General features: G+C 39.4%; 3 protein-coding genes across 4 annotated transcripts; all 3 read right to left on the bottom strand.

The window, feature by feature from the left end:
- Nucleotides 1-10971: 10971 nt before the first annotated feature.
- Slamf6 (SLAM family member 6) lies at nucleotides 10972-28778 on the bottom strand. 2 transcript variants are annotated; one of them, XM_047556137.1, is made up of 8 exons: nucleotides 28709-28778; nucleotides 21303-21635; nucleotides 17056-17319; nucleotides 16471-16587; nucleotides 16090-16128; nucleotides 15074-15153; nucleotides 13469-13540; nucleotides 10972-13125 (listed from the first exon to the last, which is right to left on the bottom strand). In XM_047556137.1, the coding sequence occupies exons 1-8, from the start codon at nucleotides 28755-28757 to the stop codon at nucleotides 13078-13080; spliced, it is 1002 nt and encodes a 333-aa protein (XP_047412093.1). In that variant the 5' UTR covers nucleotides 28758-28778; the 3' UTR covers nucleotides 10972-13077. The 2 variants fall into 2 exon arrangements, with proteins under 2 accessions (XP_047412093.1, XP_047412098.1); XM_047556142.1 differs by lacking the exon at nucleotides 16471-16587.
- A 6604-nt stretch (nucleotides 28779-35382) lies between these two features.
- Nucleotides 35383-38444, bottom strand: LOC124987148 (gamma-soluble NSF attachment protein-like). Its single transcript, XM_047556155.1, has one exon. The coding sequence runs from the start codon at nucleotides 38429-38431 to the stop codon at nucleotides 37496-37498; it is 936 nt and encodes a 311-aa protein (XP_047412111.1). The 5' UTR covers nucleotides 38432-38444; the 3' UTR covers nucleotides 35383-37495.
- A 6697-nt stretch (nucleotides 38445-45141) lies between these two features.
- Cd84 (CD84 molecule) lies at nucleotides 45142-69965 on the bottom strand. Its single transcript, XM_047556127.1, is given in 9 exon segments — nucleotides 45142-47750; nucleotides 47753-47788; nucleotides 48351-48413; nucleotides 49303-49400; nucleotides 51521-51553; nucleotides 52285-52413; nucleotides 53194-53445; nucleotides 55883-56227; nucleotides 69879-69965. Coding segments are annotated over 9 exon segments (1032 nt in total). The 5' UTR covers nucleotides 69925-69965; the 3' UTR covers nucleotides 45142-47720.
- Between the last annotated feature and the right edge of the window lie 594 nt (nucleotides 69966-70559).

Raw genomic sequence — 70559 nt, 5'->3', positions numbered from 1 at the left:
TTTATTCCAAAAAACAAGAATAAACAAATGGACAAATAAAAAAAAAAAACATTAAACTGATTTGTAGCACTTACCCATTTCTGTTGTAGCACCAAGTCGGGGAGTTAGGAAAAGATGGGTGTAGGCATATGGTATATCTGCTTTGTAAGTATGTAGATGCAAAAACACTCGGGAGTAAGCATAAGAGTGGGCTTCAGGAAGGGTGCAGGCTGTGAGCTGGGGCAAGTGATACCCAGTGAAAAAGTCCCTGTGCAGGGATGACCAAGGGACTTTGAGCAGAGTGATTTAAAGAACTCAGTTTTATTATGGTTTTCTATTCTATGCTGTACTTATCCTGAAATCTTAAGTGAAAGTGGAATAGGCAGACTTGTGTTGGTGGTGTTTTGAGGGCCAGAGTCCATGCTTACGATGGAGCAGCATGGAGAGAACACACCTGTAGAATATGAGATGACAACAGGGATTGGAATTCTGTAGAATTCTGTAGAATGTGTCAGATTTGTTTGAATATTAACAAGAAGTCTAAATTATAATTCTGCCAATATTTTTCCAATTAATGTTGTTTTCATCTCATTCTCAACTTATTTACAACCAAACTCATATGTTCTCCCAAAGTAACTTCCAACTCACATTACCAAGTCTTTATTTTTGTATCACAATTATCAAACATGAACCCCTGAAATCATCTCTGAATAACTTTCCTGTTTCCATGTGCAATCAACTTTAAAGTTCCATCCATGTTTTGTTGGTTGCTCGGCCTGTCCATTTTTTTCCATCCTGGTTTCCCCCTCCCCCAGACCTTGCAACTACCATTTTACCTTCTGTGAATTTTTGCTGTTCTAGATATCTAACATAAATGGAATCGTACGGTATTTTTCTGATTCCTTTTATTTTAGATATTTAGAATATGTATATCATCTGTGACCAGATGATTCTACTCACATAATGTCCTCCAGGTTTATTTCTGTTTTATCACATGGCAGGATTTCTTTATTAGGACCTAAGAGTCTCTGAATTTCTAATTTTTGTGATGATATACTTAATCTCTGGAACTTAAATTTTATTAAATCTTGTTTTTTATTTTTTATGTTTTTGATAATTTTAACCAAAATATTTTATATTCTAGTTCATGTTGTCAACCTGTTATTTTAAGTGCTTTAGGACTTTAATTTTCCTTTTAAAAATATGCTTTTATTCATAATGCCTTGCATGCTTTGAATTTTTCAATGTGCACTCTTGTTTCACAAGTCTTCTTCTTCTTCTTCTTCTTCTTCTTCTTCTTCTTCTTCTTCCTTCTTCCTTCTTCCTTCTTCCTTCTTCCTTTCCTCCTTCTCCTCCTCCTCCTCCTCTTCTTCTTCTTCTTCTTCTTCTTCTTCTTCTTCTTCTTCTTCTTCTTCTTCTTCTTCTTCTTCTTCTTCCTGTGAGAAACCCTGGTAGTTGGGATTTTGGAACTCTCCTTCCTGAGCACATGTGAGTGAGATCCAAGGATATTACAAACCAAGATAAATCCTGGTGTTAATTTGTTGGCCCAAGGACTCCAAGGTTATTCGGAAGGTATAAATTTGAGTCTTAAACCAAGTAGAAGATGGAGATCTACGGTTTTGAATTCTCAGGTTCTCAGAGCTCAGGTGGACAGACAAGCTTCTTGGTTGTCTCCCATTCAGATGTGTGAATTTTCCCCCAAATTCACCAGATAGTGCTGTCATTGGATAGTGCTAACTGTATTAGGATTTCCTGTTTCATCTCTTTATCTTAAAAAGTCTCAAGGCCTCATTTCTCATTCTTGAGTCAACATTAAGACCCAAGACGTTGGGTGTGGGCTCCTGACTCAGGCTAACCAAACAGTTTCTCTTGGGGATTGATACTGACACTGTGAGAGAAAGCTTTAGAGTCTTTTAAAGTGTAGAACTGCAGGAGGTTGCCCTGTCATACTGGGGAGAGTTTGGAGAAGATCAAGTCAAGCAGAGGCAAGCAGAGCTGAGAGATGAAGAAAGACGATGTTCTTGTATTATTTGAATGGTGAATCCTACAGGGCCCAAAGTCAGTTCTATCTCAGATTTTCCAGCTATATGAGCCAATAAATTCCTTCAGCTTTCCGCCCCCACTATACCACTTTATAAAAATTTGATTCTTACAACCAAAAGCATTATGACTAACGTATCCAGTCTTTATGTCTGTTTCAGGAATGAATGTATTAATTGCATCAACAGAAAACACAAAAATGGTGTCTTACATAATTAAGGGTTTATTTACCCCATAAGTGTTAGTTATGTGCATGTGACCAAAATACTTGACAAGAAAAACTCAGAGGAGTACAAGTTTATTTTGATTCACAGTTTCAGAGGTCTCAGTTCATAGTTGGTCAGCTCAATTGCTCTGGGCCTGAGGGGTGAGGCAGAACGTGATGGCAGAAGGGCATGGTGGAGGAAAGCTGCTTAGCTCATGGCAGCTGGAAAGGAGAGAGAGAGAGAGAGAGAGAGAGAGAGAGAGAGAGAGAGAGAGAGAGAGAAACAGTGTGTGTGTGCAAACCACAGATAAGATAAACCCTTCTAGAGCATGTGCCCACTCATCTGCTTTCTCCTACTAGGTCTCACCTTTCAGCAGTCCATTCAGCTGTCAATGGATCAATTCATTAAATAGATTAATACACTGATGAGGTTAGAGCCCTTATGATCCAATCATGGCCTAAAAGCCCCATCTTTGAACCTGCTGCATGGGAGGACCATGCTTTCAATGTGAGACTTTGGGAAATATTCCAGATCCAAATCATAACACCATGTAATAAAAAGTGTGAGGTAGGGCAGTCCAAGCTGATATCCCAGCTCCACAATCCCATCAGGAACCCAAGTTCTTTCCACATGTCTGTTTTGTCATCCTTACTGTGTTGATTTTGTCTTATTTGTTGACTCAACATTGCTAAGTGACTGCAGCTAACCTAGACCTTATGACTGTGTTCTAGGAAAATGGAAGAAGGAAGCATTCTCAGACCTATTCTTATGTCTCATTCACCAGAAGTGTGCCATATGGCTTCCCTTAGCTGCAGAAGAGCTGGAAATTAAATGTTTAGCTTTTACTATTTCTGTGTTAGAGATAAACAAAAGAAAAGAGAATAGACAAACCCAAACCAACAACTTAGATTATTTTCTGGATGCCAGCACTATGTCTTCCCTTTGCTTATTCTACAAAACATCAGCTATCTGAGAGTTATACAAATCATCCTATATTTGAATGCTAAGTGTTATTGAATAAAAACCACAGAAGTGTGGACAATGAAGCTTCTACAAATTAGTACTTTAATATACTTAGACCCTCAGAAATGCTTCTTAGTTCTTTTTATTTTGGTTTTATTAGCTTCCTCTCTCATTCCCTTTAATTATTATTGCAAATCTCTAATCTGTACTGCCTCCCTTAAGCCTGCTTCTCATAGGCACTTCACTCTCAACAGGTTGCTGTCCCTTGCTTTGCTGAGAAAATTGAGGCCATCATTATGTAAACTTCCTCAATTTCCTGTAACCTATCCTTTCCCCCTTTCTTCATTTTCCTTTGGTTTAAAACCAGAACCTATAGTTGTGGTCTTAACTTCAGTCATGTCCGTTATGCTACAAGTTATTCGATGCTCATTTCATTCATTATTGTACCCCATCACTTGGCATCCTGTGGTAGTAGGCACACCATAAATACTTGCTGAATATTTTATTGACTTCTTTTTGTAGATCTTAGCTACACCAATTATTTCTTTCCTCTCCTGAATCTTTTCTCCCTCTGTATCTCCTTTCTGTCAGTCTACAAACACAATTTTTACCCTAAAAACCAAAAAGAAGTACCAAGAGTACAAAATGTCCTGCTAACATCAAATTTTTCTCTTTCTCTGCTGAACTAAGCTTCTCAAAAATAATCTCCAATTTCAGCCACTACTTCCATTTCTTCCAGTAGTTTCTCAAGTCATTGCTTTGTAGCTTCAACTCTACCAGGTCAATGAAAGATTCCTGTTGACTTCTTCCTCATCAAACTTGTATATTACCTAAGTTTTCTGCAGAATTTACTTACCCTCTATTTCTTGGGACTCTTTCTTTCCTTGAATTTTCTGATATTAGTATTTTCTGGTTCCCATTTTACTGCTTATTCTTTTCTTTTTCTTTTTTATTCTGTTGGGGTTCCTTCCCCAGTTGTGGTATCCAGGACTTTGTAATGATCTTGTCTTTTCCCTAAACAAATGCTCCTTGTGTAATCTCAGCAGTACCATGACTTTGGCTGCCATCAAATGAAATACTTCCCAAGTTTATATCTCCAACTTTAACCATTTTCTTTTGTTCAGACCTAAGAGAGATAAGGGAAAAATGTGGCTATCTGTAAGAATAAGCATTCTTACAGATATATATTCTTACAGACAATAGTGAGTGCAAAGGCCCTGTGTTTGGCCTGTTCAAAGGAAACCAAGTGAGGTTGGAGCTGAAAGAGACTGGGGAAATGAGGTCAGAGAAGTAATCATGATGGGGAAAGTCAAATCATGTAAGGCCTTGTAGGCCATTTTAATGAACCTTACTTCTACTGGGAGTGAGATGAAAAGCCATTGGAGGGTTTGAACAGAGGAGTGATATGTTCTGACTGAAGTTTTAAAAGAATCACTCTGTGTTGAAAATAGATTGAAAAGAGTCAGATAAAGTAGGGCAACCCAGTAAGGATGCTGTTGTGGTAAATTAGACAAGAGATAACAGTGATCTGGACCATGGTAACAGCAGTGAAATAGCTGATTATAGATCTATTTTAAAGGGAGAATCAATAGCCTATGATGGCAGATTGGGTTTCAGAGGTTTGAGAAAAAGGAAAACTCAAACATTTTTTTTTTTTTTTTTGGCCTACATAACTGGAATGATGGAGTTCTAATTTACTGGGAAACATTGTGAGGAAAAAAAGGTTGGGATGATTAGGAGGTAAGATTTGGGTCAACAAAATTATGAGAGAGGTATTCAGATGCAGAAGTCTTGAAGGAGTTGAATAAAGAACATCGTTTAGGAGGAAAGGGCATGAGGAGCATGAGGGACAGTAGAAAGTGGTTGGATCAAAAATGAACTGTAGGGGCTGAGGGTTTGTTTCAGTGGTAGAGAGCTTGCCTAGCATGTGGGAGGCCTTCTTTTAGCCCCAGCACTAGAGGGGAAAAGGGAAGAAAGAAAAGAGCAAAGGGAAAATGGATTATAGGCTGGGGTGAAGGTTAAAGGTTTTTGGAATTGATGTATAAGAGGGAGTAAAATGAAAGATAACAGGTGGTATGTGGTAAGCTTGAAATTAAGATCATATAAGAGTTGTAGACTTTGGTATAAAGGTATGACTGTACAGGTGAAAGACCGAAAGGCTTAAAGGAGTGAAAGGAATGGAGGAAAAGATAACTGGAGGGGAGGTCAAGAATATGAAAAGCTGGACTAACAGAAGGATCATTTAGATGGTTAGAAGTATAAAGGAGTGGTGTTAAAGAATGTGTGTAGGCAGGACCTTTACTCTTTAAGGAGTTGGGGGAAATGGCCAGAGGATGGCAGATGACTGAAACAGGAAGAGTAAATAGTGGGACAGCCTTGCACCATGATATTCAAAGCTAAAATTGCTCAACTATGGTTACACATGACCTCCCACTTAGTAAAATTTTATGTTAAGTTTTCTGCAGAATTTGTCATCACTTGCACTTTCACAACCTATTTTTTTAAACCTATGTTTTTTAAATGTTATGAACCTAGGACCTGTTGGTTCTCCTTCCTCTATAAATCCCATTTTTTTCATCTCTTGACTTTTTCTGCTCTGGGTTCCCTACAAGTCCTCCCTTCTCACTATACACACACTTTCTGGGTGATCTCACTAATCTCATGACTTTGACTGCCATTCAAATGCATAAGGCTCCCAAATCATTATTTCTAGCTCCGATTGGTCTTTGTGCTAGTCTAATATTTCTCACATGCACTGGACAGCCTTCAGATGACCTTCAGGTAGCTTAATTGACTTGAGACTGAATTAATTATCTTCTTTTCCAATTTCTTTTCTTCATTTTTGAATTCCAGTCAACCACTAAGACACATTTGACTTATCACAGTCCCAATTTCTCATCTCCCATATGCACTCAAGTTCCTAATTCCTGTGAATTCTATTTCTGAAATATGAATTCTATTTTGGAAATGCCAACATTCATTAAATTCAACTCTTTCCCTCCTTTAAATCTATACGCACTACAAAAAGTTAAAAAAAAAGGGCAGACAGCATTTCTCTAGCTTCATGGAAGTCTAAGAATTATAGTTTGTAGGATGTTAATAGCTACAGTACAGTGAAGTACAGAGGAAGATAAGATGGATATTATGTACTAACCCCCTATATTGACATTCTCTCCTGAGATTGAGTAATGTGGCTTCCCCAAAGAAGGCATGTTCTAGATTGAGAATCACTGTTTTTGTGAATCTATACCAGATCAAAAACAAAACAAAACAAAGCAAAACAACAAAAACCCTCTAATTGCTCCTTTGTTTGTTTACCAGAAATTTATAATATCTATATTATATCAGGCATAATTCTGAGTCCTGGGAATGTAGGAGTAAAGAAAATGGATACAATCAGCATTTTCATTGAACTTAGAGTCCAGTGGGGGAACTTGAAGTCGAGTGGGGAAGCCAGGTAAGAAACTTCCATATAAATAAAGTGATCAGCACTGTGAGAAAAGAAAGGGCAACAGGACAGAATGAGTGGGGGTAGGGAGGTAGGAGCATAAGGTCAAGTAGAAGCATCAGAGAAAGCATCTTTGAGAAGATGAGTTTGTTTTTTTTTTTAACCCAGGAGTATATGAATGCTGCAGATCAGTGGGTTATGCTAGGGCTTGGGGGATTAGAACTCCACAAAGAGAATAGCCAGCAGAAAGACCCTGATTGGGAAGGTGTGGCACATGCAAAGACCCAGTCAGTATCTCTGAAGTCCTTCTTCATAGCACTTAACACAGGGAGCAATGACCTATTTATTTGTGTTTGCCTATTTAGCTACTGCATATTTGTTCACTGTTATCCCCATGATCACTGAGGACTGAGACCAGGTCTATTTTGTTCAAGGTTACATATCCAGTGTTTAGTTCAGTACCTGGCACACAATAGCAGTTGAGTGTTTACTAAATGAAAAAATAACTAAATAACTACTTCTTAGATATAAAATCATTTGATTAGTTGTGTAATTGGTACTTTTTGGTCTCTCACTAAAAAACGATAATATCGACTGTGCCTTATCATACTACACATTTTGCCCTGTTCTATAGACAGGATCCTTTCTCTTGTCACTTCAAAGTCTCTGTCCTAAGAAGTTAGATGTTCAAGTTACTTTCCCCTTTGTCCCAAATTGCCACGAATTCTCCTTTTGACTGGGACTGTTAGCAAATCCTGAGAGAGGCCTTGAAATGGTGTTCTCCTTTCTTTGGTTCATTAAGAGCTTTAATCATATTTAGCCTATGGAAATGAACACAGGAAAAGAGAAAAGCAGAATTTAAGGTGATTATGAGACATCTAGGAAGTGTCCATTCAGCAGAATCTAGGAAAATAAATCTACTTATGGGACAGGAATCATAAAAGAAGCTAAGCTTAGCTTCTTCTGAGCCAGAAAGAAAGGAGAGGACTAGGATATTGTGATTTAATGAGAATAAGAGGAGGGAAATTCAAGAAATGGAATGTGAAATGCTGCAGAGAGTAGCAGACTGCACAGGAAAGGCCCCCACATCTAGACGGTGGTATCTTTTAAGAATGCAGCTTCAGAGGCACAGTGAGTATAGGTGTGAGGAAGTAAAAGTTTTGCATATAGCCATTCATTCTACAAGTCTGGTAGTAAGAGGTGAGTGATGATGTTCCTTCCTTCCTTTCCACAGAAAGTATCTTTAGCTGACTTTTGGGAATAAGAAAATCAGGGGATCAGACTTGCTCCCTCTCCATTTGAGAATTCAGTTCTCTGCCCATTCTTCTCATCACCTTGAAATACAGGGTGTTACCGAAATCCAGTGTTACTCTTCAGCAACACTGGAGCAGGGCTGCCCTCTCTGTGTTCTGCATCCAGTTGCGTGTTCTTCCTCATATCAAAAAATACACTGGATCCCAAGGGAGGTTAAGTGGATCTTAAATGTGGGGAGTGGATAGAGGATCAGACATTGTTATTTTGGGACTAGCTATAATGTTCCTTTAACCAATGCCAGGTGGTGGGAAGATTCATAGCTTAGGATAGAGGTGGGAAATTTAAATATTTTTATGAACCAGGCAGATATTGTAAGTGAGGGAAGTAGGCAGGCCAGTCCAGGGGTGAAACAGAGAGTACGAGACCCATTGAGAATAGGACAAATGCTCTTCTGTTAGTTGCTCTTCCTGTAGGAATGTGGTCCCGTGTATTAAAAAGCAGTAAGAATTTAGGATCTCTAGGTCAATTGTCCCATTTTTTAATGTTAGTGATTAAAGAAAAAAACACTATTGGAGCCAGATATTTGTAGATAGGACCCTGGTCTCTAACTGCTAGTTGTGACTTTAAAAAGTATGCCAGGGGAATCCTTCCTTTTTTCCTTCCCCATTCTTCCTTTCTTTCTTTCCTTTTTTTTTTTTGTGGTTCGAGTATCAAACCCAGGGCCTGGTGTGTATTAGGAAAGTGATCTACCCTTGAGATGCACCCCGAGAATTTCTTTAATTCATTAATCTCCACTCTCTATTGCACAATGCTACCATCCTTGTGTCCCTGGCCCCTTTTCCTCAGTAGTCACTAGACGTGGATTTTTTTCCCTCTCTCCTTATCTGCTGGCTCCGAGGTAAGTAGATAGATGGGCAATGTTCTATGTTATTGTTTGAATGTAAGTGTCCGCCCAAAAGCTCATGTATCAAAAGCATGATACCCAATGCAGCAATGTTCAGAGGTGAAATGATCAGATTAAGAGAGCTATAATTTAGTCAGTGGATTCATTCATTTGACTTATCCATTTGATGGATTAATAATTTGAGTGGATTACTGGGTGGTAACTATAGGCAAGTTGGGTGTAGCTGGAGGAGGTAGGTGATTGAGGATGGGCCCTTGGGGATTATATTTTGTCCCTGACTTCTCTTCTCTTTTCCTCATATTCTCTCTCTCTCTCTTACTCTCTCTCTCCCCCCTCCTTCTCTCTCCTCCCCACTCTTCTTCCAAGTTGACATAAGCTGAGCAGCTTTCTGCTGCCACACCCTTCTGCCATGATACTCCACCTCACCTCAGGTCCAGAAAAATGGAGTCGTCTAACCATGAACTGAACCTCTGAAATCATGAGCCCAAAATAAGCTTTTCCACGTCTAAGTAGATCTTGTCAGGTATTTTAGTCACAGAGATGAAAAGTTAAAATGCCCTGTAAATATGAGTGGGAAAAGATGGGGAGATATTTCAACTATAGTTTAGTTTCTTAAATCCACAATGATGCCATCAGTTGTCTCTTAAGGATAAAAACAGACTCTCACTGAGATTTATTTCCTTTTAAAGACTAATTCCCTGTAATATGTATACAAAAATGAATGTTTCTCCTGGAATCACTTTGGCAGTTAGAAAATATCATTGCCTGAGTCCCAGGCTGAACCAATTAAATCAGTATTTCTGGAGATTGGACTCTGCCACTGGTGGTTTCAAAAGCTCCCCAGGTGATTCTAATGTACAATCATGGGGCTAAGAACCACTGCATAGGTGATAGAGTGGTGTTATGGGATCTGTCCCTTCTCTTTCTGTTTCTGACCATCATGAAGTGAGTGATTTGTTTTGCCATGCCCTTCTGCTATGATGTACTGCCTTACCATAGGCCCAGAAACAATGGAGTCAGTTGACCATGGACTGAAACCTCTGAATACGTGAATCAAAATATATTGTTCTTCTAAGTTGTTTTTCTCAGGTATTTTGTCATAGTGAAGAAAAGCTGACAAATACAGGTGGGTGTGTTTGGGGAAATGTAAAGCATGGAGAAGTTTGGAATATCTGGGGTAGTAAAAGTATCATTAAATGGAACAAAGGGCCAAAGAGAAATGGAATGGATTTGTGGTGTGCTATATGGTTCTGTGATTTTCTATGACAGGCTTTATAGGTTGTGTGTAGCCACTAGGAAATTAGGATGAGTATCGGGAATCTTTTGGTTTGGATATTGGCCCAGCAGAGTGCAAAGCTAAGAAAGAGCGTAGATAGAGTGCTAATAATGGTTTTATTGATCTGTGAACAGGATCAAAGATAGTCATACAGAGGTTAAGGGAAGAAACACCAGTGGGTATAGGAGGAATGCAAGGAAGAGGGAGAGGATGATTTGAAACTTGGGGGTCTTAAAAGCTTGTCTCTATTACATGGCCTTCAGTAGATGGGTTCCCTCTGACAATATTGGGATGTTTACAACTTCGAGCTTACTTTTAAAAATTGAGGAGAATTTGGTTTAAAAATCACAGAACAAAACATTCTTACTGTTATTATTTAAACAATTCAGAGATACATACAAAAAATTCCAAGAAAAACTGAAGGTTGTATGAGAAAGGAAATGTAATCATAGTCACTTCCTGGTTCAGTAACCAACAGTATTTTGCATAGTCACAATAAATCACTGAGTATGTATTTAAGGAAAATTGATCTGTATTTCCATCCTGAGTAGGGAAAGAATGAGCATAAACAAACATAACAGGCAATCAATAGATAATGTGTTTTGTGTCTGTGTGTGCAGAAGGGGAAGTAAGGGAGTGGGGAATATGAAATAATAAAATATATACTTGTTATATACATTTGAAAGCACTACTTGACTTAACTCTTTGAGGGTTAAACTCAATCAAAAGCAAAAAAAAATGCAGCAGAACTACATATTTTGATTTCAGAAAGTTGTTTAAGATAGAATGTTAAGCAAAGCAAAATAAAACACAAAGAAGCAAAAAACAAAATCAAATTGAAAAAATATTGCTTTTTGGTTAAAAAGTTATTTTTTTAATACGGAGCCATTATCTTGGGGATTATGGAGGATTTGAGTTTATGGAATGTTTGAATTATTCACAATGAGCAATATATATTATATCTGTGAAAAAAAAGACACACTAGAAAAAGTATATCAAAAAACATCCCAAGCCAACAAACAAACAAAAACAGGGAACACTTCCCAGGAGAAGAGGAGCATTGTTTTTCACATGAGGTAAAATAATAGAATAGAATTCAAAAACTTGAACAAAGGGAAGAAATGATGTGGGGGCAGGGTAAACAGTGTCCTTTCTCCTTATTGTGCTGAAGATTTGTGAGATTTTGTGAGTTCAGGAGAATGAAATTTAATAACAACAATATCAGTAATAACTCTTAACAGTTATGACTGACATTTCTCAAGTTATTTTGTGAGCTAGCACCATGCTAAGAGCTTCAGGTGAATAGTCATCCCCTGGTATCTGGGAGATTGGCTCCTGTACCTGCTGTGGATCCTAGATACCCATTCCTTGTATAAATTGCTGTAGTATTTGATACAACCTATGCACATCCTCTTGAGTACTTTAAATAATCTCTAAATTACTTAAAATATCTAACACAATGTTGTTATACTGAATTAAGGAATCAATGACAAGACAAAAAAGTCTGAAAATGTTTAGTACAGATGGAATCTTTTAAAAAATTTTTTTGATGTGTGACTGGTTGAACGCAGAGAGGTTGAACACAGAGAGTCGACTGTATTGCCTTAATTCTCACAAAACCCAATTACATGTTCATTTACTTATTAAAAATATTTATTGAACACTTGTAATAAAGTAGTCATCATCTCTGCCCTCAAAGAATTTATGGTTTAGTGGGAGAAATAGAAATTAAACAAATAAAATAAATATTTGATGGCATTTGGTAAATAAACGACAAGGGAGGTAGAACAAAATAATAGGGTGATCTACTTTAGATAGGGTGGTTTAGAAAGTGGTCTCATAGAAGTTGACATGTTTAAGCCAAGACCTAAAGAACAGGAGGAAGAAGAAGATCCTCAGGAAGATGTGAATGATTGTAATACAGAGAACTTTTTCCTCTACTAGAGGAGCTAAAGATCAGGGAAAGCATGGAGGGAGAGTGGTGCTTGCTAAGTCTGGGAATGGACCAAACAATACAGGGCCATGGAGACTGTACTTCATTCTGAGTGCAATGGAAAGCCTACAGGGTTACAAGCAGGCAAATGAAGGATCTGATTTATATTATGAAACATTACTCCTTAGCAAAAGCAAGGCACTCAGTGAGACCCTGTCTCTAAATAAAACACAAAATAGGGCTGAGGATGTGACTCCATGGTTGAGTGCCTCTGAGTTCAATCCCTGGTACCAAAAAAAGAAAAAAAAAAAAAGAAACATTACTTTAGCTATCTTGTGGAGAAGTGATTGGAGGGGAACAAGAGCAAAATTAGGAGAGCTGTTCAAAAGTTCTTGTGGTATTCAAGGTTGGAGGTGATGATAGTTGGATATAGGATGGTGGTGGAGAGTTGGAGAGAAGCAGATGAGTCCAAGATATATTTTGGGGGTAGAGTCCAAAAGGCCTGGTGGTAAAGAAGCCATAGTCAGGGAGGACTTAGATTCCTGGTTGAACAATGGAGTGGACATATTGCCATTCTCCTCTTTTTTCAGTCTATGACACTACAACTCCAAGAGATTATGTAATATGTTGCAGGAGGTATAGTTAGTAACTGATGTGCCAGGATATAATTGTGGGTCCATTCAAGTCCATACATAACCAGTCTTGTATTCTCTCTACAATGAATCATAACCTGCTGTTTTCTAAAAGGAGAGAAATGATTTTCTGCTGAATTACAACCTGTTGCCCACAACTCCGTTTGTTTAGTTATCAGAGAAAGTCAATGTGCAGATATGTTATCTGAAGAATGTTTTGTCCTGGAATGGACTAGAAAGCATTATTTGGATCATATTCTGGAGATGATGTTACTCCTTAAGTGTTTGATGTAGGTAAACAGGATCAGATCTGAAGGATTGGAAGCAATAATCTTACATATTCAGATTCTGTTGCAAGTCAGAAACCTGTTTCCTCTCTTTGTCCTTTCCTATGGGCTCAGGAGATGTGTTACCCAGAATTTCTCTGAGATTTCTCAGCAATTTATTTAATGTTGTTAAGCGCAGTTGCCCTGGGAGAAGTGGTCTTAGTCTGGGGGTAAAAAAGAAAAACAAAGTACGTTAATAGAGACCAGAGTCGCAGCCACTCCACCCCATGTCTACAGATACGGAGGGGATGGGGGAGCCCTCATAGGCAGATAGTAGGGATATTGATGGAATAAGGCAGGATTAAATTAAAAAAAGAAACAAGTAGTTTGAAAACTCAATTATGGGTGATGACCCTAATACAAGATAACTTCTCAGATACATTTTGGATGTCCTGAGACTTTCTGGATCCTCCTGCTATTTTGGGCATCTGTAAAATGGCCCTTGTACTTTATTTGCAAAATCATAGGTCTGGGGAAAGGCATAAGAATATAGGAACATGGGTTTACCTCCTTGGAATGATTAATTGTGGAATAAATTGTAACTGTGTCCTTTTTTGTAGGTGTTGGGATTCCCATTTCCTGTGGAAAAAAAAATCACATACATTTGGCTCACACAGAGACAAAGAAGTTCATGCATAGATATATTCTTGGGAGAAGCAAAGTGATGAAAGAGGGAATACGTCAAAGTTCTTTTTGAGGAAGGTCAAGGAGTGTGTTTAGCAAAAGGTGCTGGAGACCAAGTCCCACTAGTTTAGACCTGGAAAGTTTTAATGACTTTTCCTGAGACCAAAACTGAAGAGCAAACCAGAGGACCTCAAAAACCAGAGAGAGACAGAGAGATGGCCTTGTGTGAAGAGAGGGAACCATTCTCATCCTGCATCCAACTCTACTCTCCTCCATCAATTTTATAAGAACCAGCTTGTATACCAGATTATTACTGTATTATATTTTCTTATCACAGGTTTTTACTTGTTATAACTGGAGAAGTCCACTTTGCCTAATCCATTTGTCTCTATCTGTCATTATAACTGCCTGGTCACCACATCATTGGGGGTCTTCTCAAGCATTAGGAACTGGTAGATTAGGAACACCTTGTCATCAGACAGGCTCTGTCTGAAATAAGCAGTGCAGTAGCAATAGCAGAAGTCCCCAGTCCCCTTGAAGAACCTGCTCATAAATTAATGACACTTTAAATTAATGAAGGAATATTTAGAGAACTGTTAAAACCTCAAAAACTACATTTTTTTAACCAAAGAAAAAGCAGGAAGTTAGTTTTGGGTTTTCTGGACAGTGATTCAGTTTGCTTTGAACAGGAATTTGGAAAGGCAATTGAACAAGCAAGAGTGTCCCTTCTTGTCCCTTCTCTTCAAGGAGCCTACTTCACAAATGCCTGTAAGGCAGTGGGTGAGAAGGATTTGCTTGGGGAATTCAAGATTTCTAGCTGGGTCATTGCTACCATCATTTCAAGAATGGCAAATTTTTTGCCTCCCAGAGGTATAGTGTTATTTAGAAATGTGACATATAGATGTTTTATTTAGGGATGGTGGAGACAGGAGTGATAGAGGAGTTTCTAATGCTTGACCAAGACCATCCTATTATGTTGGCAGAGGAGAGGACAGCTGCTCATGGGTTTAGTTTCCCCTGCTGTGGAGGAGTTGCAGATTCTTGCCCCTCTCCCCCTCTTGAGAGACAACATCTTTGCTCCCCTAATGTCTCTACATCTAGGGTGAGAAACCTCCTGTTATGGAACTGTCTCCACAAACTCAGTGGAACTCTGATCCAGTCAGCAAGTATTAATTAAGTGTCATGTTAGGCTATAGGAGAACAAAAAAGAAAATCTAATTCACCCTTTCAGGCAGCTTTTTATTATACTGAAGGGACAAAATCTACTGAGGCATCAAGCAGAGAAGAGTGGAGAGCAAAGAAGAAATACATGTTCACTGTGGGAGCAGCAGACCCTAGAAAGGTCTTGTGCTATCTTTGTAGCCCCTGTTGCTGCCTTCTCTCCTCAGTATTGGATGTCAGCAGTCAGATGATTGTGACTGATAAATTTGTGGGTGATCCCTGTAAAAAATACTGACAGTGATGTAGTATGAATCTAAAAGGACTCACCTGTTTTGGGTAAGTGACATGAGCATACACAGTGCTCCCTGGAGAGACTGAAGTGTACTCTATGTTTTGCAAGGACTCAGCTGTTAAGACAAAAAGGCACTGTCAGTGGCAGAAGGATTTTGGGAGTACTCTCAGTACCTTGCCTTTTCTGAGCACTTTCTGTCCCCAAAGAGGCAATTGTCCAAGCCTCCCCTTTCCTTAGGGCTCGCTTGTACAGTTCTGTGTTGAACCAAAAACTTCTTAATCATGTGGTTTGTTTCTGACCGCATCTCTTGAGTGGGAAGTGCCCTTACACTTCAGAAATTCCCTCAGGCTTCTCATGTGAATGACTAAATAGCACTATCTACAGAAGAGCTGGAGATGCTGTGAGCATAATGCAGGAAACATTTATTAAACTTTCACAGGCCCTTATGTTGAATTTGATTATATTAGAGATGAGGAACTGCAGGCCCAAAAATCTCAACTAACTTGTGTAAAGTCACACAGGAAGTGATGGAACAGGAACTGGAATCTGTGTCTTCTGACCCCAGTCCTCAGGCTCTTTTCTAAGCACTGATGTCTCGCATCTCTTACCCATGGAATAAGATTCAAAGCCAATTTGAGTCCAGAGCCTGTATTTGCATCTCTAGATCACACTTTCTTTTTCAACTGTGTCTATCCACTGTCCAAACCCTTGCTAAACAGCAGTGATGGATTCACAGGCAATTTGATTTTGAGTCTTTGATCCATCCATCTTTTCTCTGCCTGAGGTTTTCTGGGTGCAAATGGACAGGCCATCAGCCCTTTCACTAGAACAAATTTCTCCATCAGAAGGGAGGAGAGTGACTCTGATCTCACTGTGTGAGATCCTTCTTATGCTTGTGAGGGACCCTATAGATCTCATGGCTATGAGTCATCTCTTGTACCATGGGGTGCATCTGAGTAGTAACACTCTGACTTCTTGTCAGCCTCCTTCCTCTTTCTTTCATCTTTCCCTGTCTGCTTTATGATCAGTAGTTAAGAGTGTGGGTGCTCACCAGGATGCTGGGTTTGCTGAGTACGCAAACGGAGGGAACCTGAAAAATAAATGAGGAAATTGAAATGTCTGAGAGAGGGGCTTTTTACCTCCTACCCCCATGGCGCCTCTCTAGAGGATGTGGAGGAAGGGGCCCCAAAGGAAGGGTAGGTGACAAGTGGACCCTGAGACTGAGTCCTGCTTCTCCCACTGGGACACCTCCTTTAGGATATTAGTAGGTGCTGGTCACATTCCGAGGGTCATCCCAGTGTAGCTGAGCCAGGGTTTGTGTCCTCCCCACACTTCACTTGTTTTCCATAAAAGATTCTTAGCAATCAGAGGTCCCAAACTTTAATTATCTACAACCTTGGAGGAGAAACAAGTAGGAAGAAAGAACACCTGCCTGTTCTTTTCTTCCAAACAGGTTTGCATACAATGATGACTATAGCAAGTGGAAACAAAGAAGCCAGAATTATAATCCATGTGCTCACCCCATATAGATTTTCTTTAGTTAAAACACCTGAAAAGAAAAAAAAGAAGTGGAACTTCTTCATACATATAGAATGAGTCCCAAAGTGTTTTTCTCAGGGCCTCCACTGGGCCTCTCCTTGGCTGCCTTCAGGGATTGGGTGGGTCCCTCTGTACCCAAGAGCTCTAGGGCTCTGGCAGGATTTCTGGAGAGTGAAAGTCCCAGTGGCAGCAAGGTAGGATGGAGTCTGGTAGAGACAAGGGGAGAGAGCAGTTCTTCTTTCTGAGTCCTTTTTTTTTTTGTCCCCCCTCACAGGAGGGCTTGCAGAAGAGGAAGGAGGAAGGAGAGACTGTGGAGGTAGTGAGAAACACAGAGCCCCTGAGGATGCCTACACCCCACCTCCAGTGGCAGTTTGACTGTCTCCCACTGCCACAGTTTTGGGAATCTTGTAGGATGTGAGGACACGGTACTCCCCGCAGTTGCTCAAGGCTCTGAGAGGGACTGGAGGCTGACTGTTACCTGTGCAGAGACTCTGGGCAGTGACAGAGAAGGATAAATTGCTGACAGGGTTCTCAGCTATGCAGGTGTATTTCTGTTCACTGGAAATTTTGGGGTCCCAGAAGATAGTGAGGTTTGGTTCTCTTAGAGAGATGTTTCCTGAGAACTTCCACCCAAACGAGACAGTATCATTTGGATTCTCCACAGAGCAGATCAGGTGGATCTCACAGGTGCTATTCCCAGATAGTTGAATGTGATGGGTAACTTTTAAGTTACTCAGTCGCCCTGTGTACAGAGAAAAGACTTGGGTTAAGGATGAATGACTCAGTTCAGACTGCTCTAAAAATTACTCATTACCTTTATGTTTTGGTATTTCACTTCTGCTGTGTGCACTCTAGAAGACTCTGCTTGTATTATCTAATTGATGGTAGCAAGGTCTGGGGTGATAAATGAAAGAGACTTCAGGGAGAGAAATGGGAAGAGAGAGACCAGCTGAGTAATTTGGGACTGGCCTCTCTACCTTTCTGGGGTCCACTTTAATCCCTGGGGTACCTTCTGATCTATGGACAATACCTCTCATAAAGACAATTTAGACACTATGTTGAGGGCCCTCTCCTCATCCTTTGAGTTGATATAAATGCAGAAATTTCTGAGACCAAAGACTAGAGAGTGTTGCCTAGAAGAAGTAGCTATTGCCTAGAATTAACTATGAACCAATGGAGACATGAGAACAGGACAAAAATAGGCCCTGACCTGAGGATGGAAGTAAAGGTAACCCAATGAAGAACAGAAAGTCCAACTCTTTGGTTAGAAAAGACCGAGTAATGCTTTAAACTTAATTAACTGAAGGGTTGGGGGTATAACTCAGTGGTAGAGCATTTGCTTAGCATACACAGGGCCCTGGGTTGAATCCCCAGCACTGGGAGGAGGACTTAACGGAGAAGTTGTAGAACTAAATATACTTATAACCTGCCAGACTGGAGTTCTTGTGAAGAGAAAGAGTGTTGAATTTGGAGACAGGAAAACCTGGGGTAGGATCATGATTTTATTGGTTACTGGTCACATGACAAATTATTAATATCTCTAAGTGTTGGTTTCCTTATCTGGAAAATCAGGTAATAGTATCTACTTTTCAGGTAATTATGAACATTAAGAGAGACAGTGCCTAGCGCAGGGATGACAAATAATTGGCATGAATGTCAGGGCTGACCTCAAAAATATGTTGTTACCTTTTCCCATGTAATGAATATATAATTGGGTATTTGGCATTTACACCTGGATAGGAGTATATCACAAGCTCAGCATGTCTAAAAGGACTTCTGTTTTTCTTTCTAAAATCTGCTCAATCTGTACCCTTCCCCCACTTAGAGATAAAAATTGCATTGTTTCATTCCCTGGGGCCAAAATCCCTGGAATTATTTGTGACTCATCTCTTTATCTCATACTAAAATAAAAAAGTTCTGGTGACTTTTCCTTAAAATACATCCAGAATCTAATCTCTTCTCACTACCTCTACTGCTACCACTCTTGTCCAAGCCAGCATCAATTCTTGTCTGGATTATTTCAATGGCTTCCTTTTTGGTCCAGTGGATCTCAACAGTGTAACCAAAGATATTCTTTAAACAAAGTCAAATCATCTTGATTCTTTGCAAAACCCTCCAATGGCCCTCAATCTCATTGACCACAGAAGCCAAAGTCTTTATGATGACTCTCGGTGCCTTACTTGATACAGCCCCCTATTTCCTTTCCAATCTCATTTCCTATTACTCCCTCTTTCACTCTGCTCCTTGTTGTTCAGCCTCTTTGATGTTCCATGAGCATGCCAGGCACAGGGGAGTCTTGCTAGGTGTGCTTTTCCTCCAGATATCTGAATGGTTCACTCTCTTACCTCCAAAAGACTTTGGCTCGTACGTCCTGTTTTCAGTGAGGCATATTCTGATTATGCCCTTCAAAATAGACTTCTACTTCCCAGCACTCTGATGCTCCTTATGTTGTTCTAATCTCCCTTTTTATTTCCCCATAGAACTCATGGCTTTCTTACATACTTCATCACTTGTTCATACATTATATGTATTATTTATTACCTGCCTTCACTACCTATTCAGAATATCAGGGGGGTGGGGATCTTTGTGTATTTTGTTTACAATTTAAGTGGCTAGAAGAACACACATGCATGTACATTATTCATGGCCAACATGGACCATGTCGTTGACTCAGTAGGTAAACCTAACATGTCTTCAACATCTTTCTTAACACTGAACTCTAGTCAGTTACTCCCAATTCATTGGTATTGGCCTATAACATCAAATCTTTGCCACCCTTATATCCTCATGCATAGGGAAGATTGGTCAATATTGAAAAACAAATCTACATATTACATTTCAAAAATTCCTTTGCACTCTTGTAAAACCAGTTGCTGAAGCTTATTCATCTCTTTGTGTGTGGGCTTTTGAAGGAGAGATAATATGGACTTAAAAAACATTTAGGAAAAAAGCCCTGAAAGGGATTGATATTGAGTTCCAGGAGTATGGTTGTTGCAGGAGAATTCACGCTTAGTGTCTCAACTGTGTCAGAACATTGTCTTAGTAAATGTTGGTATGGTGTCTGTTCTTGGGCTCTCCATTGTATGTGTCTCACTTCTCTTCAGGATCCTAGTACTGCCTTGATCACCTGATGATCAGTGAGGGTGATCCTGTCTATAAAGGCTTGGTGATCCCCTAAAGATACATCCATGTCCTAATTCCTAGAACCTGTGAATATTACTTTATTTGGAGAAAGGGTCTTTGCAAAAGGAATTAAGTTAGATAGGAAGATTATCCTGGATTATCTGGGTGGGCCCTAAATCCAATGACAATTGTCTTTACAAGAGAAAAGCAGAGGGATATTTGAGACAGACAGAAGAGGCAAAATCACAGAGAAAAGAAGAGGTGATGTGGCCACAGAGACAGAGTGGAATGATGTGGCCCCAAGCCAAGGAATACTAAGGAATGCAATCAGAAGCTGGAGATACAGAAAACAGAGTCTTCTAAGGGCCAACAAAGGGAGTGCACTGCTAACCACAACTGGTTTTTGGACTTTAAGTCTCCAGACCTTTGAAAGAACATGAATATATTTCTGTTGTTTTAGTCCTTAACAGTCTCAGAAAATGAATACCCTGGTCTTGGGTCACTTTGCCCCTTTAGTTGGAATCTTCTGCTCAGAATTGTCCCAAACATCCTTTCTCCCCCAGTAACCTTTACCTGTTCCATGTCATATTATTTCAAGGACATGACTTTGACTAATCTAACATGATAGACTCATCAAATATCCAGGGGCTTCACACTAAATGTTAATGAGTGTCCCATTTATAGAGACATTTTAACAATATTTTTTGTTTGTTTTGGTTTTTTTTTAGATCATATCTTTTAATCCAAAGGACTCCAAACAAATTTTAGACCTTATGGGATCTCTGGTAGGTAGGAATTATAGACTCTCAGTGGTCTTTAAAGTTGTCTAGTCTGGAGGCCAACTTAATGCTTGAACCCCTTGTGAAACATCTCTGGTAAGTGATGGTCCTAAAGCTATTTATGGTATCTTTGAACATAACTGATTACTACATTTTTTTTTTCTGATACAGATCATAAATTACCTCATTACAGTTTTCCTTAATTCTATGTTGAGGATATTTTCACTGTTTAATCTTGGGGAGGCATTTTTTTCCCTAATGATCAACATGAACCATCTAGGGAAAATATTGTTAAAGATTAAATAACATTGACAGAAAAGAGTTTTCTCTGTCTTGGCTCAGCCTCACAGAATACTTCCTGGGTAGACAGCTGTTCTGCACACAGATCACACTATTAGATCAGGCTACCTTTGTGGCAGTCTTGTTAGGTGGAAAGTGCTGTCACATGACGTGTCTGTGACTGTAGGCAAGTTCCTGTGACCAAGGCTATACTGAAGGCATAAGGGTTGCACCTGCCTCATGGAGATTTGTGAGGGTCACATGCCAGATACATGTAATGTATCATTTATATTACATTTCTGGTTGAAGGGGGCCTTTTTATCAGATAAAGGAGAGTGAGGTGATGCTGAGTGGAGAGATATTCTCAGCTCTGCCATCATTTGACTGTGTAGTGTCACTGAGTTGCTTTACCACTGGACCTCATTCTAACCCCAAATGCCATCCTCTTTACCACTTGACTATAATGCACACTTGTAGTCACACAGGATTGGAAGATCTAATATGTTTTAGTCCATAAAAAATTAAACCCAACATTTAGACTCACTAAAGATCCTCAGGGTGTAACTGGAAAACATTAGAGAGCTTTTTGTGTTGATCTGGGCTTTGTAGAATCCTGTGTCTGTCATCGTCAGGTTGCTGAGATGCAAGGAGTACGACTGGGTGAAGGTTAATCGCTTTGTCCCGTTCTTATCGGGCACCAGGAGTTGTCGCTTTCCTAATTCATTTAGGCTTATGACTGCTAAGATTATTCCATTGTGAGTCCAGCTGATCATGTTGACTTTCTCATCCATAGGAAAATTCAGGGGAAAAGTTACTGACTCTCCCAGAATCCCATTCACCACCGATGAGGGAGAACTGCCTTGTGAAACTGTATTTCCTGTAAACATAGAAGGAAAGGGCTATAAAACTGTCCATGGCAATCTTCCAATTCCTGTGCCCTTTCCCCTAACTCCTCCCATTTGTTAAAAATCTTTTCAAAAGGAAGCCAAGAGAAATGATGGGGAGAGAAAGGGTTAGGAGGGTCACAACAGATAATCATAGCCCCAGTGGCTCCACCTCCAGCAAAACATCTGGTATTCTTGGTGAGTTGGCAGATGATCCTGGCCCAGTGCCCACTTCTATACTAGCTGGTCATTCCTGGGCCATGACTCATACTTTGTTACCCCAGCCCCTGAGTTTCTTGGGCATCAGGTGGTGAGGGACATGAAACTACATCAACTCCCTGGCACAGACTCCAAAAACTTCAAGTCTTTGCTAATGAAGTATAATTACAGTTGGACATTTACTGATTACCGACTGTCCACACAGTATGCTAGCACAATTGAGAGAATTAATAACAGGGATTTACTGCATACATAGTTTTTCCCAATGCATTATTTCTTTTGATGCCAACAACAATTCTTTGAGGCAAATGGATTAGATTATTATTTCTACTTATAGATAAAACCCAAGGCACAGAAGTTATCTAACTTTCCCAGGGTTACATGACTAAAGAATAGCATAATCAGCATTCTAACCCAGGTCTTCTGACTTCAACTACTTTTAATTTTCATGATGACAGAAGGTATTTTTTTCTGCTCTCAAAAAGATTTTAGCCTAGTGATTGAAGGGCTAAAACTGATAAAAACAAAAATAATTTTAAAGTAACACATAATAGACACATTCTTATAAGCCCATTTCAGAGACCATCAACATTTGAGCAAAAAGGGTGAAATGATCTTGATTCTTAAAGGTGTTTTCTTAGTGTTCTTTGCCATTCTTAATGCTTGTCACACTATTTTCTAGTCCTCTATTTGTCTAACTGATCATGCTTGGGTATTCATGTAAGTCAGCACTCAGCACTCTGTACTATGCCTGACATGTGTTAGGATTTGCAGAAATGTGTGAGTCAGTGAATAAATAACCATAACCAGACTTCTTGGGATCTCTTACTTCTCAGGAAAGAGCTGAGTGTGTGTGTGTGTGTGTGTGTGTGTGTGTGTGTGTGCGCACGTGCATGTGTGTGCATGCGTGCTTGCGCATGTGTGTTTGGTGTGTGTGGAGGGTCATCTCCTGGAATCTTGATACTCCTCAGGAACTCGCACTTCCTTTTTCTTTCCTGATTTGTCATATGGATTCCATTCTGCCATCAATTCCCCTCTGTACTGCATCTTTCCCACCAGCATTTTAACAAATGGTTATTTGTCCTCTTCACCCCTCTTACCTTTGGGAATCACATGGGCGAATATCACATGCTAAATCTTTTTTTTTTTTTTAAATCAGTTTGGGGTTTATTTATTTATTCATTTATTTATTTATTTTATTTCTTTTTTCACAAGCAAAATCTTGAACCAAAAACATTCATACACACACACACACACACACACACAAATGTGCACACACACACACACAAACAGCTCATTCTTTTGCCTCCATAATGTCTTTAATGCAAATGTTCCCTGTCCAAGAGTCCTTCTGTGACCATGCTTTCCTTACTATCAACCTCCACCCATACCCAGCTAGCTACCTTTGGATTTACTTTTCTCTATAGTACTTATCATTTAGTGTACTTCATTGTTTTCTCTTCCTCCTCTCCACTGGGATTTAATCCTCATAGAGGCAAAGACTTATTGTTTGAATCTAGAATGTTCCCAAAAGTTCTTGTGTTAGAAGCATAGTGTCCAGTGCAAGAAGGTTCAAAGGTGGGACTTTAAGCAGTGATTGGATTATGAGGGCTCTGACCTCATCAGTGGATTAATCCATTGATAACTGAATGGACTCCTGGGAGGTGGAACCCAGTTGGGAGGTAGCACACTGGGGTGGGTGCCCTGTAAGTGTTTATCTATTTCCCAGTCCCCTTCTTTTTTTTTCTTTCTCTCTTCCCAGGGTGCCATGAACTGAGCACCTTTTTCCCCCTGCATCCTTCTGCCATGATGTTTCTGACTTGGAGCTAGTCAACCATGGAGTAAATCTTCTGAAACCATGAGCCAAAATAAACTTGTTCACTTCTAAGTTGTTCTTGTCAGGTATTTTGATCACAGTGATGAAAATCTGACTAATACACAAGGATTTGTCTGCCTTTTCCACTGTGGTGAATATTTGTGGAGTGAATGTACACATCTCTATCCCTCCTCTTGGGGGTTTTCTGTCCAGGATGTTAAGCTAAATTCTTCTTAGTAAAGACATTGGGATTTATCTAGTCAAGAACTTACTCATCAGAAACTGTTCCTCTCTGGCATAGCATACTCCTTTAAATGCCCTTGCTTTTATAGATTGCAATAGTTTATTTAACAAGTCATTTAGTCTATTATTTGCTCAGTTCTATGCTACTTCAGTGAGTAAAAATTTAGAAATCAGGACATGCAGACCATATTTATTAGTCTGTATTTCTGTCTCTTTGTTGTAATTATGAGATTATTTTCTCCCTTTTCCATAAACTTGAGAGAAAATATTATGCTTATTTTCTCTGTTTTCCTAGTGCTTAGTACCATTTCTAGTTCAATAGATATAGTTGTTTCCCTATTTCACCCATTGGTTGGATATGTTTCTGGGAATATGAATAATGTCTTAGCATTTTATTTTCCCAGAATCTGGTCCAGGGGATTCAGTGAAACTAAATAGATTAAGATTAGAATGCAGAGAGTTTTAAGGGTCACCTGAACAATAGGGAGTTAATTTGGGACAAGTAAGAAACATGGAGTATTTTTGAGAAGTGGGAAAGTATGAAAAAAAAAAACAACAACAGTGTTTTAGGAAGAAGATGATGGAGGTAGAACTAAGCTGATTCTGAAAATGAGTAAAAAGTCAAAAGAAACTATGGAGTTGTTAACCTAGAAGACTGGCCTGTCTATAGAAACCAGGGATATAGTAGACCTCTTTACTTAGCATGTAATTCAGAGATTTAGTAGAGAACACTATATAATGATATACCAACAAACTGGAGGAGAAACAGGACAGGATCTTGAGATAGAGTTAGGATAAAAGAAAGTTACTTGTCTAAGTGACAGAGTCCTGGGTAAATCTGGAGCAGAGGGAAGTGGCTGGTAGAGGATACTGAAGATATGGTAGAAAGAAGTATTTAGAACGAATAGTGCCGTTTCTGAGAGGAAGCCAGGATGGGGTTCAGGAGCACAGGCAGAGATGTCAGTCATGATAAAAAAAAAAGAATATGGCTAAGGATCTCAAGAGATTTAAGTGTAAAAAGGGGAGTAAGATTGAGATATTTCACATAGATTGTCTTTAAAATTATAAGAGAGGTAGATCTGATAGGTCCAGGAAGATGAATACACATGAATATTCTCCAGAATAGATCATATATTAGGTTGCAAAAAAAAAAAAACCTCAATAATTTAAAAAAACTCAAATAATATAGTCTTCTCTGATCAAAATGGAATAAAACTAGAAATCAAGAACATAATGAAAATTGGAAAATTCATGAATGTGTAGAAGTTAAGTGACATTGTCTAAAACAATCAATGAATCAAAGAAGAAATCACAAGGGGAATTAGAATATGTTTTGAGATAAGAGGAAATGAAAACACAGTATACCAAAATGTACGGGATGTAGTAAAAACAGTGTTCAGAGGGAAATTTATAGCCGTAAATGCTTTTGTTAAAAAGAAGAAAGATCTCAAATCATCAATCCAGAAGAAATTAAATCTTCAATACCTGAAGAAACTAGAAAAAGGAAAGCAAACTAAACCAAAAGCTATGAGAAGGAAAGAAACAATAAATACTATAACAGAGATAAACACAAAAGAAAATAGAAAAACAACAGAGAAAATAATGAAACCAAAAGTTGTTTCTTTGAGAAGATCATAAATTTTGCTACAGTGGTGAAGAAAAAAAAATTGATAAATTACTGAATTTAGAAATGAAAGTAGGGACATTACTATAGTGCTTCCATCAATAAAAAAGATTATAAAAGAACACTATGATATTTGTATACCAACAAATTGAATAATCTAGATGAAATAGAAAAACTCCTAGAAACACACAAACTACCAGACACATGAAGAAATAGAAACTTAAGAGAACCTTATAACAAGAAAAGGGATCAAATCAGTGATCAAAAACCTTCTGACAAAGAAAGTCAGGTGACTTCACTAGTGAATTCTAATTCTTCAAAAACACTAATCATTCTTTAATTCTCCCAAAAATAGAAGAGGAGAAAAATACTTCGTAACTCATTCTATTTGACCAGAATAATCCTGATACCAAGGCCAAAGACATTAGGCAAAAAAGAAAACTACAGACCAATATCCTTTATGAAGATTTATGCAGAAGTCCTCAACAAAATACTAACAAGCTGAATCCAATGATATATCATGGGGATTATACATCATGATCAAGTTAAATTTATCTCAGATAACCATACCCACATTTACTACTTCTATACAACATTGTGTTGAAAGCTCTAGCCAGAGCAATTAGACAAGCAAAAGAAACAACAGTCATATCAATTGGAAAAGAAGTAGTAAAACTATTTCAATGCAAAGATGGTATGGCCTTATGGACAAATAGAAAATTCTGAAGAATCCACAAAATTTAACCAGAGCTAATAAGTGAACTTGCAAAGTGGCAGGATTCAAGATCAAAATCAAAAATCAGTTGTATTCCTCCACACTTGCAAGGAACAATCTAAAAAAGAAACTAAGAAAACAATTCCACTTACAATAATAATTGAAAGAATAAAGTACCTAGCAATAATTTAACCAGAAGATGTATACACTAAAAACAAAAAAAAATTCCTGAGAGATATTAAAATACACCTAAATAAATGGAAAGACATTCCATGTTTATGGATTGGAAAACAATATTAAGATGGCAATACTGCCCAAAGTAGTCTACAGATTCAATGCAATCTGTATATCAAAATTGCAATGACTTTTTCCTAAGTGAAAACGTCAATCTTCAAATTCACATGGAATTGCAAAAGCTACAAATTCATATGGAATTTGGAAAAGTCCCAAATAGCCAAAATAATATTGTAAAAGAAAAATAAAATTGGAGGACTTATACTTCCCAATTTCAAAACTTATATAACTATGGTAATCAAAACAGTGGAGTACTGGTATAAGAATAAACATATAAATGTCTTTACAGAATAGAATTGAGAATCCAGGAATAATTTCTTCAACAAATTGAGACAACTACAAAAAATGAAGTTAGACCCTACCTCTCACAGTTTGCAAAAATTAACTCAAAATGTATCAATCACCTAAATACAAGAGTTAAAACTATAAAACTCTTCAAAGAAACCATAGGAATAAATATTCATGATTGTGGATTTGGCAATGGATTCTTAGATATAATACCAAAAGCACAAGCAACAAAAGAAAAAAAAAAAAACAGATAAATTGTACTTCATCAAAATTAAAAGCTTTTTTTTTTTTTTTTTTTTTTCTGGGCGTGGTGGCAAACACCTGTGATCCCAGTATCTTGGGAGGCTGAAGCAGGGGGAATCACAGATTTGAGGCCAGCCTTGGCAACTTCAAATCTCAGAGGAGATATTACTTCCAAAACCTTTCACAGTCTTTCCTCATCACCTAGTCCAGAACACATCTGTTTGTTTTCCTCTACCACAGGGCATTGCTTAGTTTCTTCCTAGCACAAAGCTGTGCAATTTTGTATACATGTGCATGCTTGTAATTATATATATGTGTGTGAATATGTAACCATGTGTAAGGTGGTAGCTGTGGGCACAGCTTCTGGAGCTAGGCTCCCGGATTCTAGCCCTTGTAACCACTGTTCTCTTACTGGGCTCTGGAACATCTGTATCTGCATCTGTTTCCTGCAGGCCCAGTCAAATGTACTTCCCTTTCTACCCATCCCCCATAGCTACGTGACTCTAAGCTAGTTACTTAAATGTTATGTCCCTTCTTTTCTCATCTGTGAGGTGCAGGGTTGTTACTAGAAATATCCACAGAAATGGGGAGAATGAGAGGAATTTTAACAGGAGGACATTCCAAATAACTTTCTTTTCTTTCCCTTCCTTCCTTCCTTCCTTGCTTCTTTTTTTGTTTGGTATTAGGGATTGAACTCAGAGGCACCTAACCACTGAGAACATCCCCAGCACTTTTTATATTTTATTTAGAGACAGGGTCTCTCCAAGTTGCTGAGGCTGGCTTTGAACTTGCTATCCTCCTGCCTCAGCTAAATTTTTACATGCCTGTAATCCTCCATGCTAAATTTTTATCACATTAGTTATTATGGGCTTTATCTGGCAGCTTTCTTGTCTGGTCTCCTCTTCCTGAACACTATACTTTGGTCACAATGAATTGTTTGTAGTTTCCCAAGCATAATATGAAACTTCAGATTCTCTATGTAATTGGACAGCCAGGAACAATAAGAAGTCTACATTGATTAAGTCCTTTCTCACTGACATATGAAGCATTGCTGGGTTAGCTAGCTAACTCCTGATTTGCATCAAAGGAAGGGGAAGCTTACATATTATTATTATTATTATTATTATTATTATTATTATTATTGCACTTGGCAAGAGGTAAGAGAACTATTTCTGTTTAGGTCCCCCAAACTCAGACTACATGGACTCATAAGTTAGATGAGGATAGTGAAGCCTATAAAATATAATTAACTGACCTGAAGTTGCACAGTAACATAGTAACTGAATAGTAGAGGACTCATTTTCTTGATCTTAGTTCTCTTCACAGCACAACATGTAGGTCATAATCCCCAAATAGTCTTAATTCACAAAAGCCCATTTCACAAAAGCCCCAGAAAATACATCCCTTACAGGTAGATTCATTTGAAGTTGTTACCCCTAAAATCATCTGTAGCCTTTATTATTCAATGCAGAGAGAAGGTGGCAGTTTATAGTTCACCACTGTGAACCTACCTGCTTCTTGGGTACAGTCAGCCAGACAGCAGTATCTACATGATTTAGATTGAGCAGGCTGCACAAAAGCAAGGAGTCACTTAATGACAACGTGGGGTCGCAGGAATATTTACCTGAGGCACCGCGGAAGACAAGTAGGAGAGATTGGAACAGCCAGAACATGCTTTCAGAGGTGGAGACCCGTACTGGAGACACTGAGTGAGTCAACAAATTGAAAGCACCTCTTAGGGAAGACTTACTTCCTCTTAGAGATACGATATGATTTTTTTTTTTTTTTTAACCCAGCGACGCTCTACCACTGAGCTGCATCCCTAGTCCTTTTTATTTTTTATTTTGAGACAGGACCTCACTAAGTTGCTGAGGCTGGCCTTGAACTTGGGATCCTCCTGCTTCAGCCTCTGAGTTGCTGGAATTGTAGGTGTGTGCCACCATGCCCCATTTATAATTTTAATTCTTAAAAATTTATTAATATGTATGCAGTGGCCTAATATGCCCTTGAGAAATTGTGTGTTTTTTTGTTGTTCAGTGGAGTAGTCTGTATATATCTGTTAGGTCCAATTAGTTTGTAGTATTGCTCAAGTACTCTGATTCATGACTTTTTAAAAGTTCTTTTTGTTTTCTTTTCATCATATTTCATCATGGTTTCAGTTGTTGTTTGATACATTTCTTAGGGACAGTTTCTGTCAATTTATAATTTATTTTGTTACTTTAAATGCACCATGATTTTTCCACTTATGTGTGGGATTTTTTTTTAATTGGAATTATTTCCACATAACCGCCCCTGCCTCCAATCTCAAGAAAAGAACCATCACTCCATATTTGTACACTGGCTCTATCCTGGGGTTGTCTTTTACCAATTATCTGGGCTTTTTTTTTTTTTTTTTTTTTTTTTTTTTTATTAGGCTCCTATAGGTTGGATATGGCTTGGGTGTATCCTCCAGATTTTTATGTACCAGAAGCTTGGTCTCCAGCTGGTTATGTTGAAAGGCAACAGAACCTATGAGAAGTAGGACCCGAGGTCCCCACTCTGCCCTTGCCACATGTCCCAGCAGCTCTGGTAGTGGGAGAAGTGGCAGCTTCAGAAGCTTGTACCACCAACTTGCCCAAGAGGATGGTTTCATTGGTCAAAGGGATAGTGAAGGAAGAGCCCAAGAGGGTGGATGATTAATGATGGTGTTAGATAAAGCTGCTCCTCCAAAATGGGAAATGAAGCCCCCCTCCCCCCAAAAATGTAGTGGGAAAGAACAAATCTTCAGACAAAAAGTGCCAAAATGAAGAAAGAAAGAAAGAAAGAAAGAAAGGAAAAGGGGGAGCAAAGAGAAAACAGGTCAACATGGCTAACCAAGGAACTAAAGTTTTCCCTGCAGCAAATCGGCTAAAAACACAGAGAGCCCAGCTTCTGATGGAGCAGAAGAAAAGGAAGCCAAATCACTCACCACGTCTTATTAGTGCTCCCTGTGTCCTTTTTTGTACAATCCAGAGGAATATTTTTATCAACTATTTTGTAAATGCAAGTTTTTTAGTAGTTCTAGCAACATTTTCATAAAGGATTCAAAAGAAAGACTCATAGAGCTCAACATATAAGAATCCTTGTGCCTATGATTTATTACAGTGAATGGATGCAAAGAAAAATCAACAAAGGTAAAAGGTACATAGGGGAGAGTCCAGAGGAAGCCAGGCACAAGCTTCCAAGAATTCTCTGTTGGTGGAGTCACACAAGATATGCTTATTTTGTTCAACAACACATTGGGCAACACATCTGAAATATGGCCTACCAGGGAAGCTTGCCTGAGCCTAGGACTTTTGTCCACAGGCAGTCATGTGGATATCCTGTGCCTAGCACATATCAAAATTCCAGAGTCCAAGCAGATATTCAGCACATGTTAAATTGTTCTGCAAACAGTTTATGCAGTGTGAGCTACTCCTGTCAGGGAATGGTCGGATCCATTCAAAGTTCAATTTCTGAGGACCAAAACTATGAGTTTGCTTTTCAAAGAATAGTAGTTTCAAGCCTGCTGTATTAATGTTTCTGTGTTTTCTACCTCTTAACTGTGTTTTCTGTACAGGTGATGAAACCAGTGTTTTTGTACTGCATTTCCAACCAAAGATTTTATAGCATCTATTAAGGGAATGTTCTAGGAGTAAATATAATGATTTTGTCTTTGAGACATGTACTAAAGGATTGTCATATTTCAGGTAATGCTGTTAAAGGCTTTATGAACTGTTGCATTTTCAATAATTCATCAAATTTTTAAAAAAATTTTTTTATTGTAAACAAATGGGATACATTTTGTTTCTCTGTACTTTTCTCTGTAAAGGTATACCATTCCTGTAATCATAAATTTACACAGGGCAATGTTGTTTGATTCATTCTGCCATTTTTTCCCTTTCCTCCCACCCATCCCACCCCTCTTTTCCCTCTATAGAGTCCGTCCTTCCTCCATTCTTGCCCCCCTCACTAACCCTAACCCTAAACCTAATCCTAACTCTAATGCTAGCCCCTCCCATACCCCATTATATGTCATCATCCGCTTATCAGCGAGATCATTCTTCCTTTGGTTTTTTGAGATTGGCTTATCTCACTTAGCATGATATTCTCCAATTTCATCCATTTGCCTGCAAATGCCATAATTTTATCATTCTTTATGGTGGAGTAATATTCCATTGTATATATATGCCACAGTTTCTTTATCCATTCATCAACTGAAGGGCATGTAGGTTGGTTCCACAATCTGGCTATGGTGAATTGAGCAACAATGAACATTGATGTGGCTGTATGTCTGTAGTATGCTGATTTTAAGTCCTTTGGGTATAGGCCAAGGAGTGGGATAGCTGGGTCAAATGGTGGGTCCATTCCAAGCTTTCTGAGGAATCTCCATACTGCTTTCCAGAGTGGCTGCACTAATTTGCAGTCCCACCAGCAATGTATGAGTGTACCTTTTCCCCCACATCCTCGCCAACACCTATTGTTGCTTGCGCTCTTGATAATAGCCATTCTAATTGGGGTGAGATGGAATCTTAGGGTAGTTTTGATTTGCATTTCTCTTATTACTAGAGATGTTGAACATTTTTTCATATATCTGTTGATTGCTTATACATCTTCTGTGAAGTGTCTGTTCATTTCCTTAGCCCATTTTTGATTGGATTATTTGTATTCTTGGTGTAGAGTTTTTTGAGTTCTTCATATATTCTGGAAATTAGCGTTCTATCTGTAGTATGAGTGGCAAAGATTTTCTCCCACTCTGTAGGCTCTCTCTTCACATTACTGATAGTTTCCTTTGCTGAGAGAAAGCTTTTTAGTTTGAATCTATCCCAGTTATTGATTCTTGCTTTTATCTCTTGTGCTATGGGAGTCCTGTTAAGGAAGTCTGATCCTAAGCCAACAAGTTGAAGATTTGGACCTACCTTTTCTTCTATAAGATGCAGGGTCTCTGGTCTGATTCCGAGGTCCTTGATCCATTTTGAGTTGAGTTTTGTGCAGGGTGAGAGATAGGGGTGTAATTTCATTCTGTTGCATATGGTTTTCCAGTTTTCCCAGCACCATTTGTTGAAGAGGTTATCTTTTCTCCATTGCATATTTTTGGTCCCTTTGTCTAGTGTGAGAAAATTTTATTTATTTGGGTTTGTGTCCATGTCCTCTATTCTGTACTATTGATCTACCTGTCTATTTTGATACCAATACCATGCCGTTTTTGTTGCTATTGCTTTGTAATAGAGTTGAAGATCTGGTATTGCAAACCCCCTGCTTGCTTCACTCTTTCTGCTGAGGATTGCTTTAGCTATTCTGGGTTTCTTATTCTTCCAGATGAATTTCATAATTTCTTGCTCTATTTCTGTAAGGTACTTCTTTGGGATTTTAATTGGAATTGCACTGAATCTGTATAGCACTTTAGGTAGTATGGCCATTTTGACAATATTAATTCTTCCTATCCAAGAACATGGGAGATCTTTCCATCTTCTAAGGTTTTCTTTAATTTCTTTCTTTAGTGTTCTGTAGTTCTCAATGTAGAGGTCTTTCACCTCTTTTGTGAGATTGATTCCTTTTTTGATGCTATTGTGAATGAGGTAGTTTTCCTAACTTCTCTTCCTGAAGATTCATCACTTATGTATAAAAATGCATTGGATTTATGAGCATTGATCTTGTAACCTGCTACTTTACTGAATTCACTTCTGAGTTCTAAAAGTTTTCTGGTGGAATTTCCAGGTTCCTCTAAATATATAATCATGTCATAGGTGAACAGGGATAGTTTGAGTTCTTTTCCTATTCGTATCCCTTTAATTTCTTTGGTTTGTCTAATTGCTCTGGCTAGAGTTTCAAGGACGACATTGAATAGAAGTGGTGAAAGAGGGCATCCCTGCCTTGTTCCAGTTTTTAGGGGGAATGCTTTCAGTTTTTCACCATTTAGAATGATATTGGCCATGGGCTTAGCATAGATGGCCTTTACAATGTTAAGGAATGCTCCCACTATCCCTATTTTTTCTAGTGTTTTGAGCATGAAGGGATGCTGTATTTTATTGAATGCTTTTTCTGCATCTATCGAAACAATCATGTGATTCTTAACTTTAAGTCTGTTGATATGGTGATTGACATTTATTGATTTTCAAATGTTGAACCAACCTTGCATCCCTGGGATAAAACCAACTTGATTGTGGTGCACTATCTTTTTAATATATTTTTGGATGCGATTTGCTAAAATTTTGTTGAGAATTTTTGCGTCGATGTTTATTAAGGATATTGGTCTGAAATTTTCTTTCCTCGATGTGTCTCTGTCTGGTTTATGTATCAGGGTGATATTGGCTTCATAGAATGAGTTTGGGAGGGTTCCCTCCTCTTCTATTTCATGGAATACTTTGAGGAGTATTGGAATGAGCTCTTCTTTAAAGGTTTTGTAGAACTCGGCTGAGAACCCATCTGGTCCTGGACTTTTCTTTGTTGGTAGGCTTTTGATGACCTCTTCTATTTCATTGCTTGGAATTGATTTATTTAAGTTATGTATGTCCTCCTGGTTCAGTTTAGGTAATTCATATGTCTCTAGAAACTTGTTGATGTCTTTGAGGTTTTCTATTTTGTTGGAGTATAGATTTTCAAAATAGCTTCTAATTGTGTTTTGTATTTCACTTGTGTCTGTTGTGATATTTCCTGGTTCATTCCGAATTTTAGTAATTTGAGTTTCCTCCCTCTTTCTCTTTGTTAGTGTGGCTAAAGGTTTATCAATTTTGTTTATTTTTTCAAAGAACCAGCTATTTATTTTGTTAATTTTTCCGATTGTTTCTTTTGTTTCAATTTCGTTGATTTCGGCTCTGATTTTAACTATTTCCTGTCTTCTACTACTTTTGGTGTTGGTCTGTTCTTCTTTTTCTACAGCTTTGAGCCATTGTGTTAAGTCATTTATTTGTTGATTTTTACTTCTTTTGTTGAATGCGCCCCATGAAATAAATCTTCCTCTAAGTACTGCTTTCATAGTGTCCCAGAGATTTTGATATGATGTTCTTTGTTCTCGTTTACTTCTAAGAATTTTTTTATTTCTCTCCTGATGTCTTCTGTTATCCATTCATCATATAATAGTGTATTATTTAATCTCCAGGAATTGGAGAATTTTCTGTTTTTTATTCTGTCATTTATTTCTAATTTCAATCCATTATGATCTGATAGAATACAAGATAGTATCTCTATCTTCTTGTACTTGCTAACATTAGCTTTGTGGCATAAAATATGGTCTATTTTAGAGAAGGAGCCATGTGCTGCTGAGAAGAAAGTGTATTTGTTCTTTGTTGGATGGCATATTCTATACATGTCCGTTAAGTCTAAATTATTGATTGTGTTATTGAGATCTATGGTTTCTTTATTCAATTTTTATTTGGAAGATCTATCCAGTGGTGAGAGAGGTGTGTTAAAATCGCCTAGTATTATTGTGTTGTGGTCTATTTGATTTCTGGAATTGAGAAGGATTTGTTTGACGTACATGGATGAGCTCATGTTTGGGGCATAGATATTTATGATTGTTATGTCTTGCTGATCTATGCTTCCCTTAAGCAGTATGTAATGTCCTTTTTTTATCCCTTCTGACTAACTTTGTCTTGAAGTCCACATTATCTGAAATGAGGATGGATACTCCAGCTTTTTTGCTGTGTCCATGTGCATGGTATGTTTTTTCCCATCCTTTCACCTTTAGTCTATGGGTATCTCTTTCTATGAGATGAGCCTCTTGCAGGCAGCATATTGTTGGCTTTTTCTTTTTAATCCAATCTGTCATTCTATGTCTTTTGATTGATGAGTTCAGGCCATTAACATTCAGGGTTATGATTGAGATATGATTTGTATTCCCAGTCATTTGACTCATTTTTGTTTTTTGACATGATTTGGTTTCTCCTTTATTTGGCTATTCGTTTAGACTAGTTCCTCCCGTTGCTGATTTGCATTGTTGTTTTTCATCTCTTCCTCATGGAATATTTTGCTGAGAATGTTCTGTAATGCTAATTCTTTTAGCTTTTGTTTATCATGGAAGGATTTTATTTAGTTGTCAAATCTGAAAGTAAATTTTGCTAGGTATATAAGATTCTTGGTTGGCATCCGTTTTCTTTTAGGGCTTGGTAAATGTTGTTCCAGGCCCTTATAGCTTTTAGGGTCTGGATTAAAAAATCTGCTGATATTCTTATTGGTTTCCCCCTGAATGTAATTTGATTCTTTTCACTCGTGGCCTTTAAGTTCTGTCTTTATTTTGTATGTTAGGTATTTTCATAATAATGTGCCTTGGTGTGGGTCTGTTGTAATTTTTTTTTTTTTTTTTTATAGTTTCAGGTTTTATTTTCATAATTCTCTTCCTATTAAAGCAATAATCTGTATTTCTATAACAACACGCAATATTTTACTCATCAAAGAGCTGGAAAAAATAGGAATAAAGCACAAATTCCATACACAAATACCATACTCTGCATATGTACAAATAAATTCAATATATTAAACATATCTTGCAGACTGACTTCACTCACGGTATTAACAGAAAACGGAACACTGGATTCTGAGCACGTCATGCAGACTCTCATTGTAGTGCAGCAAGGATGCTGAAGCCTGGGGAGATTCGTCATAAACACGGAGTCTTCCACTTGTGACTGCCCTCAGGATGAAGGCCTTTACGCAGGTGGAAAGACAAAATGCACAGATGCTCTTCACGAGACACCAGGAAGAACGGCCCTGACATCAGGAACTAGCCCCCGTTCTGCACATCTGCTCCTAAAGGAGGCAGGGAGGGGCTCTCTCCGTCTCAAGCCCTTCATGTTCGAGCCCAGCTGCATGAGGCTACAGGATGCACTGGCTCATTCCTCCTTTTCTTCAAGGTCTCAGTATGTGAGAAAAGTAAAATAAATTTTCCCCCACAAGGGTATAATGAGTAATATGGTCTAGAGACAGACAGTCTAAAATATCTTTGAGTACCACCAAATCTGTTTAAACATAGCAAAGTAGCTCAAATGAGCATTAATATATAACTCCAGAAGTTTCTGACTGGATCTAAAGAGTACACACAGCAATGATGGAGCCTTAGAAACATTGATTTCTCTTTAAATAAAAATGCCTAGATACAGCTTTATTCAGATTGTTCATGATCTCAATGTAATTAATGAAAATGAGCTAGCTGCCTGCCAACTCTACAAGTAACTTAAAGCATTGAATTTATTAGTGTTTTGCATCAGACCTACAAACCAGACAGCATCCTGATGTGCACCCACGCAGGCACACCTGCCAAAGGGTGCTCCTCCACCTGAGTCCTGCCCATGGCCACAGTGACCATGGCCAGTCACCATGGCACTCCTGTGGTGCTTCCAGAGGTCCAGACTAAGCGGACCGTATCAACAAGGGCTGCTCTAGGGTGTGCCAGCCAATGGAAGCCTGCGGGCACACCTGCTGCTGTCCTAGCCTGCCTCCGATGAACAGATGATGCAACGCTCTAAGCCACCCGGCTGCAAAAGGAATGAATGCTTTAAAATGACGTTTGAGGAAGACGCCACGAAGTGTGAGAGCATCCGCAGTCCCGGGCTTTAAATGCATCGTCCCTCCCAGCTAAACGTGAGCAGGGCACAGCACCTCCCGATTCAGGAAGAGCTGGTCAAGCTGCAACTCTGCGAGAGACCACTTCGGAGAAGAAGCCCACGCACACTAGACCGATGCAATCCTGACCTCCTTCTCCAAATGCACAGAAGGTTTCCACTGGCTCCCGTTGGGTCAAGAGTCAAGGAGGATTTCAGACCAGTCACGCTGTATGCTTTTTTTTGTTTGTTTTTTGGATGGAAGAAATACCCACACTTCAGAAAGGACTAGAGACATTTACAGTTATCATTCTAACATGCTACCTTTAGAATTTGGTGAGATCACTTATAAAAGCTTAAATGCATCTTTTACTGTGAGGCTCAAAATCACTTCTGTACCAATCTTGTCTCTGAAAAGATTTAATAATTTAAAGATATCTAATATCATGGGAGATAAATTTCCTTTTCTGCAAAACAAAAAGTTTCAAAATAATCATTCTTACCAGTAAACATCACTTTTAGCAGCAATATTAAATAAAATGCAAATGAAAATTTCTACAATAAATTACAAGACCCCAAGAAAGAAGAATATCTATGCCTATTGTTCCTTTTGTTTAGGATAATTTGTCTAGAATGTAGCTTGTAAGTTTTAAAATTGACTTATTAACATGTGACAGTATGTTTTCGGCTAATTCTTGCTCTTACAATGCTTCACAGGCAGAAGCTGACTCAGGGAAATGGATCACGGTAACTAAAAATTCACCTCTGTTAGCATTCAAAATCCTGACTTCACTGAAGTGCGGGTGCCCCAGGCAAGCCCCAGGTCCGTGAAGGTGCGTGCCGGGACCCTCTGCCTTGCTCTTCCCGCAGGCACGGTGCTAGCACAGGCCTCCTGAGTACTCGTCCTCCTCCTCGGCAGCTGCTGCGCTGACGCCTTCAGGCTTGGCCTGCGGTGTTGCTGGCGACTTCTTCTTGATTCCCCCTCCTGGAACCACCAAGCTCAGGCCCAGCTTAGCATAATCGTTGTCCATGTACTTGAAGAGGGGCGAGTTGCAGACCTCTGACACTTGATCTTGGTCCTGCTGGTCGTAGCCTTCCAGCAGCTGCTCCAGGGCGGCACAGTCTTCACTGCCATTGAAGCCGGGGATGCTGTAGCTCTCCCTGACACACCTCTCAGCAGCCACGTAGTCATTTCTGTGCAGGTGAACCAAGACTTGAGCAATCGTTTTCTTATAACAAGTTGGGTAATTCTCAATTTCCTTATAAATATTTTTTTCTTTCTGAATAGAGAGTGCCGCCTCATCAAACCTGCGTCCTCGCACTAGCAGTCTTGAAGCTTTCCCCAGTAGTTCAACCGCCTGCCGGAGGCGCTCTTCATTTTCAAACACATTAGCTGTCTGCTGATATAACTGTACAGCCTTTTCTGGATCTACATTTTCTATAAGCTTGCCGGCTCGCTCCAGGGCCATGGCGGCCGTGTGGGGAGTGCCATTCTCCAGGTACATCATGCTGGCCTTCTCAATCAGCTGCACGGCCTCCGGAAGCTTCTGCATCTCCTTCAGCATCATGCCAGCTTGCTCATAAGCTTTGGCAGCATGAAAAAGAGCCCTGTTGTTTTCATGGGCAACAGCTTCCCTCAGGCAGGCATCTTTTGCTTGTTCAAACTGTTTGGCATTTTTGAAAGCAACAGCTGCTTTTCCATATTCAGAGGCGGCACTGTCATAGTCTGGCTTCCATTTTAAAAATCCAGTTTTCAGGTACTTCTCCGCCTTGGCCAGATGCTCCAGCCCCTCGTTGATCTTCTGGGCCGCCATCGCCGCTGTGCGGACGCCCACAGCGCCGCCGCTTCCGCTCTGTTGTAATTTTGTATATTTGGAGTCCTCTAAGCCTCTTGTATCTGGTTTTCCATTTCATTCTTCACATTTGGGAAATTTTCTGATATTATTTCATTGAATAGATTGTTCATTCCTTTGGTTTGTTTCTCTAAGCCTTCCTCAATCCCAATAATTCTTAAATTTGGCCTTTTCATGATATCCCATAATTCTTGTAGATTCTGTTCATGATTTCTTACCATCTTCTCTGTTTGTTCAACTTTGTTTTCAAGGTTAAATATTTTGTCTTCAATGTCTGAGGTTCTGTCTTCCAGGTGTTCTATTCTATTGGTTATGCTTTCTATGGAGTTTTTAACTTGGTTTATTATTTCCTTCATTTCAAGGATTTCTGTTTTTTTTTTTTTTTTTCAGTATCTCTAACTCTTTATTGAAATGATCTCTTGCTTCCCGTATTTGCTCTTTTAACTGTTGATTGGTGTGATCATTTAATGCCTGCATTTGCTCTTTCATCTCCTCCTTCAATGCCTGCATTTGCTCTTTCATCTCCTCGTTAGCTTCCCTGATTGTTTTAATTATGTACATTCTGAACTCCCTTTCTGACATTTCTTCTTCTGTGCTGACATTGGGTTTTATTGATATAGTATCTAGGTTTGTTTGGGACATTTTCTTGCCTTGTTTTCTCATATTGGTCAGATATCAGTGGGACTCTGAGATATTACAGATTTCCTCTTTGGCTTATAGTGTTCCTATAGATTTCCAGTATATCACCTCCCAGCCTTCAGTAGCCTGAAGTCTTGGAGGAACTTGATAATGCAGTGCTTCCGAAGAAAGCTGCCCCTAGCCCGCTACTGGTTCCAGGCTGGGAGCTGTCTCTGTGCGGAAAAGCTCTCACTGGGCGGCCTGCTCCAAGAAGCTGGCTGTGGGTCCAGCCTGCCACCAGAGGGAGCAGGGCTGCTTGGGGAAGTCTCTGGCTGCCCTACCCTGGTCCCAGAAGCCACCTGTGGGCTGGGGCTGCTGCTGGGTCCGGGGCTTGGAGCTGGCTCTGTGCGGAAAGGCTCTTACTGGGCGGCCGGCTCCGTGAAGCTGGTTGTGGAACGAGCCTGCTGCCAGAGGGAGAAGGGCTGCTTGGGGAAGACTCTAGCTGCCCTGCCCTGCTCTGAGAAGCTGCTCCTGTCTGGTCTTGCCACCCTGGCTGAGCTTCACCTGGTGGGAGAGATCACCCCACGGCTCTATGTTAGTCCAAGTCTCTCATTGCCTCCCCTTCTTGAATCCTGGGTTCTGGAGTGACGGGAGATGCAGTCACCCTCTAGTCCATCATCTTGGATCCCCCTCTTCTACTCTCTCATCAAAATATTATACATGGAGCACTTCACCTGTCACTTGCACAACCTCAGATATAATAGATATATTTGATGGGAAAAATCAGATGTGGTCTGGATCCTGATGGAGCTCACAGTCCAGTGGAGAAAGAAAGACATTAATGAAATAATCATGGAAAGAAATATTTAAAGACAAAATCCAAAAACTGCTGTGAAGAAAAGAGATAAAGTACAATGAGAGCAAAGAAGGCAAGGTATCTCAGGGTGAGGGAAAGTCCTAGAGCTAACGTGAAGATTCAATGCAATGGAATGTTAGACCTCAGGGGACATTAACAGTGCTGTAAAATTTCACGTGATTGTTCTATCTGCTCACAGAAGTGGATCTCTGAAATTTTTTGGGGTTAGCAGTCAATTTCAGCCTCACAGGAGAGGTTGCAGGTATGCAACTGGAGGAGCTGTGAGACCACACACATCTTCAGAAAGTGGCTCTGATCAGAGGACCTGGGGTTTCTTTGTTAAGCAGACAGGAAAGGAGGTATTGTTTTTATACCTCTTCAGATCTAGAAACTTCCATTTACTATTTCACATACCATTTCTTAGCAAGCCACTTCTTGTTCAGGTTTAAAAAACATTCTGAGGCCCTGAAACTGTGGTTCTGTGAAAACCACAACTCATTTCCCTCAATTTATCCCTTTCTTCCAAGTGGCACTATGGGTGACAACTCTCTATTTCCCAAGTTCAGACTCTAAAAGTGGTTTTCCTTTCCCAATGTCTGGGCAGTAATCCAAATTCAGTTCAACAAAGTTTATTAAGCTTGATTAGGCATTCGCTCTCATGTGGGCACTGTGAGTAAAAGGTGAGTTAGACTAAGCTCCTGCCATGATGTGGCTCCAAACGCAGCACATGATTTTAGTGTCCAGTTTCCTTCTCTCTAGGCTGATCCAGGGCAGAACTTCCTTCACTTCTAACCATATGCCTCTGCTGCACTCTGGCCTCTTTCCCTTTCTGGTATGGGTCCTCCCTGCCTCCAGCTTTTCAGTCTCCTCCCAGGGAGGGTTCCACTTATCTTTCTCACCTCAGCCATCTTTTGCCCCATTCTCTGTCTTATATCCTCAATCCCTCGGTCTCTTTGTGTCTCCTGATGGCCTGGTTTTTAGACCATATGGAGCTGATATCATCTTGAGTATCTCCTTTGCTGATTCAGCTACTGACTTCATTACTTTCCTTGAAAAACAAGTAGGACACAAAGAATAGATGCATTACAAAACCACGTTTATTGTGTTTGCCCACCAAAGTGGATGGAGCCTGGAGTTCCATTTCTTAAGCACTTACAAAATAAGATATGTGGACAATACTTTTTAATTGAAGTTTACAAATTTGGGAAATATAAGTTGATATGTAGAGAGAATAAGAAATTCCATTTACAAGCATAACACCTAACTTCTGAATGGCATTTGTTACCAGTGAGCATAATCTTCATGTTGATATTAGTGAACTAATACAAGCAATGATTTGGAAGGGATCTGGGATTCATTAAGCACTGGGAACTTGAAAAAGGAGAAGAAACTTCTCTGACCTAAAACATGTGACCAGATGATGAACAGTTAAGCAAATATCACAGCTAGCCCAGTGTGGTGATGCATACCTATAATCCCAGTGACTCAGGAAACTGAGGCAGGAGGATCACAAACTCGAGGCCAACCTGGGTAACTTAACAAGATCTTATTTCAAAATTAAAAATAAAAAAGAAACTGTGGTATCTATACACAATGGAATATTATTCAGCCATAAAGAAGAATAATATTATGGCATTTGCAGATAAATGAATGGAATTGGAGAATATCATGCTAAGTGAAATAAGCTAATCCCAAAAAAACTAAAGACCGAATTTTTTCTCTGATAAGTGGATGATGAAATATAAAGGGGGTGGAGGGGGTAGGGGGTGAGAGAAAAATGGTGGTACTTTAGATTACATAGAAGGAAATAAGAGGGAGAGGGATATGAAAAATGGTGGAATGAGACAATCATCATTACCCTATGTACATGTATGATTACACAAATGGTATGAATCTACATCATGCACAACCATAGAAACAAAATGGTGTACCCCATTTGATTCATTTGTGTAAAATGAATCAAAATGCAGTCTGTAAAAATAAAAAATTAAAAAAAATGAAAAAATTAAAAATAAAAAGGGCTGTGGTAGAGCAACCCTGGGTTCAAGCTCCAGTAAAAAAGAAAAATCACAGCTATGTAATATATATATAATTACTATATGGTGTGATAAGTACTACCACTATGCATTCAGTACTAGATGCTGTAGCAGTGCAAACACAGAGAGAGCGATATATGGAGTTTTTTTGCAAGGCAACACAAAGAGGTGGTGCTTGGCCTGACCCTTGAAGTTAAGAAAGAGCCAGGGACTGAAGGAAGAGAAAGGACTTCCAGGTGGGGGACATAACGTGGGCACAAGTAGGGGAGGTAGAAATGATTTGGTGGGTTCGTGGATTCATGATCATTCCGTGTGGCTGGAGCCGAGGGAGCAGAAAAAGAGGACGATCTGATCAGTCAGACTTCTGAGGAGTCTCATCACACAGGAAGAATTTTCTACTGGGGAAATGAAGTAGTAAGATCTGGGTTTTAGAAAGATTGCTCTTTATGTGGTAGCAGCCTAGGTAACACGTGATGAGGAGAGTGGACATGCAGGTGGAGGGTGTGCTAGAGAATCAGGCAGGTTGAAGGGACCTTGCTGAGGGGAGCCACATGGAGGAGCTGGAATTGACAGGACCTAATAACTGATTCAGTGAGAGAAGGAATTGGAGTGAGAGGAAGAAAGAAGAGTTTGACGATGAGTTCTTAGCTTTTCTGTGACTTAGTTTCTTAATTCGTGAAATAAAGGGTGCTCATATCTACTTCAGAAGGTAGATGAGTTTTAATGTTTCTTAAGAACTTTAAGTAAGTTGGTACATGTAAAACAGCACAGGGAATGGTACATAATATGCATTTAATAAATGTTAGAGATTATGTTTACAGTGGATCATTAACTCACGTACGGGAACCAAAAAGAAGCAAGTTGTGGAGGTCAGAGACAGACCCATGAGTTCAATTTGAACACCCTTAATTTGAGATCTACATCTGTAGTGAGATGACCCATGAACAGTTAATTGTAAATGAAAGGTTTAAGATTTATATACATTTAAAAATTTCTCTGATAACTTATGTAATTATTTACCTTCAATAAGACCTTATAAGAAAAAACTCAATTTCTCATTTGTAAAGATATGACTATTTTCAGGTCACAGAGAAGATCTGGCCTAAATCCAGAGACATAAGTATGGCTGTTCAGAAATGATTTCCTGGACCACTAGCCAGCAAGAGTTAATAATTATTATCCATCTATGAATTTTCAAACTAAACTTCTCAAAGTCTTAAAGTCTCCAGAGAATGTACTAATCCTTTGCTTCCTTAAATCTGAGCTCAGGACCCTTAATGGTTTTTTTGTCAAAATGTTTTAACATTTCAGTATTTTGAAAAACCATAAGAAAGCCTGGTGTGGTGGTACACACCTGTAATGCCAGCTACTGGGGAGGTTGGGGCAGGAGGATGGTAAGAGTAAGGCCAGCCTAGGCGATTTAGCAAGACCCTATCTCAGAATAAGATAAAAAGAGCTGGGGATATGGTTGGGTGATAGAGAACTTGCCTAACATGCACGAGGCCCTGAGTTCAACCCCCAGTACTGAAAAACAACAACAACAAAACCAAACAAAAAAACCCATAAAGGATCCTCACACTTGGGTCAGTGTTCATTAAAATCTGCATGTACACAGCTATTTATTACTTTAGTACCACAAAATAGTACAGTGTAATTACCCAAATTCTTACCTTTTCATTGTTATTCTTACGCTATTAGTAGTGGAAATTTACATTGTTCCTTTTATTTTGTAATAATTCATCAGAAGTACACGTGACCCAGGTGCCTTGTTGGCTGTGAAACCAGTTCTGCGCAGATGCAGACAAAGAGCTCCATCCAAACTTTAATTTAATGGACACTTTCAACAGAAATCTTGAGTGACTATCCAGGTAACAATGGAATTGCTATGTGAGTTTATTTACTTTGAGCTGTTTTTAGTAACTTTAAAATATTAGTATAGGAAACATTCATTCAACAGATATGTGTGATCTACTTAATATGTGTCAAGCAAAGTGTCAGCTGTGTGTTACACCTGAGGCCAAGTTCCAGGGGTTGGGAATCCACAGCAGGTAAAGGAAGGCAGTATCGCAAAGTTAAATGCATCAAGTCTTGCATCCAAATCTCTTCATCTTGGCTTCCTGACTTTTTTTTTTTTTTTTTTTTTTTTGGCTTCCTGACTTTGTTAAGGCATTTATCTCCTCAGCATTAAGCAAACTGGAAGAATTAATTTCTATCTTATAGGAGTGTAGTACTAACAATCAAGGACAAAGCTTCTAGCATAGCAGTTGGTATAGGAAGTAAACCCTTAAACTCCAGGTCCTCACTGAATGTTCCATTTCCATTTTCATTATTATGTAAATAGAGCCTCTGTTCTCTCAGTCTCCTTGGTGAGACTGAGAGGTATAGTATTGGATAATTAGAGTGTGGTATGGTTGTAACAGAAGGAACGGACTGCATTTAATAAAATACATCTGACTTCAGACCCAGGCACTCCAATGTCAGAGTCCATGTTTTTGACAACACATTAATATGCTTTCTCTTGGTGTCTTTGTTTTCCAAACTTCATTTTATAGCCAGGAGATACAGTCACTAGTTATTCTTGATAAAATAATAAAAATCAAGGGAAATTCAGGGGAAAGTCAAACAGAAGAAAAAAGAATATATCTGAAAAAAAATATAGTCCAGCAATTTCTTTTTTCCAAGTGGAACCTAAGACCTGCTTTCTCTTGACACAGTCCAGACCAGTCAGGTTCCTTCCTACTTATGCCGTTTCCAAGGTGGCCTACTCAAGCTCTTTGGATAGTGCAGTTTAGAGTGTTCTATTGATGTATTTTAAAAAATAATATTTTAAACCAGCTTCATTTTCTTCTGGGAAGCATGAGATACATCAGAAGTCCAGTCTGTGTTTGCAGGCAGAGGGATCGTCTTGCCTTACCAGTACTTCCCACTAGAGAGCGCTGGCCCTGAGATTTCAAATTTTAATGATATTTTTCAAAAACTGGTACATTTCAGTCTGTTCCTTTGAAACAATATTTTAATTTTATAGACCCATTGTCACAATCTAGCTCTTCTAGAAATCCATGAAGAGGAAATAATATCACATTTATTTCACTAAGGAGGCTGAGACATGAGGATCACAAGTTCAAAGTCAGCTTAGGCAATTTAGTGGGACTCTGGGAAAAAAGAAAAAAGAAAAAACAATATGCATATGTGTGTATGTGTGTGTGTGTGTGTGTGTGTGTGTGTAGGATATATAAAGGAGCTGAGAATGTAGCACGAGAAAAAAAATTACACTTGTTTTACAGGAGAATAAGAACTGAGTGCTATGGAGGGAGTTACATTTTCATAAATCATAATATTCATAGGAAAGAATGGTTATGAGCTCAAAGGCAACCTTAAAAATTCCTGTGACTGGATTCATCCCAGGTTTGCTTTTCTGGAATATCTAAAGAACTCCTGCTTCCAATGATTCTTTATCTCTTTCTTTCTTCACACCAGGGCATTAGGACACTAGAAATTTGACTTAATAAGCCCACTGGAAGAAGAATAAGCAGGTTCAAAAATGAGAGTGTTCAGAAATGATTCCTCAACTTACCTATAGGGTGAGGAGAAACTCACCTTGTTCATCAGCTTCTTCATCCTTTATAACCAAGTTATTATTATTTTTTCTTTCATGTCCCTCGGCAGGGCACTGCCTCTTTAGTATTTCAGCTGACCTCTTAGTTATCTAACTTGGGAAGTTTTTCCTCCAAATGCCCTTACACAAAGGCAATAGCTCGTATCTGCATCCTTATGTTTAATGCTTGCCATAATTTGGTTCCACTATGTCTATTGGCATTGATCTATCTCTGCTTCCAACGTGTACCTTTGCTGTTCCAGCTGGCTGGTCATTTCAATTCTATCCTATATCATTTATAGCTTGCACACAGGGTATAGTCATTATGTTGGGTGGTGGTGAATACAGAGGGAATTAAAGCAATGAATAAAAGTCATAGATCTTGTCCTTAAGTAGTGTGCCATATCGTGAGGAAACCAAATAATTATGTATGCTATAGTCAGAATAAAATGAGCTGTGATTAATTTTAGCTGATGATACCAGGGGAAGCTTCATTGAACAGGTACCTTTTGAGGTGGGCATTGGAGGACCTGTATGTGGACAGGGGTAGGGACACACATTCTGGTCAAGGCACTTTGTTATGCATAGGCATGGGACTATGAACTTACATAAAATCTCCAGTCCACCCCACAGATCCAGGTATCTACCCTACTTCCATGCTTCCCTCTGCCTTCCTCTGTGGCCCAGCTTCAGCTGAGCCTCCTCCACTAGCTCTTCTGACTCTTGTAGTTCATGTCACTACTTGCAGCTGTAGTTCAGGATATTGGATATTGATTGTAGTGTCTGTGTGGAATTTATCTCTTCAGCTGGACTAAGACAAGGCATCATGTTCATTTTTGGGCCTTGATACCCTAACAATGGTAGTCAGTGCTAGAAAGTTCTATGGATTCATTCACTGGGATGGAAAACCTTATTCTACCTAAGTGCAGCTTATTTTTGCTGCCCAGCCCAATATTGTTGGTGGGGGGTTTAGTTAGGCTTGCTGATACAAAAGGCAAACCATCCTCTCACGATCACCTAACTGTCCTGCTCAGCTGTGTGTGATTCCTCCTAATGGCTAGTCAGTTGGCCATGTGTTTGTGGGGATCCTGGAACATGGTACTCAGCTTCAACTGGAACCCCCTGCCCCTCTGAGGTGAGTATAAAGAACTGGGCTAAATCCAGTTTTATCATCTGCACCATTACTCTCAAGTTTCCTCCAGTGAATGACTGCTTCCTTCAAGGTTTCTTGTTGGCATGACTGATTTACAACCAATTCCCCAAAGAGCAAGAAACATAGCTGATTAATTTCTGTTGGAGAGTAGAGGTACTGAGTGTGGCATCTTTTTGCTGAAACTGCTTGGAGTGACACAGAAGGAAAACTTGTCCAGAAAGAAAATCCTACGAGACTTTTGAAATAGAGCCCAAAGAAAAGTTGCTCCAACATTCTAGTTTCTACAGAAGGAGCATTTTCTAACACTCCATTTGGACAGTGTGTCTTCATGACTGACAGCCAAAACTCTGACAGCTTTCCACGCAACATTCTCATCTATATTTGGGCTGTTTGAGCCAGTTGTGCTCTGCACGTAGGTTCCCGAAAAAAAGAAGCAAGTGGGGGATAATACCCGAGGAAAGAGTATCTTTTTCTAATTTGCTCAAGATGATTTAGGAACTGGTGGAGGCCATGCACCAGGGTTCTTCACATATACAGAGTGTGAGCAGAGCATTCTAGCTGGTGTGCTATGGCATGTTACAGGTGTGCAAAATATTGATCCCTTCTCCCACAGCAGTTGCACAGGACTATTACCTCTAGTTGAGAGAATCTTCCAGTCATGTGCAGGAGCAACCTTGATTGTTTACCATGGAGTGCCATAAAAAAATATTATTTTCTGCATGTGCCATGATGTGAAGAAGATTGGGAAGCACTGTACTTGGAAAACTGCGTTGTCATTCATCCAGATGGCAGCCAGTCAAAAAGGGCGAGTAACCATGTGTCTGTTGGTACAAACTATGCTCAGCAACAGAGTTTCCTGCTTTGCTTACATGTTGGGAGGTGATGATTTGCAATCTCCCAGTAAGAGCTGTGCAGAGAAGGTCTAGATCTAGGGCACCTGCCTTGATGGGAAATTGTAACTCAGTTTCCAAAGGGAGAACACCACCTGCCAGCTAGATCACAATTTCATAGGCTGAAGTTCCCTGGGAGGTCTGCTGTCCTGTGTGCTGGTTTTCCCCATCTGTGCATGAGAGGGAAATGTGAAATTATGTTAACTGAAAGGTGTGGCTGGAGAACTTCAGTCCCATGTGGTACCTAGAATTCAGCAAATGGCACAGGAGGTGGAGTGTCTTAGATTTCCCCAGTGCTGCAGAAATCTGGGATAGTAGGGCCTTGTCTTTGCCAAGTTCTTTGCCTCTTCTCCAGCCACTCCATCTGGGACCCCCTGGGGACCTTCTTAGTTCAGAAAAGTGCAGTAGGAGGGAATGGGGAAAATTGGCATTGATTTTGACTATGGGCTTGAGACAACATCCAGGCTCAAGCTAGCTGCATTCTTTGTTCCTAGTTGAGTCCAAGTTCTTTCTGTACCCCAATAATTCTAGTTTTAGCTGTACATAGTGAAAAGCCACTGCTGGCATCTAGTTATCACTAGTGTCTCTTGTGTGCTAGTTACTTAAAATGGTGCAAACAATCTTTCCATGGGCTTGAGAAGTTATGGTTTTCAATTATATACTGATGGATGGGGACACTAAAATGGCTGCAACAAAGAGGAAAAGAGAAATCAAACATCAGAAAGGATTTACCTTATCATGGTACTGCACTGTGGAATAAATCGTGTTCACCGGCTCTTCCTTGGAGGGAAGTCCCTGGAAAACATCAATCATCCCCTCAGTGAATTCTCTATGAATCTTATTTCCTAATTCTGCCTCACCAGTCACCCTTCTCTGGTCCCACTTTTACTAGGTAACCTCTTCCCCTGGCCTTAGATATGGTTCCATTCAACTTCGGAGAAGATCTGGATCAGGTGGGAATGAGGGGAGTGGGTGGTAATTAGGGAGGGCTTTGGGGCAAAAATCTGCAGGAGTTAAGAGGAGGGAGTTGCATGGTTCAGACAGACTGAGTCTGGCTTAGTCGGGGTCTTAGTTTTTCATCAGCTCTATGGATCCAGCAGCCCTATCAGTCCAAGCACAGTGCTAGGGTGACTGGGAAGACTTCAGTTTCCCCTTCACTCTTTTCAGATTTCAGGGCAGCAGGCTGGTGGAAACACAGATGAAGGTGATCCAGGTTGGGGGTGAAGGAGGAACACGCAGGTAGAGAGAGGGTATGGAACAGAGTGAGTCAGAGTCTGAAGGAAGTAACCTGCTGCTGCTAGACCAAGCAGTATAGTTGAAGGGGGCCTCAGTTCTGTACCCTTGGAGACACCTTAGCAACTGGTTTGTCATATCAGTGTCTTATAGCAGCCCTCCCTTCACACTAGGGGCTCCTTGTTTGGCCCCTCTAGGGAGTGCTGCTTAGTCATGACTCTCATCTAACGCAGGGCCAGTCCTGCATGCAGATGCTCATGACCTCAAACCACAGTCTTCTACAGGGTGTCCTCACAGAGAAACTCATGCTATCTTTTCCCTGACATAGTGTTTCCTGATTGAACCCTTCAGACTTGCCATGACTGCTTTCCAGGCAACAGTAAGCTAAGGGCAATGGTGCCTATATCCTGGTGGTGGTGATGGTGGGATGTTCATGATAGCATCAGCTCACCTTGGCCTGGGGGATTTCATCGTAGATTCTGGCCTCTGCTGGTTGGGTGTCTCTTGAAACTGTGATGTATGTGTATATTGTTTTCTTTGAGACAGCATCTGAGTCACAAATAAACAGAATGGTGGATGAGCTTTTAGAGATTATCTAGTCCATGTTCTTTTTTATGATGAAGAAATAAAGCCATAAGAGGTTAAATGACCTCATCCTATTGAGATGGATTTTAGGATCCTGGGACAGTCTTTCTTTTTTCCAAAAATTGCATGTGGAATAGGAGGCATGTGGCTTCTCACCCAGAGTTCAGTGTGGTCTCTTTTCTACTCTAGAGTATATCTTAGGCTAAAGAGGATCTCTTCAATCCCTGCGTGGGCAGCCAAAGGTAGCTCTTCCACCCAGAGTTTTCCTTAGTGTCCTTGTACTTAGCAGGGATGTCCTTGCATGGCTAGTTGACTTTCCATGTCAGGGTCTTATTTCTTTAGCATTATTAACTCTCTCTAGTTGTACACTGTGTTGCATTATTCTGGTACATACCTTACTGTAACCACCTTGATGTTATGCACATAGTAGATGCTCCACAAACATTTCTTGCTTGCTCGATTGGTTTACAGAGTTAAGAAACATTTATTAAGCTCCTCCTGTGTGCCAGGTTCCCAGAAAAGCAAACACAGGAGAAATAAGTACCTACTTTTAGTCATTTAAGTGCTAGAAGGGATATTCATCCCAGTGAACTCCTTTTCTTTGTTACTAACAGGACATTTTAGAACAAGGTTGAAAAGAGAGAGCCAGAATTTGGGGTTGTCCTATTCCAGGGCACTAGTATATCCACAAATAATGGGTCTGAGTTGAGCAGTATCATAGCTCCAGCATTTCAGAATTTGGTCCTGTCTCAGCTCCTGCCCCAGATTTGGTGAGGTACCCAGACTGAGTGCTGTCTCATATCTTACTTGTAAATGTGAAAAATAGCCCTTCTCGCCATTTTATTTCTTAGTCACTTACAAAGGCATGTGGTCATTGACTTTGGGGGCCATTTGCATGATTGCTGATACAAATTAAAACCCCAGTTAACCTCATCACATGTCACCCCATGAATGTTAACGATGGAAGGAATACCTGTAGCATACTGTCACTTCTGGACTGAAAAACTGGGGAAGAAAATTTACTTTGCATACATCAAAAAAACTTAAAGCCAGTGTGCAGAGTTTCATTGTTGACCTCAGCAGATGAAGTGAGCTGATAGTGTTAATTCAGATTTAAGAAATTATCTGAATCTTTGTGTAGATTTACAGTCTATATGCTATATAAACTATATCAGATAGCTTTTATAGTACCACGTGTGTACATAGGCACCCTCCCAACCCCTTCTATATCCATTTGTTACTGAATTTTCTAAACTGGCATTGTAACATTACAACAATGTTTTGTTGCACCAATTTTATAAACTTTTACAGTGCAATACGTGTTATTTTTCTGAGGCAAACCAAAGGTATATTTCTCAAGGTTCCTGTTGCTTTCTTTAGCAGCATTCGATGGCGGATCTTTTATATATATTTGTAATAGATAAAAATAAGCCAGATTGCAAATTCTTTTTAAAATCTTAAACCATGTACCAAATTCTTGGTTGAAATTGTGTAGGATAAGTTAAACTTAAATTGCATTCTATTAACCAATGTGAGTGTATTTCTGTAAGCATAGTTATGTTGAAATAAAGTTTTAAAAAGCATGAAAAAAAAATAAGAAAAAGAAAAATAGTCCTTCTCTTTCCCTAAGGGGCTGTAAGGGATTGAAGACAGATATCTCTTGAGGGACCTTGCAGATCACCTACGACCTGAGTAGGCTGTGATTTCTTCCTTTTACGAGGTTATTTAAGACATGATGCATGTCACAATCTCCCTTCCCTTAGAGTGCCTCCTCTGTACCACACCTTCAAATGCCCATCAATTATAACTATAGTAACTGACATTAACTGAGTATTTACTATGTACCAGACCAAGCATTTCATACATTCCACTTAATAAGTATATGCAGCAAGCCCTATTACTATTATGAATATTTTACAACTGAGAAAACTGAAGCTTACAGTGATAAAATAACTGGTAACTGATATATGATCAAGCTGAGACTTTACCCCCAGACTGCAAAACAGATACTTAGTTTTAATCACTCTGCTGTGAACTCCATCCCTCTCAATTGTTATTCAGGGAACATATGGTTGAGAACATACCAGAGTTCTTAATGAAGGGTGTCAAGTAAGAACCTGAGGAAGCAGAACCAAAAGAGAGTTAGAATCATGGAAGCAGAGGTTCCATATTGTTTATTGTGAATGGTGAGAAAGGAAGATCTTGGACGGTCATAGGGTTAAGGGGCAGTGTAATCCCTCTTAGAGATTTAAGATCAGGTCTTCCTTCCTTCCTTCCTTCCTTCCTTCTTTCCTTCCTTCCTCCCCCTTCCTTTCTTCCTCTTTTTCTTCTTCTTTTTTCCTTCCTTCTTTCTTTTCTTCCTTTATCCCTCCTTTCCTTCCCCTTTCTTCTCTTTTCTCCACTCTCTTTCTTCTTGCCTGCCTGCCTGCCTTCTTTCTTACAAATTACTACGTGTCCCTCATAGACTTTCCAAAGATCATTATCAAAATATGATGAAATTGGAAGTGACCCTGGAGACGGCAGTTCAAACATTTCACCAGTGAGGATGCTGAGTCAGATAAGTGAACGTACAGTACAATGAAGTATAGCTTGTTAATGACAATGCTAAACTCAAACCCAAGTACTAGGCTCACAAGATACTGGTGATCCCAAGAACAGATTCTGAGGACTGCTCAGAGTAACATCATATAGTCCTCAGGGCTATCATCCTAGGAGGTGGTGAGGTGATGGGTGGGGATTGTAGGACGTTTAGAAAAAAGGACCTCTCCACTCCACCTTAGGTAAATGACTTCAGTTCTTGGAGGAAAGAAGGTGCATCTCCACATTTTACCTTCTTGGAGAATCCTACCTTGTCCTTGTCCTCTCTTGCACAGACGGAGGAGAAACACTGAAGACGGAATGAGGACAAGCAGAAAGAGCACAGCTAGCCCGCTCAGCAGCCCAGTGTGGCGAGTATAGGAACCCGCTGTTGCAGTGTCTGGAAAAGGAAGCTGCAGTGAGTCTGGACTCTCAGGAAATAAGCATGAGAATCTTGGCAGGCTTGTCCACTTGCAGGGCCACTATCAAAATTGGGTGCCCTCAGCTGTGCATGGTGGTGCACACCTGTAATCCCAGTGACTCAGGAGGCTGATCCTCCTGATTACAAGTTTGAGGCCAGCCTGGGCAACAGAGAGGTCCTGTTTCAAAATAAAGAATGAAAAGGGATGGGGATGTAGCTCAGTGGGAGAGCACCTTTGGGTCCAATCCCTAGTAACACAAAAAGGAGGAAAAAAGAAAGAAAGAAAAAAGAAAGAAAGAAAGAAAGGAAGAAAGGAAGGAAGAAAGGAAGAAAGGAAGGAAGAAAGGAAGAAAAGAAGAAAGGAAGAAAGGAAGGAAGAAAGGAAGAAAGGAAGAAAGGAAGGAAGAAAGGAAGAAAGGAAGGAAGAAAGGAAGAAAGAAAGGAAGAAAGAAAGGAAGGAAGAAAGGAAGAAAGAAAGAAAGAAAATTTGGGTGCTCCCCAGGGAATACCAAAGTTCCCAGGGAAACTATACCTTCTACTATTGAAAATTAGGAATTGAATCAGGGATGCTCAGGTTTGCTCAGAACACCCTGAAATGCTTAGCATCTTGAAAAAGGCTTTGGCTAATTCCTAGCGGGCTTCCTGGGAAGAGATGTTCCCAGGGACCAGGTTCAGCATAAAGGAGGTACATTCCCCTGAGGATGAGACCAATCAGAGTGATTTCTGAGACTCATCAGAAAGAAAGAAAGAGCCAGTTACCTGCACAGAGCTGCTGGGTAGAGATGGAGTCAGAACTATTGCTAACGGGGTTCCAGGCTATGCACGTATATGTAAGCTCTTGGTCCTGAGGAGTCTGGAAGACTTGAAGGACATTGCCTACTTCTCCCAGAGGACTCCAGCTGTATGTCACATTCTTTTCTTCTTTCTCCACAGAACATGTCAGTGTGACATTACAGGTACTATTCACAGATGTCATGAAACTCTGTGTAATTTTTGGTTTTCCAAGTCGACCTATGAGAGGAAAATACATGAATGCATGGTGAGCAGGGGCTGGTTTATGCCAGCTTGTGAGACTCAGTTGTTAAATTTTCAAGATGATTGTTAAACATGTATCATTAAAAATTAAATTATGACTGGGTGCTGTGGCATATGCCTATAATCCCTGTAACCCCAAGGAGTTGGGAAGCTGAGGTGGGAGGATTGCGAGTTCAAGGCTAACCTGAGAAACTTAGTGAGATCCCTGTCTCAGAATAAAATAAAAGCCTGGGATGTAGCTTGGTGATAGAACACCCATTATTTTTTGGTGGGGTACAGGGGATTGAACTCAGAGGCACTGAACCACTGAGCCACATCCCCAGCCCTATTTTGTATTTTATTAGAGACAGTGTCTCCCTGAGTTAACTTAGTGCCTTGCTGTGGCTGAGGCTGGCTTTGAACTCATGATACTCCTGCCTCAGTCTCCTGAGTTTCTGGGATTACAGGTGTGTGCCACTACATATATATTTTAATATACATATATATTTTAAAGGACAACTAAAATGTCCTTTGATAGGTGAAGGATAATTTTAAGTATTTTTTGTTTTGTTTTGTTTTGTTTTTTGTACCTGGGATTGAACTACTCAGGGCCACTCAACCACTGAGTCACATTCCCAGCCCTATTTTGTATTTTATTTAGAGACAGGGTCTCATCAAGTTGTTTATTGCCTAGCTTTTGATGAGACTGTCTTTGAATTCACCATCCTCCTGCTTCAACCTCCCAAGCTGCTGGTATTATAGGTGAGCACCACCATGCCTGGCTAATTTTAAGCTTTTAATAACCACATTAAAATAGTGAAAATAAATAGGTAAAATTAATTTTAATAATGTATTTTATCTAAACTACTATCCAAAATATTATTTCCACTTGTAATCAATGTGAAAATTTTAATGAGATTTTCATACTCTGTTTTTGGTGCCAACACTTTAATATCTGTTGTGTATTTTGCATTTACAGCCATCTCAATTTGAACTCATCACATTTCAGCTGCTTAAGAACTACATGTGGCTGGTGGTTACCATATTGGACAAGGTGAGTGTAGATCAGTGCTTCTCAAACTTTAGCTACATAGGAATAATCCAGACAAAATATGAAACAGATTCCTCTTTACCACCAAATGCTGGGAGTGAGATCTGAGAATTTGCATTTTCAAAAAGCTTCCAGGTGATATTGCCAGGTCAGAGACTATTTTGAATAATATTGTGTAACACATTATGCCAATTATAATGATAATAAATAGTTCTAATATTTTACCTTTAAAAAGAACTTTGCATATTGTGTGCATGAATGAGTATGTAACAATAAATCCCATCATTGTGTACAACTATAAGGCATCAACAAAAATGTGGAAAAACATTAAAAAATAAAAAATAAATAAATCATTAGAGGGGCTGGGGATATAGCTCAGTTGGTAGAGTGCTTGCCTCGCAAGCACAAGGCCCTGGGTTGAAATCCCCAGCACTGCAAAAAAGAAAATCATTAGAGAAATTCAAGTTAAATGAAATATCACTACACACCCATTAGAATGGTTAAAATGAAAAAAATAATGATACCACCAAATGCTGGTGAGGATGTGGAGAATTTGGACATTCCCAATGGATGTACCTAAAATGTAAAAATAGTTTGGCAGTTCCTATTAAAATTAAAAATGGACATAGCACCAAATTTCATTCTTAGGCATTTAATCCACAGAAATGAAAATTTATCTCATAATAAAACTTGTATACAAATTGTCATAACAGATTTATTTATAATAACCCCCAAGTGAAAACAATTAAAACATCCTTTGGTAGGTAAAGGGTTAAATGAACTACCATATTTGCACCATGGAGTACTATTCAACAATTAAAAAGCATAAATTATTGATATATGCAATAGTTTGGATGAATCTCAAAGAAATTATGCTGAATGAAAAAAAAAGTCTCAAAAGGATATATTCACATTGCATGAGTCCATCTACATAATATCTGTGGAGTAACATAAATATAGTATGAGCAAATTAGCCATTTCTAGAGGTTAATAGTTTAGGAGGGAGGAAAAGGGAGGTTATGGGTTGTCCATGAAGGTAAAGTGTAAGGGAATCCTGGGATGGCTCATTTAAATATTTTGATTGTGGTAGCGTTAACATGAAGTTACATGTGATGGTGATGATAACTTACAATACTGGGAATTAAACCTAGGACTTTGCACATGCTAAACAAGTGCTCTATCACTGAGCTATGTCCCCAGAACTATTACTTTTTATTTCAAGACAGGGTCTAACTTGTCCAGGCTGGCTTCCAACTTGGGATTTACCTGTCTCAGCCTCCAGAGTAACTGGAATTACTGGAGTGCATGACAAGGCCCAGTCAGGAATCCTATAGACAGCAAAACAAAAGTAAGAATCAAGCCCACCATCCTCCCACAACTTACGGTAGACCTGAAGGTGGTAGCGTTTGGTGGTGGTATAGGTGGTGTTGGTCTCTGTGTTGATGTCTGCTTGGTAGACTCCTGCATCTTCCATCCTCAGATCACTAATGACCAGGTTGTAGTTCTGATCTGTGACTTTTATTCGTTCATAGTAATTTCTGTGGGTTACAGTAACCATGGGTGGTGTTCCTGGGTCTCCTGGCTTTACAAAAGCAACGGATGTTTTAGAAGTCCACGCAATGCTGGTGAGTTGCTGTGATTCTTGAATATTTAAGGGGAAAGTAGCCCACTCCCCCAGAATTCCATTCACCACAATCAAGGTTGCATCATTTCCAGCTTCTTCTAGCCCTGAGGACAAACAGAAAACTGTGACCATCTGACTCTTGGCACCATATAGTTTCTTGTTTTCTCAACCTCACATATTCCTGAGGAGCTTCCAGGGATCAACCCGTTTCTTGATGATGTCTTTAGCACTTTATTCTAGTATATTTAATATGTTATGACAACTAGATTTTCTTAAGTATTCTCATTTAAAATTAAGCTTCTTAGTGAATTTGGAGAGATCTGTTTTATTAAAATCTATTTACCTAGTAAACAGATTCTGAAAGCCAGAAGGCAATTTGAGAGGTGAAGACCACAAAACTCCCTGAGATCCAGAATACCAAGTGTACTTTTTCAAGATCATATTGCCAATTAGTGGAAGAGCTTGGGAGAAGACCTAGAGTATCTGGAATGATGGACTCTTGGGTCACCGCTTTTTCTTTTACTGTGGTCTTTGCCAAAAGCAGATCACAGTTTTTGCTTCTATTCATGGAAGATACAGGTAGAGAGTCCTTCAGAGCCTCTGAAGAAATTATTCCCCCAGTTGATGATTTTTCTTGGGGTTGTCTTTTTGGTTTGCTTCTATATCCACAGTCTCTAGAAGAGTACCTGATGCATAGAGCGTGCTTAGAAAATATTTGTGGAATGAATTTGACACAGAAACTCATTCATGTGTTGTCTAAACTTTCTTGGATCAACTTTTGAAGTAAACAAAGATCATTTTGTCCTTCATCCATTTAAGAATGAATGCATGTCCCTATTCAGGGTCAGTTTTGTTCCAGATACTATGGCAGATATTTATTAATTTGATATATGATACAAATGTTTGTTGGGCATCTATACCTTAAGCATGATACAAGGAACTGGGGATACAATGGTGAGTAAAAAGAGTTACAGTGTCTGCTTAACTTACTAATGTTGATCAGCTAACCACACAGATAAAGGGACAGATAAAAAGTATGCAATGATGTGCTTTGAAGGAGAACAGCAAGGGGACTTGATCTGTCTTAGGAATCCAGGGAACATTTCCTAGCGAAACCTAAAAGCATCTACTCTTAAACATAACATGGAAGAAATGAAAAGTTAATTTTCTTCTCCTCTCCGAACCTTGTGAAGAGAAATTAATTGAATATATGAAATTAGAGGCTATATAATTATAATGTATTATTTTTCTCACCTTTTATTATGATGTTATTCTCTGAGGTTGTTTTTATTAATTTTTTTTTTTGTGGTGCTGGGAATCATTTATTTTTGTGGTGCAGGGCCTGTGCACACTAGTGATCTTTCACTGAGCTACATTCCCAGCCCTCAAAGTACTTCACAACTGATAAGACAGCACAGACCAACCAAGAAGGGTGTCAACCATAAGCAACTAGTTGGGTTGTTCTGATGTGTACTGCTTACATGTAAACTCCAAAGTCCAGGATGTGTTTTCCCCATAAGTGGGTTCAGGCTGATCCTAAAGTTTATATAGGACTTGGCATACAGAGGGCAAGAATAAGGGCTATTGAGAATACAAGTCACTTGGAAGTGTCACAGAAATAAGGGGCTTTCTTAATCTGATGGTGCAGTCACTATGGTTACCCTTGCTCTTCAGCTCAGTAAGTACTACAAAAGTCCCAGGACTGCTTATAGAAACCTCTGTCTTTTTGGGTCAAGGAAGATCTTCCCTAAGGAGAAATATCCCAGGCAAGGTCTGCTGACTTAGTCGAGACAGGAAGGATAAGCACAGAGGAGATGTTACCAGGCTCTGAGATGGGAGAAGAGATAGAAAAGTAGGGTGATTAATTTACAAATATTTTTTTAAGTGCTAACCATGTGCCAGATGCTGTTTTAGGGACACAGGACTAAATAGGATATCATTGCAGTCCTGAGGGGCTCACAGCTCAAAGAATAATAATGAAAAACTACAATGGTGCGTGCCAAACAGAAAAAGCAATAGGTACAAATCATTGAGGGGACAAAAATTTTGGTTAATGCTGCCTTTGGTAGTGGAAGTCATATTTTGCCAAAATCTTTGAACCTTAATTCTTAATCTTTGAACCTTAATTCTCCTCAGGTACACCGTTCTACTGGGTTGATGTGGTCTGATAGTGGGGCACTTGGAGTGTCCCTGTCTGAATCCTTGGATGACCCAGTTATTGGCATGGGATCTGCACAGTTGCATAGAGCCTGAGCCTAGAAGGACCCTGAACTTGGTTTATTGCAGCTATTCTACCTCAAAATTCCTAACATTATTTGCACAAAGGGCCTTGTGTTTTCGTTTTGCATTGGATCCCATGAGTTTCAGAGCCAATCAAGGTTTTATAAAAAGCAGGCCCAAGTGTCTAATTGTCCTTCCACTCTGGCTTTGAGTTAGGTAAAACGAAATGAACAAGACCTAAGACTTGTAGTTCTTGTGGGTTCTCAAACCCTAGCACTGGGGAGGCAGTTTGCTAAGACTGAGAGCTTCTTAGCATTGGGGCAGTTGTGAAGCCACAGTGGTGGTGGGTGGTACAGTTTTAAGAGTGTGTCTCCTCTTAGTAGCAAGTCATTCAGGAAGTGATGCTGGGTTATCAAAGGGCAATCGGGCAGTGGGGGTGGAGGGTAGGCCAAGCTAGAGGAAGTCCTGCCGCTCTTCATACTTCTGGTGTTGTTGATGACAAGCCCTTGCTTGGTGAGAAAAGGCAGAGTCCACAGTCATATGATAAAGATTCTGCCACCTTTAAACACTCCCAATTGTTTTCTAAGGAAAGTAGCTGCAAAACCATAGCATGTAGTGGAAAGACAGGGAGGCAGAAGATGTAGGTGCCAGTACTTCTATTTATGAACTGAGTGACCTTAATAAAGTGACAAAACTTTTTGGAGTCTATTTCTTTAGCCAGGATGAAAGTTATAACTTTATATTGGCGCTATCTCAAGAATAAATAAATGGAATAGATTCAAACTAAAAAGTTTTTTTCTCAGTACAGGAAACAATCAACAATGTGAAAAGAGAGCCTACAGAGTGGGAAAAAATCTTTTCCACACACACTTCAGACAGAGCACTCATCTCCAAAGTTTATAAAGAACTTAAAAAAAACTTTACACCCAAAATACAAAGAACCCAATTAATAAATGAGCTAAGGAAATGGGCAGACACTTCACAGAAGAAGACATATGGGTGATTAACAAATATATGAAAAAGTGCTCGTCATCCCTGGTAATTAGAGAAATGCAAATTAAAACCACCCTAAGATTTCATCTAACTCCAATTAGAATGGCTATTATCAAGAATACAAGCAATAATAAGTGTTGGCGTGGATGTGGGGAAAAGGGCACACTCATTCACTGCTGGTGGAGTTGCAAATTGGTGCAGCCACTCTGGAAAGCAGTGTGGAGACTCCTTAGAAAACTTGGAATGGACCCACCATTTGACCCAGTTATCCCGCTCCTTGGTTTATACACAAAGGACTTAAAATCAGCATACTACAGTGATGCAGCCACATCAATGTTCATAGCAGCTCAATTCACAATTGTTAGATTGTGGAACCAACCAGGATGATCTTCAATTGATGAATGGATAAAGAAACTGTGGTATATGTACACAATGGAATATTACTCAGACATAAAGAACAATAAAATTATGGCATTTGCTGGTAAATGGATGAAGTTGGAAAATATCATGCTTAGTGAAATAAGCCAAGCCCCCAAAACCAAAGGCTGAATGTTTTCTCTGATAAGTGCATGACAATATATAACGCTGGGGGGTAGCGGGGTGGGGGAGAGAAGAATGAAGGAACTTTAGAGGGTGTAGAGGAAAAGGGGGTGGGAGGGGGTGGGAATGGAAAAACAGAATGAAACAGTATTACCCTATATCTATGTATGATTACATGAATGGTGTGAATATACATTGTGTTCAACCATAGAAATGAAAAGTTATATCCCATTTGTGTACAATGAATCAAAATAAAAAATATTTAAAAAATATTGGCGCAATCTACTTAGCAGCAAATGGTGACATGCTTTGTTAATCATCAAGGCAAAATTGGCATTGGTTATATGGAGGATTGGTAAGGATCAATTGTACCTGCCCTTTTGGGCTTCCATAGGCTATCCCTATGGTGTCCTTGGTGATGCCAGGGTCATAGGAGCCCTTTTAAAGTCTTTTATTTTATTTTTTTAAACCTAGGGGCACTATATCACTGAGCTACATCCTTAGTCCTTTCAATTTTTTATTCTGAAACAAGCCTTGCTAAGTTGCTGAGGCTGGTCTCTAATTTGTGCTCCTTCTGCCTTAGTCTCTTGAATTGCTGGTATTACAGGCATACAGTACCATGGCTGGCTCCTTTAAAAGACATTCTTAAGGAATAATTCAAGTAAAGCTTGAAGGGGTGATTTTAGGCACTCTTTTTTATATTTTGGTACTGGGGATTATATTCAGGGGTGCTTTATCACTAAGCTGATCCCCAACCCTTTCTACTTTGAGATAGGATCTTCCTAAATTGCCCAAGTTGGCTTTGAACGTGTGAACTTCCTGTTTCACTCTTCCAAATTGACACAGTCATGTGTCACCCAGTTTTTAGGTACTCTTGGTGGACTTCATTCTGCTCTCAAAATACTTCAGGTTTTAAAAGAATCTCCATATCGATCAATTTCAATATTTCTTTGTCTAGGTGCTAAAGGGATCCAAATATTACTTTATTATTGGAAGGCAACTTAGCAAAACCCAATTTCAGAGAGAACTTGTAGCACAAAAATGTCTTGAGAGAGGAGTAGGGGTGTGGCTCAGTGGTAGAGCAGTTGCCCAGCAAGGCCCTGGGTCCCATCCCCTGCCCTCTGCACACTTATAAAAATGTGTTGAGGACTTACCATAAAATGTACAATGCTAATCTATGACAAAGACAGGTTCTCTGCCCTTCCTTTTGAAATTTAATATCTTGTTATGCAAATAAGACACAGGTGAACATAACTCTTATTTGCATTATAAGGTGGTAAGTGATAAATTGAAATAAATGGAAAAGACAGGTAATTTCAGTAGGAATTCAAAGGGAGAGATCATGTTGAGCTATACTGGTTAAAGAAAACTTCCAGAGGCAGTAGAACTTGAGAAGGGAAAATAGAATTTTATTAGATGGAAGAGAAAGGAAGGGGATCTCAGGTTCACAGGTTCTGAATAAAAGCAGAACTTTTGATGCCAGTTGACTGAGTATAGATTTGCATAACAGCAGAGAGAGGTAAGGCTGGAGATACAAATTAGGGTTAGATCTGGCACAGCCTTGAGTCAGATCTATCCTAGAGGCAGGGGACCCTATTAAAGTTTTTGAGAATAAAAATTAAAATAATATTTTAAGGTCATTGTAACATAGTAATGATGTAAGGAAAATGAAATTAAAGAAGCTGGGCTCGTGAGACCATTTAGTCTCATTTAGTATCATGTTGTGAACCAGGGAATGATAATGGGACAGAAAGGAAAGACTGGGTTTGAGAGATAGTAAAAAGCAAGACAAGAAATAAGGAGACATCTAATAGAATTCAGTTGTATTTTGAATTTCTCTACTTTGTGTCAGTGGAAAATTTGTAGTAGAAAACTAGTTTATATGGGGAATTTTATGCTGGGAAAAAGTGAAAGGAGGTAGATAAGTTTGGTGTTAGAAATATTGAATTTGAGAATGATCGTGGAACAGCTAAAATAAGCAGTTGGAAAGATGGAAGATAAGGAGGTAGAATGGGCTTGAAGTATTGTCAGAATTGGGGAGAACTGTGGCCAAATCTGCTAGCTTTCCCCCCAACATTTGTTCTCTCCCATATCATAGTGATAGAATCCCTAAATTTTTGAAGGGCATATGGCCACTCAGAAGTAAAGACTGCATTTCCCTGGTTTCTGACTGTGGTCATGTCACTAAGTTCAGGCCAACGGAATGATAGTAAAAATGTTGTAAGTGCCTCCCGTGTCTGTAGGAAGAGGAGAATTTGCTTTCTTCATCTCTTCCTTGCTTCTTCAGGCTGAAATACCATAATAGCTGGATCTCAGACAGATGTTATGGATCATAAGGAGAAAACCAAGTACTGAGGATGGTGGAGCAAAAAATAGAGAAAATCTGGGTACCTGATGTCTTTGTGAACTAGTGTACCAACTCTGAACTGCTAACTCTGGCCATTTTACATAGGCAAGAAATAAACTTTCTTCTTGCTTAAGCCATTCTTATTTGCAACTTTATTATCTTTCATCAAACTGTCACTCAGGGGGTCTGGAAATCACTTACAGTCAGGGAGTGATTAAAGGAAAGAAAAGTCATTTGGGAAGAGTAAGACTGAAGTTCTAGGCTGAATTTTGTGAGCAGGGTTCACATTTATAGAAGAGGAACTATCAAAAGAAACCAAACAGACCAGTGGCAAGAGTGACATCAATAGTGGACAATATCATGGATCCCAGGATGAAAAAAAGTCTCAAGAAGGGGATTCTTACCAATGTTTAATGATTCAGAGTGTTCGAGGGCGATGAAGATGGAAAATGGCTTCCATATATGCCTGTTAGGTTATTGAGGGCCTTTGAGAATGTAAGAAAAGTAAGGTAGTGGAAGCTAAAGATTTCTAAAGTAGGGCTAAACCTTCTAAAGTAGAATGGCAAAGGGAAAGAACGAGTGGAAGGACGGGGTCTTCTGAGGCATCATCAGGGATGGGGATAGAAGAGAGGCTGCCTCAGGACAGGAAGGCACCATGAGTTTGATCCAGGTGGGTCTGTGTTCAGTTCAATCCCAGACATTTGCTCAGGTCTTTTTTTTGACTACAAGATAGGATATAATAATGTCTGGCTCATAGAATTATTGTGAGGGCACATAAGATGTGTGTACTTCAAAAGTAAAAAAGATAAAATGGAAGACAGCTATTCTTGATGGCCTTCATCTCTTATAATATAGGAGGTGAGACTAAGAGTGAGGAGACCAAGGTCAGACTGGCTAGGAAGCAAAAAATCAGGAGTACACATTTCAAATACAGGCATATTTGAACATGGAAGGATTATCTTGAGAAAATTATTAAAATCCATTGATCCTTAGTTCCCCAATACAACCTCCTCATACACAACCCTACCACAATGTAATTATCAAGAATGCAGAATCATTGTTTCCATCACTATTGTTTCTCCAGAAACTAGTAGATGGTTATCAAATGTTCATGAAAAAATGAATAAAAAATGAATACATTTTTTTCTTACCACTGACCAAATTACTATTATCTAGCAATTTGAAAACAGCTCAGAAAAACTCCAAAGAAAAACAATGAGGGCAAGAAAGAACTTTTCACTGGCCCCTGGGTCTTGGTGTGAAAGGTGAAGTCTTAAACTGAAGGAGCCAACTTTGACTTCTTTCTACTCCAATATTCTATACCGTTTGTAAAGAAAATTTGTATAGCTGGGTGCAGTGGCACAAACCTGTAATCCCAGCTACTTGGGAGGCTAAGACAGAAGGATTACAAATTAGAGGCCAAGCATCAGCAACTCAGTAGCAATTTAGTGAGATCCCGTCTCAAAATAAACAAATAAAAGCACTGGGGGTGTAGCTCAGTGATAGAGTGCCCCTGGGTTCACTCGGCATACCACCACACCAAGTTTTTTTGGTATAGATCTGCAGAATGGAGACCCGCAGCCAAGTTAGTAAAGTGTCTTGAAGTAGGGATCAAGAAACACCTATGGATCTAGTATCTACTAGCCAAATGTCCTTGAATGTCACTTAATTAAGTCTAGGGGTCCTGCCTTGAGAAGCGTCCTCTATCTGCCCCTGTGTGAGGCACAGGACTGAGTCATTGCGAACTCAGCTGCCTGGGTTTGAATCTCGGTTCTGTCAGGTACTGGTCATCAGCCCTAGGTACAGTGAGTAACCTCCCTGTGCCTCAGTTACCTCAGCTTTAAAATGAAGATTACAGTAGCACTGACATTACAGAAGTGTTATGGTTAAAATGAATTAATATTGACATACTTCTTAGAACAGTGCCTGGCATGCCCTGTGTTTGTAATATAAAATTCATAAGCATGTTATGGAGATTAAAATAACCAGAAACTCAGAAAGAAAATAACTCAGAGAGAAAAAAGAAGTGTTGGGGTATTGCGAGATGTTAGAAGAGTCTAACAGTAAGCAAGGGTGGAACTGTGGAAGATGGTACAGTTGCTTAATAGACACCATTGCCTCTTGTGTTCTCTGGATCCTTCAAATAAGCATTTCTTGTTCTATTTTTGGCAGTAGCTAAGTTTCCTCCCCTCTTCTTCATCCACTGCCTCCCAGAGTCAACAGTAGGGGTGGAAGTTCCCTTCATGTTGTAGGTCTGGAAGGGTGACCAGAGGCAGCTTAACCACGTTGCAGCCAAAAGCCAAGAGTGGGTTATAACTAGTCACACTAAGCTGAGACACTGAAGGCAAAGAGGAAGCAAAATGACTGGGCAGCAGAAACTTTGTGTCATTTTCCAGAATGATGGAAAGTCCTTAGTCACAAGGTTATGAGAAAAAGGACTCTCATACCATGGTATCCTATTTTCCTTTGGGATTTTTCCTTTATATTATCTTTATTGAGATTTGGGTCAACTTTAATCAGTTGCTTCAAAACCAACAAAACCCAACATACACATTCATGTACAAAATCTCAAAACAGAGATGAGGTCATGACCAACCATTGCTTTTCCCCTGATCCCCTCTATTAGCACATACTCAAACATCGAGTGTAACAAATGCAATATGGTTACCTACACAGTTCCGCCAATATCAGCCCTCTCAATTGATTGCTCACATTTCTTTTTTTCCTGGTTCTCCATTTGTGAATCTAGTTAGTCCCAAACTTTCAAATTCACCCCTCTCTAAGGGCCTAGATAAGAAAGGTTTGATCCAGGAATACTCGAGAACCTGAATGGCCTGACCCTGACTGCTGTGCTCCTGTTCTGAAGGCACTCTCTGTCCTGTCAGTGGCCAGCTTGATCTCCAGGGCTGCTTCAGAGTACTGGACTGGCAAGATGGGCCTCTATCCTACCCCTGGAGTCTAGTGTTATTAAGCTTCTGTGTTTGAGACCTTTCTGAGGGTCCATGGTAGTCATATGCCCAAATCTCTTTCTAGAATTGAGGTCTTGTCTTTATCTTGAAGGCTTATTCCTGCAAGGACTTCAGACTAGTGGCAGGTTGGCTCTTGTCAGTGCCCTCCAGTAGGCCTGCATCCTCTCTCTGACCCCCAGGATGATGGTTGGGGTCTGTTTATCCCTGGACAGATATCCAGGTTGGTCCCCTCACTTCTTTTTTGGGTTTTTAAGTTTCAACTGAAAGGCTCTATGGTCTTTTGTTTGTTTTGAAGAAGCTAATAATAAATGGTGTTTGAGCAGTCTGAAGAGATGGTTATTCCCTCAGATATCCTGCCTTGCTGGTCTACCAAAATTTCTATTACTGGCTCAGGGCTTGCCCACCAAGCCTTCTTTGGTAGGGCAGGAGAGAGGTGCAGCTTCAACTTGAATAATCCTGTCTTTCTGATAATAAATGAACCATTGTTCTTTGACAAATTCCCAAATATGAAAACCATTCATAATGGGATCAGTGTTTCATTCCACTTTAGCACAAGGATAGCGCTTGGTGGTAACGTTTAAGGACAACTGGGGTTTATTTATTTATTTATTTTTTCTTTTTTTTTTATTGTAAACAAATGAGATACATGTTGTTTCTCTGTTTGTAATAGAGTAAAGGCATAGCATTTGTGTAATCATAAATTTACATAGGGTAATGTTGGTTGATTCATTCTGTTATTTTTCCCCTTCCCCCCACCCCTCCCATCCCTCTTTTCCCTCTATACAGTCCTTCCTTCCCCCATTCTTGCCCCCCTCCCTAACCCTCACTCTAACCCTCACTCTAACCCTAACACTAACCCCTCCCACCCCTCATTATGTGTCCTCATCCACTTATCAGCGAGATCATTCTTCCTTTGGTTTTTTGAGATTGGCTTATCTCACTTAGCATGATATTCTCCAATTTCATCCATTTGCCTGCAAATGGCATAATTTTATCATTCTTTATGGCTGAGTAATATTCCATTGTATATATATACCACAGTTTCTTTATCCATTCATCAACTGAAGGGCATCTAGGTTGGTTCCACAATCTGGCTATGGTGAATTGAGCAGCAATGAACATTGATGTGGCTGTATCTCTGTAGTATGCTGATTTTAAGTCCTTTGGGTATAGGCCAAGGAGTGGGATAGCTGGGTCAAATGGTGGGTCCATTCCAAGTTTTCTAAGGAATCTCCATACTGCCTTCCAGAGTGGTTGACTAATTTGCAGCCCCACCAGCAATGTATGAGTGTACCTTTTTCCCCACATCCTCGCCAACACCTGTTGTTGCTTGTATTCTTGATAATCGCCATTCTGATTGGGGTGAGATGGAATCTTAGGGTGGTTTTGATTTGCATTTCTCTTATTACTAGGGATGTTGAACATTTTTCCATATGTTTGTTGATTGCTTGTACATCTTCTTCTGTGAAGTGTCTGTTCATTTCCTTAGACCATTTGTCGATTGGGTTATTTGTAGTCTTGGTGTTGAGTTTTTTGAGTTCTTTATATATTCTGGAGATTAGTGCTCTATCTGAAGTATGATTGGCAAAGATTTTCTCCCACTCTGTAGGCTCTTTCTTTGCATTGCTGATAGTTTCCTTTGCTGAGAGAAAGCTTTTTAGTTTGAATCTATCCCAGTTGTTGATTCTTGCTTTTATTTCTTGTGCTATGGGAGTCCTGTTGAGAAAGCCTGGTCCTAAGCCGACATACAACTGGGGTTTAAATCCTACTTCCTGTACTTTTTGGCTAAATGGCTTCTGACTTAATGTGTTTCAATGCTTTTATCTGTAAATGGGTGTAGTAATGGTATTCATCTCATGGGCATTGTGAGTATTAAACAAAACATTAACCATTGACTAGGTAGAGTATTGTCAGATGAGCAGTGATTGTTCCAGACATGGTTTGTTATTACTATTATTGATGGGAGATAGGAGAAAGGAGCAAGGGAAAGGGTTGAAGAAGTAGATGTAAGAAGTGGGAGGAGAAAAGAGAGTGTGAGAGAGAACTTATAGAGGGAATGGGTAAGGAGCAAAAATGATGGACTCTTCCATCTTCTACTCCCAGAGGGTGAGTGGCTAATAGGATACGTGGAGGGACAAGTCAGAGTCACAGTGTTCCCAGAGTCATGATGAGAAAGTTGTGCTCGGAGCACAAGACTGTGAGTCTTGATTATTCAATGAAACCTTTCCAACATGGAGCCGTCATAGGTTCACACACTCAGACTTTCCCTATGGCGGTGATTTCAGGGGAAAATGGGGGATTTCTACCTTCATCTCTCCACATTTTCTCAGTTGCTTCACAACTGCTCTGAATTCTAGGGAAGTGCATAAAATCAGTGTGGACTCCTAAGCCCAATAAGGAATATAAGGGACCACCTCTACCAGGGACAGCAGCAGGGGGGTTTTATGGCATATATTTGCACTCAGGAAAATGAAAATGTTTGTGGAATAATCTTTAAAAGGCAAACATATCCATTCAGTCAAGGTAAGTGATGTGTGAAAATACTTGTGGCTTTATTCTATAAAATACACACCACAGGGGTCCCTAATGACATGAATATCTCACCCCTGGTTTCTTTTTCAGAACAACAGCCCACATCTAAGCTCAAACTCATCCCACTTTTTTGCATGTTCATATTCCATGGACCATCCCAAACAAAAGAGTCCTGTCCAGGATCTTGGTGCAATAAATCTGAGATTCTTCCTAATAATGCATGAAAAACCAGTGTAAGCCAGATGCAGTGGTGCCTGTCTATGATCTCAGCAACTTGGGTAGGGTGAGGGGTATGGGCTGAGGCAGGAGACTCTGAAGTTCAAAGCCAGCCTTAGCAACTTAGCAAGGCCCTAAGTAACTGAGACCCTTTCTCAAAATAAAATATAAAAAAGGCTAAGGATATAGCTCAGAGGTAAAGTGCCCCTGGGTTCAATCCCTGATACCAAAACAACAACAAGAATTAAAAAACAAAAATGTGAAAAAACAAAAATAGCATTAGTTAATATTTGTTAAGCATGTACTATATTTGGTTTCTACACCACGTATTGCAAATTATTATTTTGATTCTCAAAATAATCCTATTGTGTTAATAGTTCCCCAATTTTGAAGTTGAAACAACAGTTTGAGAGGTTGATTAACTTTTCCAGGATCAAAACTAATGAGTAAGTGATTTGCTACTAGATGATTAGACACCTTTGACTTCAGTTTCAGTAGAAGAGAAATGTATATCCTAGGGTGGCCTGCTATATTAGCAGGTATTAACCCTTTGAAGAATGAGGATTTGAACACTTAGTGAAGAGATCAGATGGAGCAGAGAGGGCTATAGCCTTGATTACAAGAATCAATATTCATTTCTAGTTTTACCAATTTCAAGAAGTGGAACTTCAGGTGAATTTTTTAACCTCTGAATCTTGGTTTACTCTTCTTTTTTCACATAATGAAATTAATAATTTCCATCTCACCTATTGCAGAGGTCTTAATATGAATAACATAAGAAGTAGGCATTAAAATTGTAGAATACTTTTTAAATTAAGTGATATCAAATGCCACCCCATCTATCACTTCTCTGAGAGATTAAGGACAGCCCTAGATTCGATTCCTTTCGCCATCTTCTTGCATTTTCTGTTTCCTATTCTAGGGTGATCAGCAAAGGCTGCAAATGCTAGGCCTGTCTAGTGGTTGTAATTTCCATAAAATTAAAATTAAAGGAGCCACACTCTGGTCAAGGAAACCAGAGAGTGCATTGATTCTACTTTTTCACAAAGTCCTAACCCACCAGGTTTCCTTGGTTCTCACTAATGCTAGGGATTTGCTAGTGCATATTCAGAGCTGGTAAGAGATACTAGAAGTATACTTAGAAATTTCAAACATAATCAATTTTTATAAGAACAGGCAGTTGTTTGGATCTAAGATGATTATATGTGCAATAAAAAGTACTCTGAGGCTTTTGTTAACGTTACCTACTTTTTTGGGTATTAATAATAACTAATATTAATTTAAGGCATAAGAGAGGAAAACAAGGTTTATAACTCAAGTTCTGCACCTCTTTTTTTTTTTTTTTTTGATTTACTTGCGCAGAAACGAGGCAGGTATCATCATCTTTACTCCATTTATTTTAGAGTTTTCAGAGACTAAAAAGCAGAGTACTAATCCTGCATGTGCTTTTAAAATAAAAGGAGCTTATGGAGATGAGATTTTTTACAGTGAGAAATCATGCAACATTCTAATCTGATAGAGCAATGAAATATAATCAGGAAGATCATATCTCTCTCAAAAACCACATAACATTCTAATGCCAAAAAGAAATTGCTTTTAATTTGCTCAAGGTTTTGGATGATCTGTCTTTTCACTGGGTTTTGTGGGTGAGTCTACACCAAATGTGGACTCTTCACAGAAAAGGGTTTTTTCTTAGAAGTTTGGAGACAGCACAGACAAAACTCAGAAATATTAACTCTACAGTTGAGAAACACTTAGGTGTGAGCTTAAATCCCTCCCCCACTAGTTTGGTTTCTTTCGAATTCAAGGTATACTGAAACCGAGGGTGTTCTGTTGAAAAAAGATCAAAGGGACACTTTAGTTTCTTACTTAAAAGCAATTTCTACAATTTTATGGAAAAGTAGGAATAGTGGGGGTTCAGCAGGGGTCAGAACTCACAGGTTTGTAGGAAAAGGAGCAAAATCCACAGGAGGCGCTTGGCCATCTTCTTCTGGGGTCTAATCTTCTGCAGACAAGAAGGATGCTGTTCTGTTTCACTTGAGTTTTCTTGTGTCTTGCTTCTTTTTATAGCCACGTTTAAGAGAGGAAGTGTGAGTTAACTGATTTAGGAGGCATTGGTGTTTGTATTACTATGCTATTGTCTTCTGATGATAAAGCATGAACTGCCTAGCATTAAGGAATTATTTATTCAACAAACATTTATTGAATGCCTGATATGTGCCAGGCACTATTCTGGATGCTGGCAATATCAAGAGCAATAAATAATTATTAATTATTAATTGTCTGCTTTCCATGGAGTTTATACTCTTTTTGGAGGGGTCAACAATTACATAGGAAATTTTAATAAATTGTGATATGTGTTGCACTTGGGAGAACTACGGGGAACTGTGAGAGCAGGAACATCTAACTCAGGCTAGGGTGATTTGGAGAAGGCTTTCTGAAGGAACTGACAACCAAGTTGAGAGAGACCAGCAGATGAGTTGGCATTATTAGACAAAAGATGGTAGGGCAGAGGGAAGAGGAAGAATGTCTTGACACAAGATAGCAGTTTAATAAATGGTGGAACTGATATTATATGATTATAGTTATGTAAATAAAATAATAGAATTAAGTATATAT

This window comes from Sciurus carolinensis, chromosome 1, assembly GCF_902686445.1.
Source record: "Sciurus carolinensis chromosome 1, mSciCar1.2, whole genome shotgun sequence".
Taxonomy (NCBI): domain Eukaryota; kingdom Metazoa; phylum Chordata; class Mammalia; order Rodentia; family Sciuridae; genus Sciurus; species Sciurus carolinensis.
This window is presented reverse-complemented; position numbering and strand designations above follow the sequence as displayed.

What these genes read in the sequence shown, in the direction of transcription:
- Slamf6 (XM_047556137.1), bottom strand. Translation starts at nt 28,757, where the DNA reads ATGTTCTGGCTGTTCCAATCTCTCCTACTTGTCTTCCGCGGTGCCTCA. An exon ending in TTACACCCTGAGGATCTTTA is followed by an intron (nt 17,320 to 21,302) that starts GTGAGTCTAAAT and finishes CTCTGTACACAG; the next exon opens with GGCGACTGAGTAACTTAAAA. An exon ending in ATGTCACTTACCCAAAACAG is followed by an intron (nt 13,541 to 15,073) that starts GTGAGTCCTTTT and finishes TTTTTTCCACAG; the next exon opens with GAAATGGGAATCCCAACACC.
- LOC124987148 (XM_047556155.1), bottom strand. Translation starts at nt 38,431, where the DNA reads ATGGCGGCCCAGAAGATCAACGAGGGGCTGGAGCATCTGGCCAAGGCG.